At 40.6% G+C, this 72,089-nt stretch overlaps 1 protein-coding gene and 1 non-coding gene across 5 annotated transcripts; both read right to left on the minus strand.

Moving 5' to 3' along the window:
* Window positions 1-31,820: 31,820 nt before the first annotated feature.
* Window positions 31,821-39,309, minus strand: LOC137216329 (melanoma-associated antigen D4). Of its 4 annotated transcripts, none has more exons than XM_067722273.1 (13): window positions 39,152-39,309; window positions 37,980-38,220; window positions 36,904-37,734; window positions 36,313-36,519; window positions 36,144-36,207; window positions 35,836-35,915; window positions 35,354-35,445; window positions 34,634-34,713; window positions 34,507-34,549; window positions 34,028-34,090; window positions 32,923-33,037; window positions 32,221-32,651; window positions 31,821-32,029 (listed from the first exon to the last, which is right to left on the minus strand). In XM_067722273.1, exons 2-13 carry the CDS (start codon window positions 38,187-38,189, stop codon window positions 32,020-32,022), a joined length of 2,226 nt encoding a protein of 741 aa, XP_067578374.1. In that variant the 5' UTR covers window positions 38,190-38,220; window positions 39,152-39,309; the 3' UTR covers window positions 31,821-32,019. The 4 variants fall into 4 exon arrangements, with proteins under 4 accessions (XP_067578374.1, XP_067578373.1, XP_067578375.1 ...); XM_067722272.1 differs by having other exon boundaries at window positions 37,980-38,190; window positions 39,152-39,300; XM_067722274.1 differs by having other exon boundaries at window positions 32,209-32,651; window positions 37,980-38,190; window positions 39,152-39,300.
* On the minus strand, window positions 33,284-33,412 carry LOC137217695 (small nucleolar RNA SNORA11). The gene has a single exon (XR_010940197.1). It is a non-coding gene; the product is annotated as a small nucleolar RNA SNORA11 (small nucleolar RNA).
* Window positions 39,310-72,089: the final 32,780 nt, after the last annotated feature.

Here is a 72,089-nt window from a genome sequence, read left to right on the forward strand (position 1 = left end):
CATCTGGTCTAATGTGTCATTTAAGGCCTGTGTTTCATTATTGATTTTCTGTCTGGATGATCTGTCCATTGATGAAAGTGGGGTGTTAAAATCCCCCACTATTATTGTGTTACTAACAATTTCTCCCTTTATGGCTGTTAGTATTTGCCTTATATATTGAGGTGCTCCTATGTTGGGTGCATATATATTTACAATTGTTATATCTTCTTCTCTGATAGATCCCTTGATCATTATGTAGTGTCCTTCTTTGTCTCTTGTAACAGGCTTTATTTTAAAGTTTGTTTGACATGAATATGAGTCTTTCAGCTTTTGTATTCTTCAAGATTGTCTTTGTTCTTTGTCATTGTATTTCTAAGTCCATTTTAGAATCGTCTTACTGATTTCCACTAAAAAGACCCTGCTATAATTTTTATTGGAATTGTATAGAATTTGTAGAGAAAATTTGGGGAGTATTTACATCTTTACAATATTGATTCTTCCAATCCAGAAACATGACATTTATTTGGAAATTCTTAAATTTCTCTGAATAATACTTTGTGGTTTACTGTGGTTTACTTGTACATATTTCATTATACTAATTCCTTTGTATTTGGTCTTTTTAAATGCTATTGTATATGGTGTGGTTTCAATTTTTTCTGAAACATCTGTTGCTTGCTGAAATGATTGGTCTTTATATATTGACCCTGTATTCTTTGACTTTGTTAAACGCACATATTCTAAGAGTTTGTAGGTTCTTTTGAATTGTATATGCACATAATTATGCCATCTATTTTCTTGCTTTATTTCAGTAGGTAGGATTGCCAGTATATCGTTGAGCAAAAGTGGGGATAATGGCCATCCTTGTCCCACTCCTACCATTCCAGGTCTCAGGAAGAATACTTTCAGTAATTCACCATTAATTATGATTTTGCTGTAGATTTTTGGAGGTAGTCTTTATCAGAATAATTAATTTTCTTATATTCCTTAGTTCTAAAACAATTTTAAAAAATAAATCATGAATGGCTATTGGATTAGTCAAATTGTTTTTCTGTACTTATTGAGATTATCATACAATTTTTCTTTTTTTGTGAAAATAGGAATCACACTGATAGGTTTTCCAGTGTGATGTATTATCCTTTTTATATATTGCTGGATTCTATTTTCTAACATGTGTTTTTGCATCCATTTTTAGTGACATAGACTAATCTATAATTTTCCTTTCTTGTAATTTTCTCATAACTTATGCCTAGTTTGGGGAAAATTAATTTTGTAGAAGGTTTTTGAAGTTGATCATAAAAAAGAAGAATCTTCAGTTGAATTTGGCAATATGTAAAGGGAAGGTAACCTGGCAACATAACTTCTGGAAATTAATCTTAAGGAAAAATTCAGAGATTAATCAGAATTTTGTGTACAGCACATCCATTACAACCATAATAGGAATAATAAAATATTACATATTGTGTGTCCAAGATTTTTTTAATATCCTCATTCAACCAACCCTGGGTAAACTGACCATCTTTGGCAGCAGAAGAGGCAAGAAGAGCAGCAAGACAGCAGACTGCCATGAGGACTAACAACTTCCATCAAATTAAACATGCCACCAATGAGAGGAATTGTCCCCCTCTTCCAGGCTATGTCTTCTAAAAATAACAGAAGTATGCAATTTGGTCTTATAAAGACCCAGTTATTTTATCGTGATTCTGCTTAGTTATTTTACCTTGATCCATTCCAGTTTTATGTGAAATTTCTCCCTTCTTGCTCGGTTTCTACCTCTATCTTCAGCTCAGTTAAATTTTGTGGTCCTGGGACTTGGAAATAGTGGTAGTCTTTTCTTACTATCTCATCTGTATCTCCTTATATTTTAGTGACCAAGAATTTTTCCATCAAATACACCAATTTAGTCCTTTCAAAAATTTCTAACATAAAATGTTATTTTCAGGCATAGTTAAAAACATGTCTGTACATTTAAAAACTATCTATCCAATTATATCTCCTATACTTATTTAAACCCATAGGTTTTCCTGCTTATCACCAGGAGAGAATGTAAATGAACATCAGGAGGGTGTTGTTTAAGTGAATTATGGTACATTCATACTGCATTGTAACATTCAGGCATTAATAAATATATGGTTAAAATTTATTTAAAATATTCAAATATGTCCATGTACATGGGATATGAAGTTTACAAAAGTTTTTGTGGAATATTATTTCAATTTTATTTCAGAAAAATAAACATGAAGGCTTCTAGTCAGGAGTGGCTTGTGGCAGGCAGTCCTCAATTCACCTTTCCTGAACATTCCATTTAAATAAGTACCATAGGTGTGCCACTTCTGTTTAAGACATAGAATATCATGACAGACCATTGTGATAATTATACCAACTAAGACAAAAACTTGATAAGGTTAAAAAAACCCACAAAAGCTTTTCCACAATAAAGGAAACCATAAACACAATGAAAAGGCAACTCACAGAATGGGAGAAAATATTTGCAAATGATGAGACTGACAAGGGATTAGTCTTCAAAATTTACAAACAGCTCATGTGGCTGTTTGTAAATCATCAAAACAAACAACCCAATCAAAAAATGGGCAGAAGACCTAAACAGACATTTCTCCAAAGAAGACACACAGATGGCCATGAAGCACATGAAAAGATATTCAACATTGCTAATTATTAGAGAAATGCAAATCAAAACTACAATGAGATATCACCTCACACCTGTCAAAATGGCTATCTTCAAAAAATCCACAGACAACAAATGCTGGAGAGGGTGTGGAAAGAAAGGAACCCTCCTACACTGTTGGTGGGAATATAAATTGGTACAGCCACTATGGAGAACAGTATGGAGGTTCCTTACAAAACTAAACATAGAGCTACCATATGATCCTGCAATCACGCTCCTGGGCATATATCCACAGAAAATGATGGTCTGAAAGGATACATGCACTCCAATGTTCATTGCAGCACTGTTTATAATCGTCAAGACATGGAAGCAACAAAAATGTCTGTCGAAAGAGGAATGGATAAAGAAAATGTGGTACATATATACAATGGAATATTACTCAGCCTTTAAAAAGAATGAAATAATTCAATTTACAGCAACATGGATGACCCTAGAGATTGTCATACTGAGTGAAGTAAGTCAGACAGAGAAAGAGAAATATCATATGATATCAGAATCTAAAAAGAAATGATACAAATGAACTTATTTACAAAACAGAAACAGCCTCACAGACTTAGAGAATGAACTTATGGTTACCAGGGGGTAAGGGTGGGGGGAAGAGATAGGGAGTGTGGGATTGTCATGTACACACTGTTATATTTAAAATGGATAACCAACAAGGACCTACTGCATAACACAGGGAACTCTGCTCAATATTATGTAATAACCTAAATGGGAAAATAATTTGAAAAACAATAGATACATGTATATGTATAACTGAATCGCTTTGCTGTATGCCTGAAACTGTCACAATATTGTTAACCAACTATACTCCAATATAAAATAAAAAGTAAGTAAATAAGCAAATTGGAAAAAAGCACACATTTAAAAAGACACAAAAGAGCTGTATATGTAAAGAAGTTTAAAGAAACAAAATTTCATAGCAGGACATGTCTGATTGGTGAGCAGAGATCAATAGCCCCTAGAGTTATGTACTGAATCTGTGTGGACAAAGGATCAGAACAATAATAGGCAAAGGGCCTCTGCTGGAATAAGAAAAAACTGGTAGAACTTTTAAAAACACACAGGTGGTCTGACATTGGTATCTTCAGTAGGCCCAAACAATGGACAGTGTAAGGATGTATCTGAAGTTTGATATGGGTCAAGGATCAAATTTCCTTTCATATGGATATTCAACTGATGTAGCACCATCTGTTAAAAAGACTTACTGAGTACTTCTGGGCTTCTTTGAACTCAGAAATGCCAAGAGCTATAAGGAGCCTCATTCTTAGGTCCACTGAAAAAAATGCACAACATAAAAGTTGAGAATTATGTTTTATTCAGAAGACAAAACTGAATACTTAAGCCTAGGACACAGCATCTCAGATAACTCTGAGAGACTGCTCTGAAGAGGCAAGGACGTGAGGCAAGATATATAGGAGTTTTGCAACAAAGACCAGGTAGTTGGAACATCGAAAAATTACTATTAGTTAAAGAAAACCAGATATCTCAAGTGAAGGAATTTAGCACTTTTCTATGTATGGGAAGATGCAAGGGCCTGGCTCACTGAAAACATTCCTTTGAAAAGCACCTCAGATATCTGGGTCCAGTATCCTGTGCTTTCTCATCCTGAATCTTCTCAGGGTATATCATTGGGGTAGCTGCAGCAGTTGACTGATAGATGGTGGGCATCATGTTTCCATCCTGAGTTCCCTCAGGGCTCACCATCAGGGAGGCTGTAATGTGATGGCTTGATGGCTGCAACATCATTTTCATTCATACCTACTCATAAAACAAGAAGAGGTGGGAAAACTGCAAATTAATGATTTATTTTGGAACCTGTCAGAGAATTGAGGTCTCATGGAAAACTTCAAACACAAAATTTAGTGAAAGACAGTTGCTTGTAGGTAGAAAGAGGACCTGAACATTTGCTCATCTGGGACAGAAACTGCCTGAATGCCATGTAAGCTATTAAGAAGATTAAATTAGAAAATTTCAAGAAATTTCTAAAGGCTGAGAGTGGGCTACCAGGAGAGCATAAAGTCCCCAGAAGAGTTTCAAACCATCTCATGAGCTTTTCCTCCAGGAACCCCATTAGATGCCCACAATAAAAGATCTGGGAAGATCCTTAGAAAGATCACTCTTGGTACTTGCTGCGAGAGAGAAACAGTAGCCCCTGCCAAAATTCTAGCAGAAACATCTTCCCTATTTCCCCTATTAATTAAGTACTAAAGGCTTAATTAACCTACAAGGGAAAGGACATCAATGTTCTTTGAATGTCTTTGCAACTTTTCTGTAAATCTAAAATTTTTCGCCCTGAAGGATTATTTATATTTTAAAAAGGCTTTCCTTCAGAACAGTAAAAAGAGTAGTCCCTAACATCCAGAAGCTGGCCTGCCACTCACAGGTGGGCCATGTTATTCTACTGACAAACATAAGCATTTTCACAGAATACCAATCTCAGACAAGGTTACTCTGAGACCATGATACAGTGAGATGAAGCATGGTTGCTCCATAATTGTCTAAGTACATGCAAAAAAATGTCTCTGTGCCACACATAAAATACTGTACACTCACTCTCTTGGCCAAAATGAGTGACTGCTTTTTCTTTACCAATTAAAAATTTATCCTCCTTCTGGTCCCTTCTCCCTGTAGATAAACTGAATACCCAGCTTACCTACAAAATTGCCTGTGCCTTCTGAAGCATTCAAACTAGATTGAACCCTCCCCTCATTAGACCCTCCCCAAATCATTCAACCAAAGCTGAAATCCTTTGATAGGTTCTTTTAAATACCCTTTTACTGACACAACCCATGATTCTCCATTTTGTGTGTTCTCCCGTGTTGCAACTTGTTTAATAACAGATATGTTTCTGGAGGTTTTTGGCTGGAGGACATTGACACCTTAACCTACTGAATTTGCTTGATGCCTTGGATGAAGATCAGTTGACTGTGAATGTAGGTCTATTTCTGGAGTCCATTATTTTTCATTTACCTATTTGTCCACTCTTATGTCAATCTCTTTTAGTCTTGATTACTGTAACTTTATGGCAAGTCCTGAAGTAGGTTAATGTAACATATTTTTCAAGAATATTTTGCCTCTTCTAAATATTTTGTTTTTCTACATAATTTTTGAATCAATTTGTCAATTTCTTCAAAAAGTCTTCTTCAGTTTTGATGGGGATCAAAATGAATCTATAGGTCATTTGGGGGGAGAAATAACATAAAACTATTGATTTTTTTCAGTCTTTCTGCATTTATTTAGGTCTTTTAAATTTTCTCTTAGTGATATTTTGTAGTTTTAGGTGTTGTAATTTTGTACACTTTTACTAGATTTATTCTTAGATATTTGTAGTTATTTGATATTATTTTAAATGGCATTATTATTTATTTATTTATTTTTTGGTTATAATGTTTGTTTTGTTTTTTTTGGCCATGCCACATGGCTTGTGAGATCTCAGTTCCCTGCCAGGATTGAACCTGGGATACGGCAGAGAAAGAGCCAAATCCTAACCACTACACCACCAGGGAACTCCCTAGAATTTTTTCTATTGAGGTATAATTGATTTATAATTTATATTAGTTTCAGGTGTACAACATAGTGATTCAAAACTTATAGATTATACTTCATTTATAGTTATTATAAAATACTGGTTATATTTCCTGTTCTGTACAATATATCTTTGTAGCTTACTTATTTTATACATAGTAATGTGTGCCTCTTAATCCCCTACCCCTATCTTGCCTGTCCTCCTTCCCTCTCCCCACTGATAACCACTAGTTTGTACTCTATATCTATGAGTTTGCTTCTTTTATGTTATATTCACTAGTTTGTTGTATTTTTTAGATTCCAAATATAAGTGATATCATACAGTATTTGTCTTTCTCTGTCTGACTTACCTCACTAAGAATAATACCCTCCAAGTCCATCCATGTAGCTGCAAATGATTTTATTTCATTCTTTTTTTATGGCTGAGTAATATTACATTGTGTATGTGTGTATATGTATATATATATATATATATATATATACCACATCTTCATTCATCTGTTGATGGACACTTGGGTGCTTCCATATGTTGGCTAATGTAAATAATGCTGCTATGAATATTGAGGTGCATATATCTTTTATGATTAATATTTTCATTTTATTCATATATATACTCAGGAGTGGAATTACTAGATAATATGGTAGTTCTATTTTTAGTTTTCCAAGGAACTTCCATACCATTTTCCACAGTGGCTGCACCAATTTACATTCCCACCAACAGTGTACAAGTGTTCCCTTTTCTCCACATCCTTGAATGGTGTTATTTTTTAAATTGCATTTTTTGATCATTCATTATTAGTGTGTAGACACAGTGGATTTTTTAAAAATTGATTTTGTATCCTGAAACCATGTTAAACATGCTTGTTATTTTGAGCAATTTTTTGTAGATTGAATATGATTTTCTATGAACAAAATCATATATTCTGTAAATAATCACACTTTCATTTCTTCCTTGCCAATCTTTATGATTTTATTTCATTTTCTTGCCTTATTGCACCAATGAGGACCTCCAGTACAATATTAAATAATGGAGACGTTCCCAATCTTATGAACTAAAGAGTCTTTCACCAGTGAGTATAATGTTACACATGGGTATTTCTTTTTTTTTTCTTAAGAAGATATTGGGGGTAGGAGTTTATTAATTATTTATTTTTGCTGTGTTGGGTCTTCGTTTCTGTGCAAGGGCTATCTCTAGTGTGGCAAGCGGGGGCCAGTCTTCATCACGGTGCACGGGCCTCTCACTATCGCGGCCTCTCTTGTTGCGGAGCACAGGCTCCAGACGTGCAGGCTCAATAGTTGTGGCTCATGGGCCTAGTTGCTCTGTGGCATGTGGGATCCTCCCAGACCAGGGCTGGAACCTGTGTCCCCTGCATTAGCAGGCAGACTCTCAACCACTGCGCCACCAGGGAAGTCCCCATGGGTATTTCATTAATATCTTTGATCAGGTTGAGGACATTTCCTTCTCTTCCTAATTTGCTGAGAGTTTTTACCATGTATGTATATTAAATTATGTCAAAATCCTCTTCTTTATCTATTGAGAAGACCATATAATTTTTGACTTTATTCTGTTAATGACATACATTACATTACTTGATTTGTAAATTTTAAGCAACTTAACATTTTATCCAGTTGATATTGGCCTCATAGAAGGACTTGGGACATTTTCACTTCTAATCAATTTTCTGGAAGAATTTGTGTACAATTGGCATTATTTCCTTCTTAAGTGTTTAAGAGAATACGCTAGTGAAGCTGACTGGGATGGAGTTTGCTTTTTGGAGCGTTTTGATTATACATTCTCTATAGGAACATTTACATATTTTATTTTTCCCTGTGTCATTTTCATAAGTTTTATTTTTCAAGGAATTTTGCCCATTTCATCTACCATTCCAAATTGTTGTTATCCAGCTCTTATGGCATATTTTACTTTCTTTTAAATTACTCTATGCTCTATTGTTATTTTTATTTTTACATATCTCACAATTTTGAGTCTTTTTTTCCTTGATCTGTCTGGCTAGGGTTATATAGAATTTATTAATATTTTAAAGGATGACCTTTTGAATTTGTTAACTTTCTGAATTTTTTCTGTTGATGATTTCCACTGTTCCTTTTATCATTTCTTTCTTCTATTTACTTTGAGTTTAATTTTCTATTCTTTTTTTTCTAATTTCTTAAGGAAGAAGATCATTGATTTGAGATGTGCCCCATAAATTTGACTTCGATTCAGTTCAAAATATTTTATAAATTCCCGTGTAATTTTTTCCTAATCCATTGGTTATTTTGAAGTATGTTGTTTATTTCCAAATAGAGGTATGTCTTGTTATCTTATTATTATAGGTAGCTCACTTAATAATGTTTTGGCTGGATAATATACACTGAATAATATCAGTCCTCTGATAATTATTGAGATGTCTTGTGGCTCAGAAATCAGTCTATCTTGGTGGATAGTCCATATGCACTTACAAAGAATGTGTATTCTGAATTTGGTAGGTGTTAGGTTTCATGAATATCAGTTAGGTGAAATTGTTTTTTTGTTAGTGTTCAACTTAATAATATCTTTTGTGATTTTTTTTGTCCAGTTGGGTAAATTTCTGGCAGAAAGATGTTAAAAGTCCACAATTATGATTGTGGATTTGTCTAATTATTCCTTTATTATTGTCAGTAATTCCTTCATGTATTTTGAAGCTCTTTAATTAGCTGATTTCAAATTTGAATTATTATATATTTTATTTTATTTTTACTAAAGTATAGTGGCTTTACAATGTTGTGCTAGTTTCTGCTGTGCAGCAATGTGAATCAGTTATACATATACAGATATAAATTCTTTTTTAGATTCCCTTCCCATTTATGTCACCACAGAGCACTGAGTACAGTTCCCTGTGCCACACAGTAAGTTGTCCTTGGTTATCCATTTTATACAAGGTAGTGCATTATGTATTTTAGATGATCTAATATTGGGTTTCATTTTAAAAGATAAAAATACTCTTAAATTAGACAGTGTTGACAGTTGCACAATTCTGTGTACTTAATTTAAAAACCACTCCATTGTACACTGTAAAGGAAGAGTTATATGGTATTTGAATTATATCTTAACGAAGTTGAGTTTTAAAAATAAAAAAATCTAAAGGTACTTAGAGTGTTCATAGTATATTGCTAGATTTACATACGTCTATGCATGCCTATATATCAGTATAAAAGTACAGATATTCTTTAAATTATTTATAAAACAGATAAATATAAATGTTTGTAATAGGAAATGATATGGGAGATATAGCCCCCAATGCAACCTCTGCAATGCTACAAGCAAAAATATCAAAATTACGCTATTCTTCAGGCATGACTTTCATGTTTGGTTCTACTTCTCGGGCTCACCTAGTTCCTGCTTGCTTTCCAATCCTGGTTCTCCAGGTCTCAATGGACAACATGAGCAACCTGATATCCTTGAGTAAGATTTATTTTTGGTTAAGCGATCCTGAGCCTTGTTCTGTTGACCATAATCGCACACCCTGATTCACACAGAGATTGGCAGATGTAGATATTATTTATAGTCATAAAAGGAAAAGAAGCATTTTATTAGACTGCTTTATTGAGGTATGATTGACATACAAATAGCTGTACATATTCAATGTGTACAAATTGATTAAAAGACACTTCTAAGAGAGAAAATGCACAAAAGAAGGAAAAGAGAGCCCAAAGCCACAACCTAGAGCGTGGCAACCTGTAGACGAGCTTAGAGGAAGAGGAGCCCCCAAAACTGAGTCAAAGGAATAGGAGCCACACAGGAAGGAAGAAAACCAGGAGAGAGCGATTTCATGAAATCCAGAAGATTTCAAGGAAGAGGAAGTAGGCAGCAAGTTCAAAGACTAAGAAGTCAAACAGGGGCGGAGGAATGATGCTTTGATTTGACATCATGCTAGTTATTGGAGAACAAGAAAAAATCAGTTTAGAAGACAGAAGGGCATGCAAGACTTGTCAGAGGTGGAGGTGTGGAAGTGGAGACAACTTATCATGAAAGTTTTGCTGTGAAGGGCAGCAGATATATGGAACAATAGTTGGTAGGGAAGTGTCACCAAGGGAAGGTATTGTTTAAAATGGAGGACAGTGGAGCTTGATTGTATGCTGGTGGGAATAACCGCTAGAGCAGGAGAAGATGGAGATGCAAGAGAAACAGTGGTCATCTGCAGCGGTTAAATCTTTTAAAAGGTGAGGGTAAAGATTAGATCAACTGGAGACACTGACTTTGTTAAAATTATAACCCACGTGCCCCATGCTTCATACTCTTACTTACAGATGTGCTGATACTTACATCCCCATGCAAGGCCAAACTGAGAATGAGAGATTAGTGCACCAGCAATGGCCAGAGGATGAGGAAATGCGCTTTGAAGTCCAAGAGATCCAGATTGAGTTCTGAAGGTTAATCTAGACTGACAAATTTCAGTTTTGAGAAATGTATGGGTTAGGGATTATTGCGTGCCACTGATAGTTCTATTGGCATGTCTGTGAGTGTCTCTGTGTGTTTGCATATTCAGGGGAGGGTGAAAATTTGGGTAGATCCCACTGCTAAGAGAAGAAGAAATCCTTACAATGGAGGATATTAATGGAGGGGACTTTCTCCTTTTCAAGGGAGAGAAAAGGGCAGTCTTCAAGAAAAGCTAGGAACAGAGATCAACCCAGAATAGAATCTTCCCGGAAGGCCTTAACTTTTTTGGGGGCGGGGAGAGCAGGAGTTGGGTGATTTTCCCTGGACTTTAGGAACATTGATATTTAGCCATCATTTCCTAGTAGTTTTGTTCCCTATTATCATTCCCTCAGTTACCTTTCACCTGTTGTTAAAATGTGCTTCTCCCATACAGTCTAGAGTGGTGTTTGGGGCGATTTAAGGAGCAGGACATTCCAGGAAAACATTACCTTCCTTGCATTACTGTTCCTCTTTGGTCCTACTCCAAGGGACTCTCTTCCCAGACATCCAGGCAGAGACCAGCATCCAAGCAGATCTGGTATCCTCTGAAAGAGGTATGACACAGAGAAGCACCTGGCAAGTGGATACTGAGAGTGGATACGAGGCAAACCCCCTTTCCAAAAACAGATGGACATCTGAAAAAGACCCCGAGGTCAGGAGGATGGGCAAGCCTTTGGTTTCGGTTCAGTGCGGGTCATTCAGTTGGAGTGGAAATGAGATTCCTTAGACACTTTGGATTGAGGGGTTGCAGTACACAGGAAGTGGTGGGCAACTGGGACCCCGTAAATGATAGCAGGGCTGGACAAATGGACTTCTAGAGACATCCTACAACACTGAGAGAGAAGGGAGGGGTAGATGGGGACATACCCCCAGGTTTTGTGCTGCTGTTGCTCACAAACTGGTGCCCTGAGACATCTCACGTCCTGCCTGGGACCGTGGTTGTCCGGCCTCTGAAATGAGGAGAAAATGCAAAGGAGGTAATTGGTTATTTGGGATAAGGGGGTGGGAAAGAGGTGCTTGCTTAGTTCTGCTGCTTTCCAAATTCAGGAGGCTAGCAGAGACCTCTCTCCTCTGAGTCTCCCTAAGGCCCTGCTAAAACAGGTGTGGGGCAGGAAGTGGGAGCTCTATCAACTGGTCTCATGGTCTGGGTAGAGGTCTCCCAGAACAAAGAGGAGAGGAGGGAGTCATCTGTCCTGTGTGACTTCCCTACTGGGGATCATGGAAATTTTCTGGGAGCAGTACTTCTGAAACCTGGCTGTAACTGAGGTTCGTGCTAGAAAATTGGGGCTACTGGAAACCCACACAGTGAGACAGAGCCTACAAGGTGAGAACAGGGGAAGTGAGTTGGGTAGCCGGAGTCCTGGAATCCATGGGCATGTTTGGAGGTAACAAAAAATTGCTGGTAAGAAGGTGGCTAAAGGTCAAGGAAGCCTACGTCTCCTAACCATGTAAGTGCACTGTGGAGAGGTAGAAATTCTAGATTCATACTGGGCTGCTCTACAATTTCTATCCTCCTCCACCAGGCAGTGGGTGCAGGGCAACGTAGAATTAAATAGAATGTGATTTTTAAATCCCTAAATAGTAGCTTGTGTACCTCAGAGGAAGACAGAGCTCACACGTTTCTCTGCCTTTCTCTTTGTCTCATCCTTAGTCCCTAGACATGACAGGAAACAATACCTTGGTTACCATGGAAACTGAAGCTGAGTGATGCATTGGACTGTGGGCGGAAAGCAAAGGTGGTCTTGACACAAAGGCCCTTGGGAGAAGAGATTCGAGCAAATTCTTTCAATATGAGCAAAGCGCTCATATTGAAAGAATTCACAATTTCCACAGGCACGTTGATCCCTGCAATCATTATTACACAGAAAACACGAAGGTGCATGCATGCGCGCACGCACATGCACACGCACAATGAAAACAGACGTCATTCTCTGCATCATGCTGGCTGGCCCATAGGATTCTTGTGGGCGAAGCTGTGCTACGACCCCTTCAACAACATACGTCATCTCCCTCTCATCTCTCCTCTCCCGCCTCGCTCTGTCCTCCCTTCATTGTCGTTCAGTTTCTCCCCCCTCTGTCTTCCCGTATCCCTCGCCTCTTCTCTCCCTCCTTAGTTTTTCCTTCTGGTCCTCCACTCTGCCTCGCTCTTTGCCCTCCTTCCTTCCCTCTGTATTTTGTTCTTCCTCCCACCCCCTCGCCTGCCCCTAGTATGAAGTGACTAAGAATTCATTCACTCAATTATGATTGACCTAACATAGGCCATTTATTTTGAGCTTCCGGCTTCATCGGACAGTGCATCATAAAATTAATTGCAGACATTACCGTTCCATTGCAAATTATGATAAGTGATATGGAATTAAACAACAAGGAGCTATGAGTGTGAACAATAGGGGACCTAATTTCCGTGGTGGGTTCAGTGAAGGAAATGTCATCGGTATTTGGCATCCTGCCACCCAGCATTGTCTTATTGCCTCTTTAGGTAACTGCCTTCTCTTTCACGTGGGGGGCAACTACCTTCTTCCATCGTTTGCAGCATGATGGGACTCTCACATAAGGTGTCCAGCCCACTCTTGAAGGTGTAAACATGAAGTCCAACGGGATGCCCACTTCTTGGAATCTGACTAACAAACAGACCAAAACAGGGTAAGGAGCTGTTTCATCTTGTCAGTGCATCCTTCTTCCTGCTTCCAAGTTCCACAGCGGCACCTTTGTTTGTGTCCTTCATCCATTCTCTTGCTCATTCTTTCTTCTTCCGTCTCTTCCTCCTCCCTCTCACCTGGCTAGATCCTTTTTCTTAGAGACCTAACCCCACAAGGACAAAAAGGATGGGCGAGGAGACAAGAATAATTATAAAGTATTAGAAGGTGGAAAGCAGACAGATGAGTGCTATCTGACTTAGCTGATTTAAGAGCCGAGCAGTGAGGAAAGCCCCAAAGCAACAGTCTTTAACCTCCCTCACCAGACCTTCAAACTGTCTGCGAGATTGGCAACGGCAAGTACCCCTACAAGTTAGGGGTAGTAGTGGGGGTTGTAAATTGCACGATTGCTCTTAGGTATAGTTATGAAACATTTAGACACCCAGAGCCCCTCTCAACAACCTGTAGCCTGGACAAATTGCCTTCTCCAAACCCTAGGGAGTTTGAGGAGAGACTTACTCTCTGGAGGGAGTGAATCAGCAGACTTATGGACTTGGAACCTCGGGGTCAGGGGAAAGCAGGCATCCAAACCCAACATAGGGATTTAAGTGAAAAATGTACTGTACGTAAAAGTTCGATCCTCAGCCTCATGCCCAATTTGCTATACAAAGTGCCGGCATCTTGCCTTTTCCCATAGATGCAGGAGGTTCTTCCCTGGGTAATCAAACCATCCCAAGAGTAGAGATTTCATAATTATAGCAGGCAATGGTCCCCACATTTTCAATATTAGTTCAAAATATTTTCTAATTTCAATGATTTCTTCTCAGAGCCATGGGTTGTTTAGGAGGTATGTCTTCGTTTACAAACATATGGGGTATTTTCTAATGATCTTTGTTATCAGTTTATAGTTTTAATGGCATTTTATAGTTTATAGTGGTCAGAAAATATACAAATCACCGAAGAGTCTATTCTTTATGTATGGTCGTGGGAGTCTATTTATCTGAATAGTATTAACTTTTCAATGGAATACAACACAAAAATGGAATTGCACGAAACGTAAATGTTCTGCTCAGTAAATTTTTACATCACAAACGACTGAGTAACTGCAATCCAGGTCAAGAGATTCGGCGTTGCCGGCAACCCAAAAGCACCATCGTGCCTCTACTTGGTCACTACCATCTGCCACCTCAGCAAATCTAACCAGTATTTGACTTTTAGCACTATAATTTTACCTGTTTGTGAAACTTTTTACACATAATAAATACGTATCCTTCTAAAGAAACTTTTTATTGAAGAATAGTTGATTTATAATGTTGTGCTAGTTTCTGCTGTACAGCAAGCTGATTCAGATATATATATATATATATATATATTCTTTTTCATATTCTTTTCCATTGTGGTTTATTACAGGACATTGAATATAGTTCCCCTGTGCTATACATTAGGACCTTGTTTTCTATCTATTTTATATGTAGTAGTTTGTATCTGCTAATCCCAAACTCCTAATTTATCCCTCCTGCACCCCTAAACACGTATTCTTATAATCTAGCTTTCTTTTGGCGACATTATATTTTTATGTATTGCTGTTCATTTTTGTCGTAGTGTTAGCTGTAGTTTATTGATTTCCATCACTGAATAGTAATTAAATTTGTATGAACATACCACAACTTAGTTATACCTTCTATGTTTAATGGACATTTCAGTAGCTTTCCAGCCCTGCAGTATTAAAAATGTTACTGTGGTGAACACTCATACCCGTGTTCTCTGATTCCTTTAAGGCTGTACTTGCAGGATCACTTTTATTACTTTCTTCCCCTGTGGCAATGTCTGTGGTGATAATGGATAGCCTGGTCTTTTTCATGATCTCATAGGGGAAGTTTTCAACATTTCATCACTAAGTGAGGTGGATTTTGTAGGCTTTTAAAAGATATTCTGATTGGATTAAGACAGTTCCCTTTTATTCCCAGTTTGCTAGGAGGATTTTTTAAAATCATAAATGGATGTTATTTTTATATTGCATTTTAAATTATTTACCAGTTTATTGATACATAGTTGGCATATAACATTGTGTAGGCTTAAGGGATACAACGTGATGATTTCATACAGGTACGTGCTGTGAAATGATTACCACAATAAGGTTAGTTAACAGCTTCCTTTTATCACATAATTACAATGTGTGTGTGTGTGTGTGTGTGTGTGTGTGTGTGTGGTGTGTTTTGAACATTTAAGATTTACTCCCTTAGAACTTTTAAGTATGTGTTACAGTATTAAGTATAATCACAAGGCTGTGCATTAGACCCCCAGAACTTTTTCGTCTTTTAACTAGAAGTCTGTAGCCTTTGACAAACATCATCCATTTCCCCCACTCTCCCGCCTCTGGCAACCACCAATCTATTTTGTTTCTATGAGTTTGGCTTTTTTAGATTCCACATATACGTGAGAACACACAGTATTTGCCTTTCACTTTCTGACCTATATCTCTTCGCATACTGCCCTCAGGGCCCATTCATATTGTCAAAATGCCAAGATTTCATTCTTTTTTTTATGACTGAATAATATTCCGTTATATATATATCTTGCATTTTCTTTACACATTTACCTGCTGATGGATACTTAGGTTGTTTCCAAATCTTGGCTAATTTGCATAGTGCTGAAATGAACAGGAGAGTTCAGATATCTCTTCGAGATAGTGACTTCCTTTACTTAGGATGTATACTCAGAAGTGGGATTCTTGGATCTTATGGTAGTTTTACTTTTAATTTTTTGAGGAGCCTCCACATTGTTTTCCATGGTGGCTATACCAATTTTATTCCCACCAACAATGCACAAGGGTTCCCTTTTCTCCACATCCTTGGATGTTTATTTTTTGACAATCAAATTCACACAATACTTTTTCTGCATCTATAGGAAATATAATATTTTTTATCCTTAATATGTTAATTCTATGAAATACATTCATTTTTCAAGTGTTGAACCACTTCATTTCTAGAGTAGTCTTGACTTATTTGTGATATATTATCCTTTCAAAGCATATAACTGGATTGGTTTTGCCAGTGTTTCATTCACAATGTTTCCTTCTATGTTTATGTGAAATACTGGCCTGTATATTTCATGTCTTATAATGTTTAGGCCTCCTAGAACAAGCTGGGAAGTGAGTCCTGTTTTTTATACTTTCTGCCTTGTATGTAAGATTGCTGTTCTTTCTTCTTTCAAGTTTTGTAGAATTGATTGGTGGGGCCATCAGAATAGGAAAATCGTTTTTGCTGTTGTTTTCTTCAGATTCCATTCATTTAGTATTTATAGGACAATTTAGGTTTTTCGTTTGTTTTGGTGTCATTTTGTTGTGCTTCCTTGAAACTTGTACATTATATCTAACTCTTCACATTTCTTGCATAAAGTTGCTCATGATTTTGACTAATGATCTTTTGATATCTTTATTGTATCTATGGTCATGTCTCCTCATTCATTCCAGACATTGATTTTAAGATAACTTCTCTCTTTTTTTGTTCGAGCTTACATGAGCTGACTGTCAGTTGTGCTGTCTTTACCAAGAACCAACCTTGGCTATTTTATCTTTAACTGATTAATGCTCTTGTTCTTATTTCGTTTCTCCTGCTTTCGTTGTGTTGAATCTGCTGTTCTATCACCTTGTTGAGACAGACGCACATGTCATTGATTTTTTTGCCTTTCTTTTTTGGTAGTATACATATTGAAGCTGGATCCCCCAAATCTTCATTATTAGTTCAAAATGTTTTATAATTTCATTGATTTCTTCTTCGAGCTCTGGGTAATTTAGAAGGATATTAATTTTAAAACAGGGGGGATTTTCTAGTTATCGTTGTTTATTAACTTATAGCTTAATAGCATTTTGGTCAGGGAATATACTCCACTATTTCATTGTCTTGAAATTTTCTGAGACTTGCTTTATGGTCAACATGTGGTCTTTTTTGGTAAACATTGTTAGCACTTGAAAAGACTGTGTATCTTGCAGTTGTGGAGTTGAATGTTGAGCTGAATGTTGGTAGGAATGTATAAATATATATTGTCAAGTTTGTTCACTGTATTTTTCAAATCTCTCATGTCTTTGCAAATTTTTATGCGTGTGATGTATCGTTTATGGAGAGAAGTGTTTTGAAATCTCCCACTATGATTGTGGAGTAATGTATATGTCCTTGCAGCTGTGCCAAGGTTTACATCATATACTGAGATCACATTATTTGGTGCAAACAGACTCGTAAGTGTTTTATTTTCCTGGTGAATTTGAACCCTTTATGATTGTTAATGCTCATTATATTTACCTGTGGTAATGGTTTTTTGCCTCAGAGGCCAAAGTTTCTGATATAAAAAGAGGTACACCAGCTTGTTTTGATTAGTACTTTTCAGGTACATATTTTACCAACTTGTAATGTTAACTTTTCTGCATACTTATATTTGAAGCAACATATACCGTAAGCATATATTGCCTTCTTTTTCTTCTTCTGCCTCCTCCTTCTCCTCATCCTCCTCCTCCTCCTCCTTCAATCAGCTTGCTAATCTTTGTGTTGTTGTTGTTGTTTTTGATTGGAGTATTTACCTTTAATGTGATTATTGATATACTTAGCTTTATATCTACCACCTTACTATTTTCTATTATTCCTGTTTCTCTATGCTCATTTATCTCTTAGTTTTGCTGTCTTCTTTTTGATTAATTTAAATTTTTTTCTATTTCCCACCTCTATCACCTTGATAGTTATTCACTCTGTTACTATTCTTTTAGTGGTTATTTGGAGACTACAACTTGCATTCTTAACTTCTCAAAGTCTAAAATAAATTGGTCCCTTTATCTCATCGCAGAAAACGTAAGTACGTTAGAACACGTGGTCTATATTTACCCACTCCTTACTTTAATATTGTTGCTGTAATGAATTTTAATCCCTCATAGATATAAACACACAAACACAGACAGTTTTAACCTCAAGAGACGTTATTATTTTTAGTATCAGTTTATAAGGCCAATATCATTTAAATATATGCACATGTTTATCTTGTATGTCACTCTTCATTACTTCCATGTCTTTACGTTTGATCAGAGGTCATTGTTTCTGTTCTTAAAGAACACACTTAAGTACCTTCTTTAGTGTGGATGTGCTGGGGAAACCTTTTCCCTTTCTAACTTAAATTAATAGAGTTTATTTTTAGAGCAGATTTATGCTTATAGTAAATTAAAAAAAATAATATACATTCTTTATTAACTTTGATTGCAATGTAGTCCAAAGCTTTCAGTAACATCTCCCCTTTTCCCCACCATCAATAACATGCTCATTTTACACCTGTTCTGCCATATGCACTAAAAGTCTGGGACTCATGACTCAAGTCCATGCTTATAGTAAAATTGATCGGAAAGTACAGAGAGTTGCCACGTACTCCTTCTCCCCGCCACCTGCACCCTGCTCTCGGTTTCCCCTGTCATTTACATCTGGCGTTATTGTGGTCCATGAGTTACAATTGAAAATTATTAACTAAAGCCCATAGCTTGCATTCGGGTCAACTCTTACTCTTTGTGTTGTACTGTTGACAAACGTAAAATGACGTGTGTCCATCATTACTGCCACATACAAAATAGTCTCACTGTCCTAAAATTGCCTTTTTCTTCCACCTATTCCTCTTTCCTTCACTCCCCTGGAATCCTGGCGACCTTTGTACTGTCTCCATACTTTTGCCTTTTCCAGGATATTGTCCACTTGGAACTATAGAGAAGGTAGCCTTTTCAGATTGGCTTTTTTCATGTAGCAATGCGCTTTTTAGGTTCCTAAATGTCTCTTTGTGGCTTGATCGCTCATTTCTCTTTATTAGTGAATAGTATTGCATTCTATGGATGTACCACCGTTTACCCATTCACCTGTTGCCAGGCATCCTTTGTTTTTTCAGCTTTAGTAAGATAAAAATCGTATATATCTAGGAGGTACGGTGAGATGATTTGACATAAATATACATGGTGAAATGACTACCACAGTCACACTAATTAACATATCCATCCCTTCACATGGTTACCCTTTTCTCGTGGTGAGAACACTTGATATCTATTCTCTCAGCAAACTTCAATTATACAATTCATTATTATTAACTGTGATCACCATGCTGTATGATTGCTTCCAAGTTTTAGCAATTATGAACATTTGTGTGCAGGTTTTTGCATGGACAAAAGTTTTCAGCAAGTTTGTGTAAATCTCAGGGAGCATGATGGCTGGATCATATGGTAAGAATATGAAACAGTCACCCTCTTGGTTGTTTGAAAATATCTTTATTTCAGCTTCATCTTGAAGGATCTTTTTCCTGGTTATAGAGCTCTACATTGGCCGTTCTGTTCTTTCAGCACTTTGAATGTATCATTCTACATACTTCTGGCTTCCTTGACTATGTTCAAAGTCAATTGTCAGTCTCATCGCCCTCTTTTGAAGACCATGGCTTGATTTTCCCTGGTTGCTTTTGTGATGTTCTCCTTGTTCGCTTTTCAGCAGTTTGACTATACAAATTTAAGAGATGTTTACTTCAGAATTATCCTGCTTCGGCTCCTTAGTGTTTCTTGAGTCTCGAAGGGACATGTTATTTGTCAGTTTGGGAAGCACCATGGTCCCTATCTGTTCAACTGTGGCCTAGAAACTTTTCTCTCTGTCACGTCTTCATGGAACTCCAATTAAAATAGCAGGCCTATGTTAGCCTCTGCATCCACTATATCTCTTACTACCTATTCTGTATTTCCCATCCTTTTTTCTCTCTCTATTTTATCCTGTGTATTTTTACCTAGCACACTGATTCTCTCTCTACCATGTCTTACCTGTTGAGAATGTATCCGTTCATTTCTTGCTTTCAGATATTTTGCTTTTTATACGCTCCATTTATTTCTTGGCTTTGTTGAGACACAATTTACACTCAATAAACTATATTCATTTGAGTGTACACTTTGATGAGTTTTGACAAATTGGAACGTCTGTGTAACCACCACCAATATCAAGATAGAGAACATTTCCAGTGTCCCACAAAGTTCCCCATGTGCCTCTGCAGTCATTCTCCTCATCCCACTTCTAGCCCTGGGCCATCAACAACCTTCCTTGTCTCATTTTAGTTCTGACTTCTCAAGAATTGTGTATAAAATGAATCAGAAGGTATGCAGTATTCTGTTTCTGGTCTTCCACTTAATTCTTTTGATTTTCCTAGGCATTGTTTATGTTGGTGGTTTGTTCCTTTTGACCCTTTGTAGGAATATGCCACAGTTTGATAATCCAGTCACCAATTGATGGACATTTAGGATGTTTTCAGTTTGGAGACATTATGAATAAAGCTGCTACTAAGATCCATGTACAAGTTTGCTGTTGGCATGTGCTCTTATTTCTCTGGGTTCAATACCTAGGGTTGGAATGACTAGATTATGCGGTAGTCGTATGCGTACCTTGATAATAAGCTGCCAAACTTTTATGGAAGTACCTAATCTTTGTGCCCACACGTCTGAAATCTGTAGTGGCTCCACCTCACCAGCCCTTGCCATACTCAGCCATATGAATTGTATTCATTCTAGTAGTTGTGGTGTGCCATCTCATTTGGGTTTAAATTTTATTTCCCTGTTGACTAATGATTTTGAGCAACTTTATATGTGTTTACTTGCCTTTGATGTATCATATTTAGGGTAATGACTGTTCAAATATTTTGCCCATTTTAAAAACAAGTTATGGGTTCCCGTTATTGAGTTGTAAGAGATTTTTATATATTCAGATGTGCAAGTAAGTTCTGTATTACAAATGTGCTCTTTTCTTCTGTGACTGGATTTTATTTTCTTAACAGGATCTTCCAAGGAGCAAAATTTCTCATTTGCATTTAAAATTTTTTCTTTATAGTTTTCTGATTTTTTCTTTTACTGCTCATGCTTTTTGTGTTCTAAGAAGTCTTTGCCTAACTAACTAACATAGGTTTTTCATGAGCAAGTTTTATAATTTTCCCCTTTACATGTATGCATATTATCTATTTTGGCTTATATTTGTATGTCATTTGAAGTAATGTGAAAGTCACATTTTTCCATATGCATACTCAATGCTTCTTCAATATTTGTTGAAAGCGTATTTTGCCCCAATGGATTACATTAGCACCATTGTTGAAAAGCAATTGCCCTTATATGTGTACGTCTCTTTCTGGACTTTCTATTCATTTTCTATTTGTTTATACGTCTATCCTTTTTCTAGTACCACACTATCTTGATGACTGTACCTTTGTAGTAAGTTACAAAGTTAGGCAATGTGAGAATTCCAAATATGTGATTCTCTTTCTGTGTTGTTTGGGCTATTCTAATCCTTTGTATGTCAGTAGACGTTGTAGAAGTATCTTGTTGCTTTCTAGTCATTCGAAGTGCTGTGTATCAATAGATCAACCGTGGGACACTTTACTTCTTAACATATTTGAGCCTTAAAATCCAAACACACGGGGGCACATGGGGGGCTTCCCTGGTGGCGCAGTGGTTGAGAGTCCGCCTGCCGATGCAGGGGACACGGGTTCGTGCCCCGGTCCGGGAAGATCCCGCATGCCGCCGAGCGGCTCGGCTCGTGAGCCATGGCCGCTGAGCCTGCGCGTCCGGAGCCTGTGCTCCGCAACGGGAGAGGCCACAACAGTGAGAGTCCTGCGTACCGCAAAAAAAAAAAAAAATACAAACACATGATCCATCTCTCGTTTCATTTACTTGGTTGTGAATTTCTCTAGGCAATTCCTACTGTGTATCATTTTACAACTTCACTCACATTTTGTTAAATTCACCTGTAAGTCGTTCATGTTTTGCATGAATTATGAATGACATTTTTGTTTAAAATTCTAGTTGCTTGTTTTCACAATAGATAACTGTAACTGACCTTTGTTTACCAACCTCATATCCTGCAACCTTGCTTATCTCATCAGTAGTAGTTCTAGTAATTTTTTTAAAAGATACTTAAAGATTGTCCATATAGATGGTTTATTTCATCTATGAATAAAGCCAATTTTACTCCTTCCTTTCCACTTTGTATACTTTAAAATCTTGCCTTAATGCCCTAGTGAGGACTGCCAGTCCAGTGCTGATCAGGAGTGGTGAGAGATCTTAAGAGGAAAGCTTTCACCTTTTAACTGTGAAGTGTGTTTTAGGTGACCTTTATCAGGTTGAGGAGTCTCTCCTATTCCTGGTTTCCAGAGAACTTTTCATCTGAGTAGGTGTTACAGTCTGTTAAATGCTTTTTCCGAATTAGATTAGTATCCTCTTGCAGCTCTAACAAATTACCACATGCTTCAGTGGCTTAATACAACACAAGTTTGTTATCTTAGAGTTCTGGAGGGCAGAAATCTGAAATGGGTTTTACACGGCCAAAGTCAATGTGTCTACAGTGTTATGTTCCTCTGAGGCTACTAGGGAAGAATCTGTTCCTTGCCTTTCCTATGTTAGAGGCCACCTCTACTCCTTGGTTCCTGTCCCTTTCTCCATGTCCAAAGGCAGCAGCATAGCATCTTCCAACCTCTCTCTTCTCTGACCTCTGCTTCTGACATCACATGTCCTACTCTTCACTCTCGTTTTCCTGCCACCTCCTTATACATAAGGACCTTTGTGATTCCATTGGCCCACCCAGATCATCCAGGATAATCTCCACATCTCAAGATCCTCAACTTCATCACATCTGCAAAGTATTTTCTGCCAGGTAGGGTAACATACTCACAGGCTACAGAGATTAATACGTAGATACATTTGGGTGCCATTGTTCTGCCTAGGATGTGCATCATTTGAGGTGATGGTATGGCTCTCTTTTGTAGTCTATTAATATGATTAACTTCATGTATTGATTTCCAAATGTTCAAGAGAACTTATATCTTGAGAGTAACCCTATTTGGTCATAAAAATTTTCTTTTATGTATTGTTGCGTTCGATTTGCTAGCCTTTTGTTACCAATTTTTGTGTCTATGTTCTTGAGGGATATTGGTTTGCAGCTATATTTTCTTGCAATGTCTTGGTCTGGTTTTGGTATAAGGATAGTTTTGTATAAGGACAATAGCTTCAGAGAGTGAATTGGGAAGTACTCCTTCCTCTTTCTCTTTCTGGCAGAATTGTGCAAATTTGGTACTATTTCTTCCTGAAATATTCTGTAGAACACACCAGTGAGGCCAAAACTGTGCCTGCGGTTTCCTTTGTGGGAAGATTTTTAGCCAAAAATTCTATTTCTTTAAGAGATATAAGGCTACTCGAGTATTCTCTATTTTCTTGAGTGTGTTTTGATAGGCTGTGTCTTTCTACCAATTTGCTCATTTTTTCTATGTTGTCAATTTTTAAAATAAGGTTTTTCATATTATTCCCTTATTGTCGCTTTAGCATTTTTTGCACTCTAAAGTCATATCTCCTCTATTACTCCTGATACTGGCCACTTGTGTCTTAGCTATCAATACTTTTTTTCTTGATTAGTCTACACTGAGTTTATAAATTGTATAAATCTTTGGAGTGAACCAGCTATTGACTTCATTGTATTTTCTCTATTATTTCTTTGGTTTCCATTTCATTGATCTCTTTATTGTTTCCTTCTTTCTACTTCCTCTCGGTTTAATTTTTACTTCTTTTGGTAGCATCTTAGTTTTGTAGTTCATTGATGTTAGCCCTTTCTTCTTTCCGAATATAATCATGCAAAGTGAGAATTTCACTCTAAGCAATGCTTTAGCTTAATCACACAAAAGTTGATATGTTGTGTTTACATTTCCCTTTAGTTCAACGTACTTTCAAATTTCCCTAGTGCCTCTTCTTTGACCGTGTGTTATTGTGAAATCCTTGTTAAATTTCAAAGTTTGGGGATTCTCTAGAAATATTCTTGCTATGGATTTCTTGTTTTATTCCATTGGGCCCAGAGGACATTCTCTACATGACTTCAATCCTTCTTCATTGATGCAATATTGTTTTGTAACGCCAAGAGAGGCTCTTTCTTGCTGCATGTCCCATGTGCCTTTGAAGAGGATGTGTATTCCACTGCTATTGAGGGGAATGTACTATAATTAGGTCTAATTAGTTGATAGTGTTGTTAAAGTTCTCTTTATCATTATTGGCCTTCTGTCTATTTATTATACCAGAATCTCAGAAAAAATGTTTGAAATTTCCAACTATTAAATACATTTGTCCATCTATATCTCTTTTAAGTTCAGTCAGTTTTCCCTCTATGTAATTTATTTTATTTATTTATTTTTTTTTTGCGGTACACGGGGCTCTCACTGTTGTGGCCTCTCCCGTTGCGGAGCACAGGCTCCAGACCCGCAGGCTCAGCGGCCATGGCTCACGGGCCCAGCCACTCCGCGGCATGTGAGATCCTCCCGGACCGGGGCACGAACCCGTGTCCCCTGCATTGGCAGGCGGACTCTCAACCACTGCTCCACCAGGGAAGCCCCCTCTATGTAATTTAACCTTCAATTATCCAGTGCATTGAGAACTGTTGTGCTTTCCTGAGTAATTAGTCCATTTTTTTCATTATTAAATATGCTTGTTTATCACTGATCCTAAAATCCATCTTATCTGTTATTATACCTTCTCTTTTTTCTTACAATTCATCTTCACATGGCATATCTTTTTCATTGAACCTATCTCTGTCTCTATATTAGAGGGAGTTCCTATGTAACATCATACTATGGAATCCTACACCTATTCTATGTAGAAATCTCAGTGTTTTATTTGTAGGGTTTAGAATATTTACATTTAGTTTAAGTAGAAATAGTATTGGCTTTAAATCCACCATCTTATTTCAAGCAGATTTCTTTCTTTCCTTCTTTTCTTTTTTTCTTTCCTTTCTTTCTTTCTTTCTTTCTTTCTTTCTTTCTTTCTTTCTTTCTTTCTTTCTTTCTTTCTTTCCTTCTCTCTATCTATAGTTCTTTCTTCCTTCCTTCCTTCCTTCCATCTTCCTTTCCTTCCTCCCTTTCTTTCCTTAATTTCTTGATTTGCTTTTTCATTTTTTCTTTCACCCCATTCCCTTGCCATCTTATGTATTGCTGATGTAGTTTTCAGTATTCCATTTTAATCTACATATTTATTACTTATTCCTTTTGTTTTATATTTAAGTGGTTCCTGTAGAAGAGTATACTATACATATTTAAATTTATTTATTTATTTATTTAAACATCTTTATTGGAGTATAATTGCTTTACAATGGTGTGTTAGTTTCTGCTTTATAACAGAGTGAATCAGCTATACATATACACATATCCCCATATCTTCTCCTCCTTGCGACTCCCTCCCACCCTCCCTATCCCACCCCTCTAGGTGGTCACAAAGCACCGAGCTGATCTCCCTGTGCTATGCGGCTGCTTCCCACTAGCTATCTATTTTACATTTGGTAGTATATATAAGTCCATGCCACTCTCTCACTTCGGGCATTTCATCTTCAAAGAATAAGATTCCTTACACACATGTATGCCTTTATTTTTATAATCCCATTTATTTGCTTTTGTTTCCATACAGTTTATTTATACATATATTATATCCCCGATAATGCATTGTTATTTGTCTTGAAAACATTCAGTTAACTCTTAAAGAAAGGAATCTTCTAGAAACCCTTCCCCTCCCCCCCTCCACATATTTAACCATTTCTATAGGTATTTGTTCCTTTGTGTTGATCTGGGCATAAATTTGGCATGGTTTTCATTCATCCTAAAGAAATGCATTCAGTATTTTCTATTGTACAGGCCACTGGTGGACAATTCTAATACTTTTTGTTTGTTTGTTTGACTGAAAAAGGCTATTGCATCATTATTTATTTTATTTTATTTTTAAATTAATGTTCAGTGACATAGACTTCTTCTGGACATCCCCTTCTAGGAATTTCAACACTTACTTGTATAGCTTCTTGTAACCACCATCACAATCAGTATTCAGAACATTTCTGCAACCCCCAAGAAGTCCCCAGTGCTATCCATTTGTAGTCATGCTCTACCTCCATGCCTAACCACGGCACCACCAATTTGCTCTCAGTCACACTAGTTTTGTCTTTTCAAGACCATGCTACAAATGGAGCCATTTAAAAAGTAACCTGAGACTGGCTTCTATCACTAAGCATAATGTTACTGAGTTTCATCCACGTTGTTGACTGTATCAGTAGTTCGTTCCTTTCTACCACTGAATAGTATTCAATTGTATGGGAATAATGCACTTTGTTGAAGGACATTTGGGTTGTTGCATGGTTTTGTTGATTATGAACAGATCTGTTGTAATAAACGCTCGTGTACAGGTTTTTGTGTGAACTCACGTTTAACCTGCTCTAGGGGAAATACTTCAGGGGTGAAGTTGTTGGTCACGTGGCTAAGTGTAAGTTTAACTTCATGAGAAGCAGTAAAACTCTTTCCATAGTGGCTGTGCCACTCTGCATTCCCATCAGTAACCTGTGGTAAATCCAGTTGCTGCCCATCCTTAACATCCTTTGGTATTGTCAGGTGTTTTTTCCTTGGTTTGTTTCTTTGCTTGCTTCTTTCTTTCTTGTTTTGTTTTGGGTTTTGTTACGTTTTAGCATTTTTAAATAGGAAGACAGGTATTTCACCTTAGTTTTAATTTGCATTTGCCTGAGAGCTAGGGAAGTTGAACATCTGTTCATGTGCTCAGTTGCCACCTATATATTCTTTTTATTGAAGTTGCCTCTTCAGATATTTATTCCACTATTTTCTTTCCGTTGAGTTTTGACAGTTCTTTATATATCCTGGATACAAGACCTTTGTTGGATATGTAATTTTTAAATACATTCTCCCAGCCTGGGATTTGTTTTTTCAAACCCTTAACAATGCCTTTCACAGAGGAAAAGAGTTTTTGGGTGTCATACCTGAAACATCCTTGCCAAACTCCAGGTTGAAGATTTTGTGTTATTTCCTTCTAAAAGTTTTACAGTTTCATGTTCCTGGTTTATATCTAAGATTCATTTTTAGTGGGTTTTAGGATAAGGTGTGAGGTTCTTTTTCTTTTAGATGGACGTCCAGTTGCTCCCACACATATGCTGAAAAGCCAATCCTTTCTTCATTCAATTGCTTTTGCACCTTGGTCCAGAACGAATTGGCCATATTTTGTGAAACTAGTTCTGGAATCTTCCCTCCAATTTATTTAATTGTGTGTCTGTTGCTTCACCATCGTCACACTGACTTTTGTTTACTGTAGTTTTATAAGTTTTAAATGAGATAATGTGACTCCAATTTTATGCTTCTTGTCACAGTTGTCTTGGCTATTTTAGTTTCTTTTACTTTTTGTACAGGCTTTAGAATCAGCTTGTTTATACCTACAAAATGAAAACGTGCTGCTGGGATTTTTATTGGAATTGCATTAAACCTATAGATAAATTTAGGGGGAACTGACATCTTTACTACGGTCAATATTCCAATCCATGATCGTGGTATGTTCTTCCGTTTATTTAGGTCTTCTTTTATTTCTTTCCTCAGTGTTTTGCAGTTTACAGAATGCAAATACTATGTGTCATTTGTTAGATTCACAACTAAGAATCGCCCTCATTTGTGAGTGGTACGTGGTGTTCCTCTCTTAAGTTTCATTTCTCCCAACGCTGTTTTACTAGTATCTAGAAATATGATTGATTTTGTGCTGTAATCTTGTATCTCGCACTCTGGGTAAATTCACCTACCAGTTCTAGGAGATTTTGGTGTATTTGTGTGATTTCAACAGAGACAATCAGCTTGCGAATTGGAACAATTTTAATTTAGTCTACTGATTTGTGCCACAGCATGGATGAATTTCCAAAGCACTGAAGCAGAGGGAAAAAAAGGCAGACACAAAAGGTTACATATTGCATATTTATGTGTATAACAGGCTCTCGTAAACAGCATTCTAACCTGTAAGCAATATAGAGAGGAGATCAGTGGTTGCCTAAGGCTGGATGTGGATGGTAGGGATTCACTGGGATGGGGCACAAGGGAACTTTATTAGGTGATGGGAAATGTTCTCTTTCTTGACTGAGGTGGTGGTTACATGGATGGTAGCATTTGTCAAAGTCCATGGAACTGTACACTTAAATGGATACATTTTTGGTGGCCAGTGAAACCCCAGTACAACTGATAAAGAGAAACCTTGACTATTAGTTTCATTTGGAGGAGCTCAGTTTGCAAATGAGCGAACACCCAAAACGTGGACCTCTGATAAGGAAAATATTCAAGGCTTTAGCAGTCATTGCAGTGTTCTCCTTGTGGGCAGCAAGCAGGGGAGTCTCGCCAGCCTCTGCAGGCCTCCGAAACCCGCCCACACACAGAAGGACAAAGCATGCTTCTGACAAGTATGTGAAACTACAGCTGAGGTTGGACATCGGGAACGCCCTTCTGCATTGATTCTTGCCCTTGCCCTTGTCCCTCCTGCCTCCGAACCTTGTGCCTGGGGCCCTTCCCCCCACGCCCCCCCCCCCACCGTGTTGGGAAAGGAAGCAAGAGGAGGAGATTTGTGAGGGTGGCCTGATCCCAGGGCTCATCCTCTGTGTCCTGATTCTGGGTGCTGGGACCCCTCAGTGTCCTAGAGAGCTTCAGAGACAAGCTTAAAGATAATTTGTAGCTGCTGCCTTCCCGAAAGGCCCATGATTATCTGGCTTTCAGCTCTCTCAGATTCCTGGCTAAAAGCAGTGCGCTGCTCATAGTGAAGCTACATCTTCCCACGTCTTCCCTCCCTGCTTTCAGAAGGCTCACTTTCGCCTAGACCTGATCTCTGATGCCTCCTCTGTCCAGGCTGCCTGAAGTAGCCACATGCTCTAATCCCTCCTGTTTTCCGGAGGCCTCCTGCAAATGAAGACTTCTATGGACAGTGTAGGGGAGTTCATTTGCTTCACACCCTCATCATCAACTCTTAGTATCCAGTCTTCATAGTTTTCTTCTTTCATGTGGTCATTGGGTGTGTGCACCCCATTTCACTTCTTGAACTTTGTAACCCGTGGGTAGGTCACCCGTTTCAAAATATATTGCATGTATTTGCTGAACCCCATACTAGGGCAGCTGGCCTGGAAAGGGACTGTTGTGTCACCCTCAGGTGTGCGAGTCCATTTCTGATGAGGATGCTGAAGCGTTGGCCTCTCCAGGACACAGGAGTGAGGATGTGTCAGGAGGCTGGGTGGGCAGTGGCAGGCCTTAAAAGCCCACGATGAACCTCAGGGGCAGGGAGGCCGTGAAGGGTGGGGTGCTGGCTCAGTGAAGGGAGATGGGGAGCTGTATGGGTTGCCCGGGTGGTCAGGAGGGTGGGTGTCTGCAGAGAGGGGTGAGAGTTGGGGGTGTCACCCCACGACACTGTGAGTCCCTCGAAGGCAGTGGCAGCAGACTGCAGTGGGCAGAGCACACATTTGGCCTCAAAGCGTCCTGGGCTCGAGTCCCAGCACTGCCCCCTTCCTGGCTGTGGGACGTGGGGCAAGTGTCCTCCCTCTCCGAGCCTCAGTGTCCTCATCCATGGAATGGGCCTGATCATCACCTCCCATCAGGGCTGTCTGGTGAATGACGTCAAGGCCATACGAGTAGTGGCATGCAAATATTCAGAACGACTTTATACATAATCGTCAGTAACTGGAAACAAGTGAATCGGTGAGTGCTTGTCCATCAACAAGTGTCCCAGGAGTCAGAGGGCACAGGCCTGGGCTGGGGAGAAAGCTGCGGGAGCTGCCAAGGTGCACGCACACCTCAGCCACGGCCCTGGCGCATAGTAGGGCCTCAGAAAACAGTTGCTGAGACCTGTTGTGGGCCCTTGTGGTGGGGGAGTCCGTGGAAGGGCTGAGGTTGGGGCCGGGAGGGAGGCCTGCCTTGGTCTCATGTTTGCCCCGTGGGTGAGGAGGTCGGCCGCCTTCGACGTGACCATCCTCAGAGATTCAGGCCCCTTCCAGGTGCAGGTTTCTGGGGGACCCTGTGTCTTTCCGCGATCCCCAGTGCCCTCCTTCCTCCCTCCCCACCCTGCTCTCAGCACTGCTCCCTGCAGAATGTGGGGGAGCAGGGCCCAGGTGAAGACAACCATGGGGAAGGGGGTGGAAGGGGAGAGTGCTGCAAGCCTGGAGGCCTGGGGAGGTGGTACCTTCCCCAGCACCCTGTCTCTGAGGGCTGCTCTCTCCTCCTTTCTAGATGAGCTGCCTTATCTCAGGTGTCCTCTGAACACAGTGCTCCAGCTCATCCCTGTGGCTTGTGGCGAGTGCCCCACCCTTGTCCATGACAAGGCAGGTGCGTACTGCGTGCACAGCAGGGTCCTGGGAGGTCCCAGGGCAAGGGAACCAGAAACATTCCGGTGTCATTCATCATGCCAGGGCTGGGTTCCCAAATCCTGGGCCGTCGACCGGGAAACCTGCACCTGGAAGGGGCCTGAATCTCTGTCGGAATCACAGAGTGTCCACAAGGCCAGGCATCAAGCCCACAGCCAGGGAGGCAGAAATCAAAGCAGCAACAAATAAGGCAGAAACCCGCGTGAAGCCTGTCTTTAGGGGACGGGGGTCCATACAGAGCCTGCTTCCTGGGGGTGCGGCCCGGGCCGTCCCTCAGCAGGTCTGCACTAGGGGTGCAGTGCTCTGCTGCTGCTCTCTTGCGATCGTTAATACATTTTGAGCCAGGTGACCAGAGTTTCTGTCTTCCACTGGCTCTGGCAAATGATGTAGCTGGGTCTGGGTCAGGATCCGGGTCTGGCTGAGGGAGCGGGACCACTTCTTGGGGCAAAGAGGCAAGCGGTGGGTGGGGGGGGCTGGGCGGGCTGGGGTCCTTACACTACTCTCTCCTTCCTCTTAACCTGGAGCCTTGTCCTCCAAGCTGTGGACGTCACTGGGGGACCCAGAAAAGCCCGAGACGGCCCCTTCCTGCTACGGAGTCCTTCCCAGGGTTCCAAAGTGTCTCTGCCCTCACTGTCGTGCACCTGGGGAATGAAAGTTCTAGCCTCCGCCCCCGCAGGGATCACGCAGCCCTTGAAGACACAGAGACCTAGGCTGGCCTTGGCCTCGCCGGGAGAGCCCTGCTTCCATGGAGAAGAGCCCCGGAGCCTCCCAAAGGGCCTCGGGTCATGGTCACAGGCAATGGGCTGTCCAGGTCTGCCTACAGCTTTCTTTCACTGAATCGGCTCTTGTGGCAGTAATGGCTCCTCCTTCTACCTGCTGGAGGGGTGAGAGTGTCACTGTGAGGCCTACCTCATTGTCCTTAAGACTCGGTCTGAGGGAGGAGGTCCTGAAATGGTGTGGATGATGAGGGAAGGATTCCAGGACAGCGCCTCCAGAGATGGGGCGGAGGTGGGTCCTAGGGGATGTCTGTGGATCCCGTCCCTTGGTGGGAGGGACGGTGGCACCGGCTCACGGCCCTCCACCCCACCCCTTCTCCTGAGGATCCCCACTGGCATTTAACCGGGGCCACACAGTGTAAGAAATCATGAAACTGTATGGACCGGAGCCCCTGGAAACTCTTGGCCTCCACACTCAGCTGGCATCTCTGCGCCTCCCAGTGCCTGACCCAGCCACACCCGTCTGCCTTTTAGGGGGAGGCGGCCCCCGCCTGTCCCGGAGGGCCTGACCACCGGCCACTCAGAGCCACACCTGCCCAGGAAAAGGAGAAGACGTCCGACTGATTTTGCAACTTTAATGCAATACTGATACCCAAAACACGACAGCACGACAAAAAGCACACAGGAAAGCAGGAAGGGCAGAGAGCGCGTCATCTGGCATGCCATCTTCCATGGACGGGGAGTAGCTGCCTAGAGTGCTCTGTCGGGGGGCGGGGGGCAGAGGAGGCACTCTGGCTCGGCAGGGGGCTGCTGCAGCTCCTCAGCGCTGCCTGGAACCGGGAGACACAAAGGCCAGAACACAAGGGTCAATACAGGTGAACCGTCAGGGATAGGAAGAACAAACTGAGCGTCCCGTCAGGCTCTCTTCGTTCCCCCATGACACCCCAGGCCTTCCCCTGACTCCTCCCAGTCCCTCCACACCCCATCCTTCAGAGTCTCATCTAATGACCTCCAATCTTACTGAATCCAGGAGAAGAAGCTGGCACTGGTTCTGGCGGCGTTTCTGGTCCGGATGGTGGAGCTGGTGCTGGGGCCATCGAGCATGCTGGTGCTGGCCGCACCATTGGTGCCACTGCTGACGCCAGCCCTCCAGGTGCCTCTCCTGTTGGCACGGTTGCTATTCAGAATGTACTGATGGTATCTGGCCCAGAAGGCGAAGGGGATCCTGGACCAGGCGTCGCCAAAATCTCCATCCTCATCCCAGGTCAGGAGCTCGACCTGTATGTCGTCCCAGCTCCACCGTCCAATCAGAGCTTCCTCCCCGATGTTCATCTGGGCCCTCATCTGGGCCCTGGCATGTTCCTCAGCCATATCCACATCCATCGTCTTGAAAGCATCATCCACAGCCTCCAAGAAATGAGCCCTCCATTCCCGGGGGTCTCGGTTCTGATACTGCGGTGGAAGAACAGCAGCCGTCGGAACAGCTACCTCACCTCGCTCAGCACCTGCTTCCTGCCATACGCCCTCCTGAGCGCTTTGCAAAATCATGATAGAAACCCGCACGACTGGAATCGGGCTCCCATTATTCTGTGCCAGACCTGGGATTTCGCCCCACCCACTCACTACGTCTGTGAACTTGTGTCAGTGACTTAGGAACCTTTCTGGGCCTCAGCGAACCAACGAGGTATGGGAAACTCCAGCCAGAACAGAGGCTCTGCCTTACCTGGGCGATGAATCTCAGCACCCTCATCTTGCTGGTCTCGTGGCGGGCGCGCAGGCCCCAGAGGAACTCATACTCGGGGGGGCTGCTATTGGGGATCTTCTTGTATTCCAGGTACCTGCGTGAGAGAGGAAAATAAACTTCTGCTTCCAGCCAGGCAGACCTGTTGCTGCACCAGTGGCTCCCAGGTGGCCCCTTCCCAGCCCCGAGGCTGCAGCTTGGCTGCCGCAGGAGGCCTGCCCTGGCCCCGCAGCCCTTGCCTCGCTCCCACGCTCACTCCCAGGGGTTTCTGCCTCCAAAACTGAGGTGCTCACACCCTTAGGCCACTGGTCCTGCCCAGCAGCCACGTGGAGGTGCAGGGGGCACGTGTAGGGTATTTGTTCATAGGAAGGCCACGAGTTTTGTGCCCCTTGTCACAATAACCCAGGTTCCTGTTGGGTGTGTTGTAAACAGAGGAGCCATTTCTTCAGGCCCCCTGCTCTGAGCACACCCCACCATGGGGCTCGTCCGTGGCCTGGCTGAACCCTGGGACAGTCCACCCTAGAAAATGACTGTACAGGAAGAAACAGTCAACCAAGAGCAGTGGACTCCATGCATACTCTCGACCATCTGTGTGTGTGTGTGTGTGTGTGTGTGTGTGTGTGGTGCAGGGGGCGGGGGTGGGGGTGGTGAACATGCATACGGGCCTGTGTGAGGGCACACAAGATCTCCAAGCACCGAGGATGGGGTGGGCCTGGGCTAGAAGGTCAGCGGGGCTGGACTCCAGGCCCAAATGGGCCTTATCCCAGCCGGAGCCATGTCAGGCTTCCACTCTCTGAGCCCCAGGCTCCTGAGATGTAAAGCCGGGGACACTGCCTAGAGGGCAGGTGCTGAACGAGATGGGGGCTGTACCACCCCACCTGGTGCTCGCAGTCAGCATGTGCTCCCTTTCCCCAAGCCTCCCTGGAATTGCCCTCCCCCCAACACTCACATTCCCCCCCACCCCACACTCACACCAGACACCCATCCCTCTGGTGTTAAGACATGGGCTGGGGAATGGCTTCCTCAGCCAGAGCAGCACACGAGGAAGGCCTGAGTGGGAGGCAAAGTGAACTCAGTCGATACTCACTTCTGCTTCACAAAGTCCTCTGTAATGAGTTTCCTCAGATCGCCCAGGAATGGGTGCCTCACCCTGAGTGCAAGGAAAGGAATGCATGACTAGAGACAGTGGCAGTGCCCGGGGTGGGCGGGAGCACTCCCAGCAGGACTGAGAGCTTCCCAGCCTGTGGGGTGTCCCCATGGATGCCTGGGCCGGCAGCAGAGGCCAGACGGCCACTTGTCAGCGACGCCCCAGGGAGGGGTTTGACGGAGCCCCCAGGTCCGATGGTTTCTCTTAGTTCTCATCTGGGAACAGAGAAGGCACACGGAGCAGAGGGGGTGCTCAGTGCTCAGGACCGTTTCCCCACGCACCCTGGTGGGACCCTTTGCGCTCTACCTAGTCCAGGACGCCACGCCCCGCAGAGACCACTAGGCCACTGCAATCCCGGGGCCTCTTGTGCCCAAGGACAGACACACTGAGGAGTGGGAGCCGAGAGACCCCAATCATACCCGGGGCGCAGTCCCATCTTGCGTAGTGCCTCCCAGAGGACAGCTGCGAGGGGAGATGAGGTACAAGAGTTTAGCACACGGAGGTGAGACGGCGGGCAACCCCCCAGCTGCAGGTCCAGCCACTCACCCTCGCTGGCACGGTTGCCGTTCATGAAGATGACGCCCAGAATCACCAAGAGGAGACTCAGTCTGGGAGTGTCCTTGGTCCTGAAGGTGTAGAAAGAGGGATCCTGTCCAGCAGCCATTTTCCCGGGGGGACCACAGCCGGCTCACTCAACTAGCCTCTCCCAGATTGCTGGGCTACAGGGCAGCTCCTCCTACTCTGTATGGCTTGCGCTACCTGGTCCAGACAATTCATTCCTCGGCCTGAGACTGAGTCCCTTCATCCATCAAATGGGGATGCTAACACCTCCTCCCAGGGCTCTGCCGAGGATGGGGTTAGGCAGGGAGCAAACGGTTGGCAACCCTGTGTCCAGAGGCACATCCAGACCTTCCCTGCCCTTTGCGCATTGCGTCGGGAGCACAACTCCACTGGAGAGCACCCCCACACCCCCGTCCCCCTCCCGAGGCCCACTCTGCCAAGCCCTGGCCAGGACCTTAGCAGGGAGAGGCAACCAAGGAGCTTGCTTTCCTAGGAAGATGGAGGTGGGGAAGGGTGGGCAGGGGCGAAACCCGGAGAGCAGCAAATCCTCGGCCCAGGCTACTGCCCCTGCCAGCCCTTAACTGCTCAGCACCGCTAACTCTGGGTGGGAGCCGTGCTAGGCCCCCCAACCCCACTTTCCCGTTTCTCTGAGAGGAGCGGGGAGGCACCACCAAGGAAGGCCACCACCCTCCTGTGCTCTCTCACTTTCCCAGGAGGCGGGCTGACGAATCCCGTGTGCAGACAAGAATGTAGAGGTGTTCTTCCTTGTCGATTTCCTTCAGGTGGATCCCAAACTTCTACATGGGGGAGAAAACAGAATGTGAGATCAAACATCCATGTTGGGTGTCCTGCAGGCAGTCACTCAATTCCCCGTTAGAGCTTTTCCTTGGCGGGGAGCCCCAAGCCCTGGGGGAGGAGGAAGAAGAGAGGCCGCAGAGGAAGTACCCTGTGGGAGCACTGACACTGGCTGAGACAATGGGATCCACCTCAGGAGACCACAGACACTCAGAGAGCACGAAGGGCAAGAAGGAGGGAAGGAGGCAGGCAGAGGAAGCTCCCAGGTGGAGAGGCCAGGGAGGGCTTCCTTCCAGAGCACATAGTCCTGCCCTTGGGCCTCGAGGGGATGCAGGGGGCAAGGGTTCCCTGCGGCCCCTGCTCCACAGAGCTGCCCCCGGCCCCGCACCCACCTTTTCCAGAGTGTACGTTGCTCGTTCAATGATCTCAGGGAAATGTTCATCGTATTCTCGGATGACATCCTTCAGCATGTCTGCAGGAGGGGAGGGGTGGGCAAAGCACCGAGGCTGAGCAGGGGCCACAGAGCTGCAGCTTTTCTGTCAGCCCTGCTGAAGGGAGCACACTCAGGACCCCACACCGTGCAAATGGAGCCATCAGCCAGGCCTGATGTGTGTGTGTGGGCATCTGATGGGAGGCCCACAGGGCAGGGTTGTGGGAGGGGGGAAGGGCAGAGCTCAGGGAGGGGACACAGGTTGCCCACCTGAGCGCTTGATGGGGATCTTCTTGTAGTCTTTAATCATCAGATATTTCACCAACTTATTTGCCTGGAGAAGGAGGGAGCACACGGGTAGACCAAGGCGTGGGCGACCTCAAAGAACAGGCCCGCAAGGGAGGAGAGGAGCGAGATGGGGGAAGGGCAGGCTTCTTACCCTCTCTTGCAGAAGGGTCACATTGCGGGGTGGCAAGCACAGTACGTGCCTTGAGGGTACCTGGGACCTCAGGGCCATGGGGGGCCGAGGGGCCATCTGAGGCCGCACAGTTGTCAGTGGGGGCTGCGATGCCCTCCAGGTCGGTGGGACCGCAGGAGGCTCTCTCTCCTCCTCGCTGCTCTCATATTCGTCATCCAGGTGCTTGGACTGTACCATTAGACAGAGGAGAGACTCAGGGCTACCAGGCTACCCGTGCAAAAGCACCTGGCACACATCTTAACCAGAGCAGGTACTTGGAGATAAGGGTAGTAGGAACAGCGGATGACACGTGCCGAGTGCTTACTAAGTGCCAGGCACTGAGCCAACCGCTTCTCCCTCCAGGCCTGAGGGTAGGGACTACGTGGAGTAAAAACATGCTAGTTAACCTGTCTTGGAGAAACATGCACAAGCTGAGAGAAGAGGGGAGGGAAGGAGAGGGAAGGAGAGGGGAGGGGAAGGGAGGGGATGCGGGGAGGGAGAGGAGGAGGCAGAGAGGAGAGGGCCCAGAAAGCAGGGGAGCAAGGGGGGTTGGAGACAGCAGGGAGGTCTCACCTTCTTTGTCCTCTTGCCTCCCATCCTGGCCCAGGGCTCCGCACTCTGCTGAGAGGTGGCAGCTGCACCCTCAGGCTCAGGGATGCTCGTGGCCATCTTGGCCTTGGCAGCAGCTGCTGCCACAACGTTCTGAGGCTCCACCCACCGAGTCTTGGCGAGAGCCTTCCCAGACTTGGTCGTCTTTGGCCGGGTGGCTGCCCCCTCCCCGGCAGAGGCTGCCTGGGGCCCCCCGGAGGCAGCACTGGGGCCCTCTGTGGCAGCCTCTTGGGCCGGGGCAGGTCTCTTGGGGCGTGGGAAGGCCATGCCACTGACACCTGCCGGCTGGGTGAAATCAAAGACATCGTTCTGACCCAGGAAGGCTGTTTTGGGCCGGGTGGCATCCATCTCACTGGCACGTGGGGCCTGGGAGAAAGCACAGGCCGTACTAGGGCCCTCGGCAGCAGCCTCCTGGGCCCGGGAGGATGTCTGGGGCTGCGTGGACCTTGCTGGAGCCCCGGGGGTGGCCATCTCGCTCTTGACTAGCATCTGGGAGCTGTGCGGAGAAGCAAGGCTTGTCTCAAGGGTGGCTGCCTGAGCCTCGGCAGCGGATGTCATGGGCTGGGTATCGCCTCCTGAGCCCTGGTCTGTGGCCACTGAGTGGTTAGCGACCACCTGATGGTAGGTGGCACGGGCAGCAGCAGCAGCGGCCCGAGCAGCTTGGTTAGAGGAGGCGGCCCGGGCTACGTTGGCAGCACGGGCAGCCGGCTCGTTGGCAAGTGTTTCTGGATCCATCCGAAATGCCTCCAGCAGAGTCCTGGCCAGCATAGGGTTTTCAAGTTCCCAGGGCTCATTCTGCAAGACCAGGGAGGGGAGGGCAAGGCAGACAGCTGTACACACTCGCCCTGTGCTGGCCAGCCCCCGACCAGCCCCCAGACCCTCCCAAATCCCCCTTCTCCCAGCAGGAGAGGGAAGGTTTGGTGAAGCTGGGCAGTCCTTCCCCATTCAACTCCAGCCTTCACCCACCCCCTCCTCCCATCCTCCCTGACGTCGCAGGAGGGAAGGCCCAGGGCTAGCAGGTGGCCGACAAGGGGCCTCACCGCTAAGATGCGAAAGCCTGGACCCAAGCTCCCAAAGGCTCTGAGGATACGGATGTCAAAGCTGGTGAGGGCTCCGTAGCCTCCAAAAGCACCAAATTCTTCATAGTCGTTGCCTTCAACCATGTCTTCCTCCCCGACTTCATCACTACCCTCGTCCATGTCTTCAACGTTGTACCCTTCAGATTCTTTGTGGTAGCTTCCCTCAGCCATGCTGGGGGTCCCAAGGAGAAGAGAGCTCAGCCTGAGAGGGACGGGGAGGCCTCTTCAGGGGGAGGGGGGCAGGACCCAGCAGGAGGCCGGATCTCTCAGGAAGTGGGGAGCTGCAATCATCAGGTTACCAGGCAGTATAAGGTCGGGGTGGGTGGGGGAGTGAAGGCTGCTGGGGTAGATTCCCTCAGAGACAGAGCCCTAAGAGAAGGATAGAGGAGGTCGGAGGAGTCCCTACACTGAAAGGGGAGTTTAGGACAGGCAGGCTCCCCGGCCCAGCGGCCGGATTTGAACAAGGGGTGCACTGGCGGGCCTGGGTCCAAAGAGTCCCATAGGAGATGCGTTGAGAGAGGGAGAAATAAAGCGCCTGAATTTAATGCCTGGAGCAGGGGGCCAGGACGGTGGGGAGGAGAATGACATGAGAGGGCTGAGACAAACGGGGACCGCTGGAAGCTCTGGGAAAATGAATCCCAGGGACCCTCTAAGTGCCGGTGGGGGGATTCAGCTGATTCAGGTCTAGGTTGGGCTCATACAGGAGCGCTCAAGGTGTATGGGGTGGGGGTCTTCGGGCTAGGTGAGGCTCGAACTGGAGCGCTGGAGGTCTCAGAGGCCAGGACTGCAACTCCAGGAAGGGGGCAAAACGTTCAGTTCCACTGGATTGATCTCAGAGTGTTTGGGGTGGAGGTGGGGCCTCCGCTCTAAGGAAGCTCAGCACGGAGCACACGGGTCTGTTAAAGGGGTTCGGATGGTGGGCTCCGGTGTAAGTAGGGCTCGGATCGGGGAGCCTGCGTCTGATGGCGGTGGAGGGGGGAGGCTCCTATCTAGACCGCGGGTCTAAGGGGGTTCAGGTTCTGCGTGCTTGGGCTTTGTTCAGATCCGGGGGCGGGGGATTGGGGATGGGGAGGGCACAGCGTACCCTCGTTCCACTCGCTCTCTCCCGGTCCTGTCTGGGGCTGGATCCTTACCTTCCCTGGGGCTCCAATGGCGTCCGTCCTCAGCACCAGGAACCCCGCAGCCGCGCCCTCGCCTACTGCTGCCAGCACAGCAGCTCCGACCACCCCGCCCCTTCTCTCCGCGCAACGCCCCCCCTCCCCGCCGCGCGGCTGGGCAGCCTGCGCATGCGCGGACCCCTCCAGCCGGCCCGCTTTCCCAACAAAAGCCTTTCCCACCAGGTCCCCTGTGCGCATGCGATTCCGCCAGTGGGTGGGCGGGGTAGGGGGGCGTTTTCTCCTTCCCGCCAGATTCCCCTCACCGTTCCCCACCTCCGCCTCCGCGCCCCCGACCGCAGGCGCGGGCACTCACACCCTGTACTGCGGTTCCAACCCATCCATCATATACCCTCAGTCCCCCCACTTTTGCACAATGCTTCTCAGCCCTGCCCTCCCCCTTGCCTCTAAGCTCCTCCAGTGTGGTCTGGAATACACTGAGCCCTGCTTCCCCAGCGTGACCCCTAGGTCACCAATACAGAGGTCTCTAGCCCAGTCTGCAACTGCAACAAGAAAAATGGAAATGGCGAGAGGACACCCGTTCCCTTTGCGTTCCCCTCCACTATCCACCTCTAGGGCCCCCAGACACACTGGGAACATCTGCTTCCCCAGCCACTCTTCATGCAGCTTGTGTGTCACAGCCTGAGCTGTGCTGGGCATTATCTTCCTCTCACAGCAGCCCTGGGAGGTGGATGTCAGCATCCCCATTTTACAGATCAGGAAGCTGAGGCACAGACGGACACATCGCACAACCTAGACAAGGCCACAGAGCCAGCAGGTTGAAAATGCAGAATTTGGGCCGGGGTCTCGCTGACTCCAAAAATCCATGTTCCACTGGCACTGGCCCCGGGGACTGAGGCACCCTCCCTTCTTCAGTTTGAGCAGCAGATCCACCCCACCTCTCCTGCCCTGTCAACATCTGTCCCAACAAGCCAGGTTTCTGTTCTCTGAGACCTAAGCTCACGCTCTGCATTCCAGGGGGAACAGGTAGGAGCCCCAGGCCCACCCCTTGCCTGCTCTATGTGGGTCCATCCAGCTGTGAGAATTGCTCCTTGGGGTCCACTCCCTGCTCCGACTGTCAGGCCTCTTCGCTGTGAGTGGCACAAACACGCTGCCTGAGGCCATCCTGGTGCCCACTGGAGCGGCCAGGACAATCAGGCACTTGTGTGTCTGAGCCATGGCAAGCCCTGATTCAGAGTAAATGTTTCGCCTGGTTCCTTCCATGGCTGGGGCCTGGGGCAGCTGTGATCTTGTGGATAGAAGCTGGGCTGGACTTCCGAATTCCAGGGACGGAGTGTTGGACCAGTCTGTCGCTAGCTGTGTGAAAGCCCGCTTGGGTCACTGGACATCTCTGAGCCCGGTTTCTCAATATGCAAAATGTGAAGCAAAAGGAGAACTTACTGGGGTCCTACCTAAGGACACACATGCTGCTGCGCTTCCAGAATGACTGGAGAAAATGCTATGTTCCCACCTCAAATTGCACTTCTATTTTTTTTTACAAAAAAACATAGTGGACTTTTATATTCGTTTTTATATCAGCCTCTCGAGGCTGTCCACCCCTGTGTCTGAATGGAAGCTATTGCTAGGACCAGAGCTTTTACTCTCCAGTGACCAACATCAATTCTGCCTGTCTGGATGGCTTTCCTCAGCTGTTGCATAGCAACCTTCCCTGTCAGCTGCTTGTGTCTCTCAGCCCTTCCTGTGCAACACGTTTCTGTGGGACGTGACCAGACTTTAGAAGCGAAAGCCTTGACAAACCGCTATATGCTAATAGAAAATGCTATGTTCCCATCTCATTTTGAAACTGTGCTTTTTTTACAAAATCCATAGTGGACTTTTATATTCGCTTTATTTTATTTTTTATTCTTATTTTTTCTTTTTCTTTATTGAGATATAATTGACATATAACATTATATTAGTTTCGGGTGTACAACATCATGATTCATTATTTGTATATACTGTGAAATGATCACCACAATAAGTCCAGTTAACATCCATCATCACACATAGTTACAATTTTTTATGATGAGAACTTCTATTGTATTCATTTTTATACCAGCCCCTCTATATGCTAGATGCTTTATAACTATATATGCTAAAATGCTTACAACTCCTAAATCTACAACCCCAGTTCGAACTTCAGCTTTGAGATCCAAATCCATATATTCATTCGTCTACTTGACATCTCCACTTGGATGTTTCAAGGGCTCCTCACAGTGAGTCTGTCTCACTGTGGTATTGCTATATCCACCACTCCCACACACTCACGTCCCCCATCTCTCTTGTTTTTAAAACTCCCATCTTCACAATCTCAGTAAATGGCACCACGATCCACACAACTACTCACTCCAGAAAATGGAAGTCAGCTACCACCACTGCCCTTTTCTCATACACTGCACCCAGATGGGAAACCTCTGCAGCTCTCCAGGGCTACCTCAGTGTGCAGCTCTCTCCCCTCCATTACCCCCAGAATATTCTAGTCACACTGGCCTCTTGGAATTCTCAGCTCTGTCTCCTTCACTTATTCACCTCTGTTTGTGTTCAATCTCCCTGTGCCGCAGCCTGTAAACTCTATCCAGGCAAGAAGTTGGGGGGAATTGGGCATCACCTGGGATCACCTTTTTAATTTCCCTTATCTTGGGGATCAATGTCCTGCGTGGCTCGTGGAGCCACGACGTAAAGCTTTGTAACTTTTTTGGTTTATAGATATTTTGGTGGCAGAGCACATCGGATTCTTGTTAATTCATCGTGGCTGCAAGTATAAGTATCCATCCTGTTTTTTAATTTTTTTTTTAGTGACTCTTATGCTTTAATATGTATCCAAGTTGCTATGCACAGTTAATGCATGGTGTGCATTCATGATATTTTTCCAATCTGCTTCCCCAGGGTTTTACTTCTATTCCTAAACAAGTATAAAACCAGAAAATATAGAATCATTAAGAGGACCAATGATAAGAATTAGAGGACACTTCTCATAAGGAACAGTGCAAGTCAGAAGGAAGTGGCATACCATTTTTAAAATAGTGAAACAATAATTGTCCAATCAGAATTGTATACTCAATAAATATCTTTTTAAAAATGAAGTTGAAATAAAAGGTTTTCATGCATACTGAAGCTGAAAAAATTAATCATCAGTAGATTTACCCTACAAGAAATGTTACAGGATGTCCTTCAGGCACAAGAAAAATGACTGTAAATGGAAATATGGTCTACGTAAATGAGTCAACAATAATGGAAATGGTAGATATGAAAGTAGATATAAACTATTAATTTTCACATTTAAGAATATTTTATTATTAATGATGTAAAGCAAAAATTCATAATGCATTGTGGAGTTATAACTTATGTGGAATTAGCTTCTTGGAAAATAATAGCACAAGGATGGGGGAATATAAGTGTATGTAAGATTCTAAATCTACATGTGAAGTGGTACAATATTACTTGAAGGTACATTGTGATACGTTAAAGAAGCATGAACTATAAACACTAACGTATGTATCCAAAGAATTATGACTAGTAAGCCTATATGGGAGATAAATGGAATCATGAAATGCTCATTTAACTTAAGATGTTTTAAAAGAGAAAAAATAAAACAACAGATGAGAAAATAGAAAAAAATTAACATGACAGCTTTAAATCCAACCATATCAGTAATCATATTAAATACTATTTGTCTAAAATTGGACTCCTTTCTCTTTTAAATAGAGTTTATTTTTTAGTGTAGCTTTAGGCTCATAGCAAAATTGAGCAGAAATTACAGAGCCATCCCATATACCTCCTGCCCCCACAGAGACAGAGCCTCCCCCACTGTCAACATCCTGCACCAGAGAGGTGTGTTTCTTACAATCAATGAACCTACATTGCCATATCATTATCACCCAAAGTGTATAGTTTACATTAGGACTCATTTTTGCTGTTGTACATTCCATGGGTTTGGACAACATGTAGCCACCACTACAGTATCATACAGAATAATTTCATTGCCTCCCAAATCCTCTGTGCTCCACATAACTAACTGCTCCTAACTGCTCTCCTAACTGCTAGCAACCACTGATTTTTTAACTGTCCCTATAGGTTTGCCTTTTCCAGAATGTCATATAGTTGCAATCATACAATATATACACTTTTCAGATTGGTCTCTTTCACTGGGTAATATGCACTTAAGGTTCTTGAATGTCTTTTCAGGGCTTGATAGTTCATTTCTTTTTAGTGATGAGTAATATTCCATTATCTGGATGTGTCACAGTTTGTTCATCCATTCACCTACTGAAGTACATCTTGGTTTCTTCCGAAGTTACAGCATTGTGAATAAAAGTGCTATAAACGTGTATGCAGGTTTTTCTGTGGACATAAACTTTCAGCTCATTTGGGTAAATACCAAGGAGCACAATTGCTGGACTACATGGTCAGAATAGGTTTAATTTTATAAGAAACTGTCAAACTGTCTTCCAATGTGGTTGTATAATTTTGAATTCCCACCAGATATGAAGGAGAGTTCCTGTTGATACACATCTTTGCAGGCATTTGGTATTGCCAGTGTTCTGGATTTTGGCCATTCTAATAGGAGTGTAGTGGTATCTCAGTTTTTAAATTTGCATTTCCCTAATAACATACGATGGGGGGCATGACAAATTGGATTTTAAAAAGATCCTGCTATATGCAGTGTACATGAATCCCATTGTACCTATAGGTTAAAAATAAAAGTACGGGAAAAGATATATCATGCTACTAATAATCCAAACAAGGCTGTAATGTATATATTAATATCAGATAAAGCAGATTTCAGAATAAAATATATTGTCAGGGATAAAGAGGATCATTTATAAGAGGATTGTTTATATTTATGATTGCCTATGGAGGCCAATTCATCAAGAGGGCATAAAAATTCTAAATGTTGGGCTTCCCTGGTGGCGCAGTGGTTGAGAGTCTGCCTGCCGGTGCAGGGGACGCGGGCTCGTGCCCCGGTCTGGGAGGATCCCGCATGCCGTGGAGTGGCTGGGCCCGTGAGCCATGGCCGCTGAGCCTGCACGTCCGGAGCCTGTGCTCCGCGGCGGGAGAGGCCACAGCGGTGAGAGGCCCGCGTACCGCAAAAAAAAAATTCTTAATGTTTATACACCTAAAAATGGAATTTAGAAATATATGAAAGAAAGGAAAATCCACAATTAGGGTCAGAGATTTGTCTTTTCTCTCCACAGTTGAACAAGTTGACTAAAAACATCAGTAAGTGTATAGAATGCTTGAAAATGCTATCACTCAAATTAATCTAATTAACATTAAAAAAATTTTATTGAGGTGTAATTGATTTAGAGTGTTGTGTTAGTTTCAAGTGTACAGCAAAGTGAATCTGTTATACAAATAAATATATCCACTCTTTTTAAGATTCTTTTCCCATATAGACTATTACAGAGTATTGAATACAGTTCCCTGTGCTATACAGTGGGTCCTGATTAGTTATCTATTTTATATATAGTAGTGTGTGTGTGTCAATCCCAATCTTCCAATTTATCCCTCCCTTCCTTACTCCCTGGTAACCGTAAGTTTATTTTTATATTTGTAACTCTATTTTGGTTTTGTAGATAAGTTCATTTGTAGACTTTTTTTTCAGATTCCATATATAAGCAATATCATATATTTGTCTTTCTGTGTCTGACTTACTTCACTCAGTATGGCAATCTCTAGGTCCATCCATGTTGCTGCAAATGGCATTATTTCATTCTTTTTTATGGCTGAGTAATATTCCATTGTATATATGTACCACATCTTCTTTATCTATTCCTCTGTTGATGGACATTTAGGTTGCTTCCATGTCCTGGCTATTGTGAATAATGTTGCAATGAACACTGGGGGGCATGTATCTTTGTGAATTATGGCTTTCTCTGGGTATATGCCTAGGAGTGGGATTGCTGGATCATATGGTAGCTCTATTTTCAGTTTTTAAAGGAACCTCCATACTGTTCTCCATTTTAAGGGCACTATCCCTAACAAAAAAAAGAACACACATTGTTTTCATATGTACATGAAAATTTACCATGATAGACAATATTCTGGGCCATAAATACATCTTACCAATGAAAGAATTAACATCACCTAAAGGATTTTCCTGAAGGACAATGAAATTAAATTAGATATAAATAACAGGAATGTATCTGTAAAATTCCCAAAATATTTGCAAACGATATAACATACTCTTCAATAACATATCGGTGAAAGAAATAAAAAAAGAAATTTAGAAATTAATTTGAACTGAATGAAAAGTGAAGTACAACTTATCAAAATTTGTAGGATGCACCTAAAGCAGTCCTTAGAAACCAATTTATAGCACAAAATGCCTATATTTAAAAATCAGAATTAAATCAATCATTTAAATTTCAATATTTAGAAAAAAGAATGCAGATACAATTAAAACCAAAATAGCAGAAGAATGGAAATAAGGGGAAGTGTAGCAGTCACTGAGGTAGACAACAAAAAAAAGAAATAGGGCTTCCGTGGTGGTGCAGTGGTTGAGAGTCCGCCTGCTGATGCAGGGGACGTGGGTTCGTGCCCCGGTCTGGGAAGATCCCACATGCCACGGAGCAGCTAGGCCCGTGAGCCATGACCGCTGGGCCTGTGCATCCAGAGCCTGTGCTCCACAACGGGAGAGGCCACAACAGTGAGAGGCCCGCGTACCACAAAACAAAAAAAGAAAGAAAGAAATAGAGGAAATTAAAGAGATCAAATCTGATCTTTAAGAATATCAGTACAAGTGATAAGCCTCTATCCAGAATAATTAGGGAAATAAAAGAAATAAAACATGAATTACCAATATCAAGAATGATAAAATTAGTGTTAATTATATCACTAATATTAAAAATTTATGTCAATATTCAATAACTTTATTCTAATCAATGGAAATTTATACAACAGAAATAATCAAGAAAATGAAATTTTAAATACCATTTCCAATAGCAAAAATACCACTTACAAGAGCATAAAAAGAAGAATTATATAAGGGTAGATGTGACTAAAGCTGAGCAACACTTTACTTGAAAATATTAAGACATTACTGAGAACAATTAAAGAAGACCTAAATAAATCGAATATATAATTCTAAATTCATATGGAAATACAAAAGAATCCAAATAGCCAAACAATTTTAAGAAAGAAGAACAAAACTGGAGGTAACACAATCTCTGATTTCAAACTACACTACAAAGCTACATTCATCAAAACAGTATGGTACTGGCACAAAAGCAGACACATAGATAAATGGAAGAGAATAGAGAGCCTAGAAATAAAGCCACAGTTATATGGGCAATTAATCTATGACAAAGGAGGCAAGAATATACAACAGAGAAAAGGCAGTCTCTTTGATAAATGGTGTTGGGAAAACTGGACATCTACATGCAGAAGTATCAGACTGGTTAATTTTCTCACACCATATACAAAAATAAACTCCAAATGGATTAAAGACTTAAATATAAGACCTGAAACCATAAAACTTCTAGAAGAAAACATAGACAGTACGGTCTTTAACATCACTCTTAGTAATATTTTTCTGGATATGTCGCCTCAGGCAAGGGAAACAAACATAAAAATAAACAAATGGGACCACAAGAAGCTAAAAACGTTTTGCAAAGTGAAGGAAACTAGCAACAAAACTAAAAGGCAGCCTGCTCAATGGGAAGAGATATTTGGAAGCAATATATTGGATAAGGGGTTAATATTCAAAATATTTAAAGGACTCATACAACTCAACACCAAAAAGCAAAAAACCCGATTAAAAAATAGGCAGAGGACCTGAATAGACATTTTTCCAAAGAAGACATACAGATGACCAACAAACATGAAAATATGCTCAATATCACTAATCATCAGGGAAATGCAAATGAAAACCATGATGATATATCACCTCACACCTGTCAGAATAGCTATCATCAAAAGACAACAAATAACAAGTGTTGGCAAGGATGTGGAGAAAATAAAGGGCCCCCTGTGGACTTTGGTGGGAATGTAAATTGGTGCAGCCAATGCAGTAGGAAGTTTCCTCAAAAAATTAAAAATAAAAGTACCATACAATCCAGTAATTCTACTTCTGGGTATTTTTCCAAAGAAAACAGAAACACTAATTTGAAAAGATATATGCATCCCTATGTTCATTGCAGCATTATTTACAATAGTGAAAATATGGAAACAACCTAAGTGCTCATCAATAGATAAGTGGTTAAAGTAGATGTGGTATATATACAGTGGAATATTCAGCCATTAAAACGAATGAAATCTTGCCATTTGCAACAACATGGATGGACCTAGAGGGTGTTACACTAAGTGAACAATCTCAGACAGAGAAAGACAAATACTGTATGATATCATTTATATGTGGAATCTAAAAAGCAAAACAAATGAACAAACAAAACTAAAGAAAAATAGAGCCATAGATACAGAGGACAAACAGGTAGTTGTCAGAGGGGAGGAGGTTTGGAGGAAAAGAGAAGTAACTGAGGGAGATTAAGAGATACAAGCTTTCAGTTACAAAGTAAATGAGTCACAGGGATGAAATGTACAGTGTGGGGAATATAGTCAATAATTACGTAATAGCTTTGTATGGTGACAGATGATAACTAGACTTATTGTGGTGATCATTTTGAAGTATATAGAAATATACAATCACTATTTTGTGTACCAGGAACTAATATGATGTTGTAGGTCAATGATACTTCAAAAAGAAACAAAACAAAAAACATCATGGAAAAAGATCGGATTTGTGGGTACCACAGGCAGAGTGTGGGGAGAGGGGGAATTGGATGAAGGCAATCAAAAGGTACAAACTTCCAGTAACAAGATAAACAAGTACTAGTGATGTAATATACAATGTGATAAATATAATTAAAACTGCTGTACGTTATATATGAAAGTTATGGGAGTAAATCCTCAGAGTTATCATCACAAGGATATTTCTTTTCTATTTCTTTACTTTTGTATCTATATGAGATAATGGATGTTCACTAAACTTACTGTTGTAATCATTTCATGATATATCTATGTCAAATTATTATACTGTATACCTTAAACTTGTACAGTGCTGTATGTCAATAAATATCTGAAAAAAAGGAAGAAAAAAGAAAAAGGATACTTAGAAAAAAAACTAGAATACCTTGTCTCCATGAGAGGCATAGAGAGGGAGTGGAAAATGGGAATGAAAAGGATTGAAAACATAACTGACAAGTGAGGGGCCTGGCCTGAAAGAATGATGACAATAGTGATATGAGCTGGAATAAGATTTTCACAACCGTCTGACCCTAAAGTATTCCCACCCTTCTTTGCTTGAACTAGTCTGACCTTCTCTTAGGCCCTGTGGGAGCCATACATACCACTTACTGCCTTAGAGACTTTATAGTGCTGCTCCTGGGAACCCTGAAGTGATAACCCTTTGTGTTCTCCTGTTCATCTGTCTACCTCATGCTTATTTCTGAGGTCTCAGCTTAAAGATCACTCCTTCCTGAGGGCCTTTCCTGGCCACAAACCACTTCATCCTCAATTTAAATTACTTATCCTCTTCTCCTTTCTCTTAGCACCTTGAAAACTTCCCCCATAGCACTTATCAGTATTTGTCATAACTAATGTATTTGTATATATTTGTTAGAGGGATCCTTTTGAAACACCTGCCACCCCATTCCAGTGCAAGCCCCATGGTGAAAGTTTCCATTGTCTGTTTTGTTCTCCACTGTATATCCTGAGGGTCTAGTCCAGTGCCTGTTCCCTTATAGACTCTCAAGTACATTTGTGGGAGGAATAAATGAACAGAGGAATTAATGAATTAAAAAACAGAATGGAAAGGATGGAAGAATCGGTAGAGGGATCGGTGGATGAATGTATATATCCATGGTCTTCCCACCGATGTGGCTCCACGTGGGCCCAGCAATGGGAAAACAGACAGGGATATGCTAGGGAGAGCCAGGGGGTGGAAGATACACAGGCACAGAACGGGGGATAAAGGATGGAAGGAGAAGGGGAGACTGAGCAGAAAAACCAGTCGGAAGACTGTAAAGACATAGGAAAGAGGGAGACAGAGGTAGAAGCAAAGAGAGAGGGAGGATGCAGGCGAGCTGAGGGAGAGGTGGAGGAGAGAGACAGCAAGTGGGACTGCAAGGTGACAAGCAGAAAGCCAGGGACAGGCAGAAAGTAAAGGAGCATCTCTCCCCAGCAACACACTTTACTGGGTGGTGATCAAAATAATGAATTCCAGACATCCCTCCTTTTCTTTCTAGCACCACCAGCTTTTAACATTGGCCACGAAAAATTAGAGCCATTTGTAAAAATTCAAGGCAACAAAGGTCTGACTCCACTCATTGCTTCTGGTGAAAGCCTAGTAGCTGAGGTTTTACCAGTGATAAGGCTACAGGGAAAAGGACAGGGACAAGTAGACACTCCTCATTCTGAAGCAAGCTCCATTCAGGTGGCTGTGTGGGAAGCACATCCAGGGAAGGTAATAGACTGATGTATGCGTTGGTTTTGTAGAAAGGAAAAAGGAAATAAGTCTTTTGTCTACATACCATGGAAAATTCTCCATCGTGAGGCACTGGAAATAAATTGAATCCTCTCAGGGGCAAAACAAGCATTCCAGGTAGGAGTTGCCCTGCTGCTGGTATTGGGCATTTATTATATCAAACCTCTAAGATGAAGTAGAGAATTTAACATCACAAAGCATGAAAAGGTTGTAACCATGATCACTTGACCCAAGGACATTCTTCCATGTGGTGTTAGACTAATGAGACTCAGTGGAAACAAACAGCCATATTTTGACATTTAAATGTCAATATTTCCCAAGCTCTACATTTTATTGTAGTTCACCATGGGCCTGAATTGTTTCCTGAAGCTGATGGAGGGTTACAGGCAACATCTTGAGGACTTGCATGGACTTAAATGGAGAAGGGCTAACCACACTGATTCCTCTGTGACATACCGATCTTAGTTCTACCATAAGATCTTCCCTCCCCTTCCCTGAGATAATGACTAAAAGTTTACAATGAGCCCAGTTTGGACACTTTTGTGTAATGGTGTATGCAGCATGGGTATGGCCTCTCAATGGGATATTTAGGGAAGACAGAGAGAAGCAAGCAGGAGAGAGCTTATGGGAGTGCAACATCAGTTTCCCAATGGTTAATAGCAGCCCTAGGACAGTTAACACAGGCCTAACCAAGAGGCTGATCAAGCAGCACACATGTGAGGCTTATTCAGAGTGGTTATCAAGGAAAAGTTATTAGTGGATAAATGCTTTTCATCCTCAGATCTTCTTTTATTTGGGGAAGGGGATGAGGAGTATGGCTATTGGCTAGGTATAATAAGAATTGTACAAAGTATTAGCAATATACAATTTAATGATAGCTGGACGGCATGTCTCAAAAGGGAAATAGGGATATGTGTTGTCTAGTTGTAGACAATTGTAAAAGGTGAGGTACATAAAATAAATTGTGTGCGAAGTAAGTGGATGATTATTTCAAATGTGGCATATGGCTGGAAGTAGCCAATTCTATCTGAGAAATATCAGAAACCCGTCAGTTGGCCATGAAATGTTTTTACAATTTGGGCCGTCTAAAAGTCAAGGCCAAAGTGCTGAGAGATAACATGAGGTCTGAACAAGGACAACGTGTTACAGTGGGACCAGTTTAAGAATGAGAACACTGCCTTCATGGTACCTGACATTGGTGCATGAGCCCCTGATGGAAAGCAGGTGTGGGGGAACCACTGGAATTCAGGAGGCTTTAACCTATCAACAGACATTTACCTTATCATTCCATGAGTTGTGTCCACCACCATGTCTGCAAACACCAAGTGCTGGCCTCTGGCTGAGAGCATGGCAACACCTGAGGGCATGTCTATTTGAATGGGTACCTGTGACATTTAATTGTGGGTTATGACATTTGGGTCAATGTGTTCACCATCTGCAGTAGAGCGAGAGACGTGAAGGTGTGGAGTTACTGGTGAGAATCTGACAGTACGGGGCCAGTATTTGTTCAGCGATACAACAATGCCCTCCTCCTACCCAACACAGCCGCTCTGCCCTCTCCCAGGGCTTTCTCTAAAGGAGACAGACACATAGGAGTCTGGAATATCCTTCACTGGGCCAGTTCTCAGAGTCCCTCAGTGAAGCGCCCTCTTGTGGAGTTGGGGTGAAGCACAGGCTTGGGCTCAAGAATGAAGCAGGATCTCCTAGACTCTAACTCTACCTCTTACCACCAGCTGATCCCTAATGTGCAAGGATGACAGAGCCCCAAATCTCCAGTGAGAAGAAAGGAGGAGAGAGTGATGTGGCAGCTCCCAGCCTTCATGGGTAGGTAGGCAGTGGCTCAGCTTACGTACCTCTTAGTATTGTAAGAAAGAGAGGGCATGGACATGTCCTCCACGCATAGGTGTCCAGTCCCAGTGCACACTGGTACTGCTCACAGTGCTCCGGAATCTGGCCCATCACATCAGTCTTCCCTCTAAGGGAAGAGTAAGGAAAGGGATTGGGAGAAGAGGCTTTCTCTGGGGTGGGAAGTGGAAAGAGAAGCCTGGCCCCCACCTCCAGTGACCTAGAACCATGGATAGAAACTGCTTGGATCATAGAAAAAGTAGGTCATGTGTAAAAATTGATCTTGCTGTTAAAATCTCAAATGCACCTATTCTAGAAACTGTTGAAGTATGGGCCTCTTGAGAAAAACAAATGTGAATTCACAAAAGCGAATTTTCATTAGAAAATAAGGGAAAAATAAATTCTAGCATATAATCTCTGATGATTTAAAAACTTTTATCATGGTGTTGTAAGTTACTCGATTTGGTTGATAACATACAGCTATATTTACAAAAGGTAACGGGGAGAGGTTTATGTGAATTAAAAAAACAAAGGATGGCCATTTCATAGATTTACTGTAACATTTTGATTGTTAAAAAAGTCAAGGACAAGGAAATATGAAGGCAGATACAATAAATTATATCAAATTGCAACATTCAGAATTAGCTAGTTCTAACACTTATTCAAAATCATTACATATAAACATCTTTCTTTTCACTTATGAAACATATTATTTATTGATAGGTTATAAGGTGGATAGCCAGAACGGGATCTAACCTACGGAAATGATTTTACAATGATGATCTTATACCATACATGCTCTTCAAATAAAAAAGTATTAGATTTCATTTTATTAGACTATGATAAGATAAAGGAAAGGAAGCAAGAAAGAGGTGAATCTTTAGTTAATGATTTCTTTAACTGAAGAGATGTTAGTTCCTAGAAGATTCCTCCCAGATTAAGAAAAAATAATTCTGGAAACTGTTTATATGTGGATCCACTGACAAAAACAAGTGTAAATTCACAAAATGAATTATCATTATAAAAGAAAAAATAACAAAATCTAGCATATAAATGCTGAGGATTTTGCAGCTTTTAATCATGGTGTAAATCAATCACATGGTTTGGTTGACAACATATAGCTACATTTACAAAATATGAGGGTGAGGTATATATAAATTAAAAAATATAGGAGTGTAACTTCATAATTTTGTTATAATATGCTGATTGTTAGAAAGTTGACCACTGAGAAAACATAAATGCAAAACAATATATTATGACAAATTTCAATATCCACATTTATGTAGTTCTAATGCTGGATCAAAATCACTTCAAGCATCTTATTATTCATCTATGAAATAAAAGGGTAGGACAGCAGGTGGAAAGCAATAAAGAGACATAACTTGAAAGAAAGGAATATCGCAACAATTAGCTTATACCATACAATGCTATTCAAAATAAAAATAGATTTAGTTTTATCAAGTATGCAAAAATAAGTGGAAAGGTGACAAGAAAGAGATGAGTCTTGGTTAAGGATGTCTTTAGCTGATGGGATAAATATTCCTAGAAGATTCCTCCAAAGTTAAGAAAATAGATTCTCAGTAACATTTTAGATTTGGGGCCTTTTTTATTTTCATGGCTCATTTAAATTTTTGTAGGCTCAGGAGAATCCCTGTCTTGGAAGATGAAATATGAGGATGATAGTTCCCTTGCACTTCCTGACCCAATCTCCCCCATCTCCCAGTTTTTTTCAAATACACTTATTTATTAAAGTATAACTTCACATACAAAAATTATACAAATTATAATTGTACTGCTCCATGAAATTCCACAAAGTAAACACACCACACCTATGTAATCCACATTCAGTTTGAAATGTAGAACATCACATAGTTCCCGACAAGGCCTTCTTGTGCCCCTTCCCAGATACCCCCACCCCTCCTCACCAAAGTAACCACAATCCTCGCCTCCAGCAGCACGATCTAGTTTTGTCTGATTTTAAATTTATGTTAATGGAATCATATAGTATTAAGTTTTTTGTGTTTTTTTCTTTGTAGCTTTTTTTCACTCAACATCATTTTCCTGTGTTTTATCCATGCTCTTTGGGTCTGGTAGTTATTCAACCATTTAATTGTATTCTATATCAATGTGCATAATTTATTCATTAATTTTACTTGTTATGGATATTTGGGTAGTTTTAAAATCTGGGATATTACATATTTTGTTATATCAAATATTGTACATATTTTAGTGATAATGATACTTACCTATGTGAATTTGTGTAAGAATTTACCTGGGAGATGAACTGCTAGGTCATAGGACATTGCCTACACTCAGCTTTATTAAATACTAATAAAGAAATTTCCAAAATGGTCATACAATTAAAAAATTAAGTGTGGTGTAATGTATACAACATAAAAGTTGCCATTTTAACCATTCATAAGTGCAGAGTTCAGTGGCATAAAATGCATTCACAATGTTGTGTAACCATCATCACTATCTATACCAAAAGTCGTCATCTTTCCCAACATAAACTCTGTACCTATTAAAAATTAAGTCCCCATTTCTTCCTTCCATTAGCCCCAAGTAACCTCTATTCTACTTATTGCCTGTATGAATTTTCCTGTTCTACTTAAGTCATATAAGTGAAATATATTATACAATGTAAATACAATATTTGCCCTTCTGTATCTGGCTTATTTCTGTTAGAAAAATGCTTTCAAGGTCCATGTTGTAGCATATATCAAAATTTCATTCCCCTTTATGCCTGAACAATACTTCATTGTATGTATATACATTTTGTTTACCCAGTCATCTGTTGATGGACACATGGTTGTTTACACCTTTTGGCTATTGTGAATAATGCTGCTATGAACATGGGCATACAAATTTGTGTTTGAGCTCCTGCTTTCAATTTTTCTGAATATATACTGAGGAATGGAATTGCTGGATCCTACGGTAGTTCTACATTTTACTTTTTGAGGAGCTGCCTGCACCTCAGCCATGAAAAACTGTGATCAGCGATCAGAACAGAGAACCCTGATACTTAGAGAAAAAGGTCCTTATTGCCCACCCTGGCTCCAGCAAGCCACACCAGCTGCCTGCTTGTATTTTCTTCTAAAAGTTTTATTGGTTTACATTTCTTATTTAAATCTGAAATACATTTCAAATAGATTATTTCACATTTTGTGAAGGTGGGGGAATATTCTTTTTTCCTCCATAGAAATATACCATTGAAGTCGAACAAGTTACTGAAAAGTCTATCTTTTCCCCACTGCCCTGAAATGGCATTTACATCATCAGTGACCATATGTGTGTATGCATGTTTCTGGACTCTATTCCATTGGTCTGTTCATCTTTGTACCAGTACCAGTGTCTTAATTATAACTTTCTATTAACTCTTCTTATAGTTAGAGTCTTTTAGCTATAGTTTTCTTCTTCAAGATTACCTTGTTTCTTTCTTTCCATTTACATTTCCATATGCATTTTAGAATGAACTCGTCATTTTTCAAAAACCTGCTCCATTTAAAATTGTTTATTACACTGTCTCTATGGAGCAATTTGGGGAGTATTTTTTTTTAGTTTTTAAGTAAGTTGGGGAGTATTTACATCTTACATTATTGAGACTTCCAATCCTGGAGCATGGCATTTATTTAGATTTCCTTTAATTTCTTTAAATAGTGTTTTGTGTCTTGCATTTCTTTAATTAGATTGATTCCTAGGTATTTTATTATTTATGTTAGTAAATGGCATCACCTATACTATTTAATTTCCTTTTGTTTGTTCATTTCTGTTTATAGAAATATAATTAATTATTATGTGTTGACCTTGCACCATTGTTAAATTCACTCATTAATTCTAATAGTTTGTAAATTCTTTTGGGTTTTCCATGTGCTTAGTAACACCATGTGTGAATAGTAGCATTTTTATTCTATCCTTTCCAATCCAATTTCTTTTGGATAATTCACCACCATTGATGTTTGCTACATGTTTTATAAAGGTAGTATTTATCAGATTAAGGACTTTTTTTCTATTCACTAATTTTCTAAAAAAATTTTTTAAATAATTAATTTTGTCAAATTATTTTTTCTGTATCCATTGAGATTTTCATATGACTTTGCTCCCTTTTATTAATGTGAGGAAGTACACTGATAGATTTTCCAGTATTAAAGCACCCTTTCCTTGTTCAATCATGCCTTAATCATCATGAACTACCCTTCATATATACTCTTGGATTCTATTTGTTGATATTTTGTAATTTTCCTTTCCCACAGACTGGACTGTCTGTGTCCAGTCTTGGGTCAAGATTTTGCTAGAGAGTTAAAATAGTTGGAAATTGTACTTTTTCTATCCCTGGAAGAATTTATTTAAAATTAGTGACATTTCTCTAAGTGTTCAGGAAAATTCATTGGTTAAGCTATCTAAGCCTGAAATTTTCTTTGTGGGGAGGTGTTTAATAACATACACTTTAAAAAATAACTTTAAGATCAGTCATATTTTCTATTTATTCTGTCAGATTTGGTAAACTGTTTTTCTCAAGGAATTTTTCATTTTATGTAAACCCTCAAATTTATTATGGACAATTTTATACCAATTACCTTTTTAATATCTATAATGTCTTTGAATGTTGTCAACTTATTCATTGTTGATATTGTTAATTTATGCTTTCTCTATTTTTCTTGATCAGTCTTGCTATTGGTTTATCAGTTGTATTAAACTTTGCAAATAATGTTTAGATTTATTTTCTCTATTCTATGTTTTTCTGTTTTATTTCCTTCTATTTATTATTTTTAGTCTGTTAAAGTTTAATGTAATTACACATATATTTTTGTTTAAATCTCTCATCTTACTATTTGTTTCTGTGTCTCCAACATATTCTGTGTTATTTTTTCATTTTGTTTTTGTCATCTTTTTGATTAATCAAGTATGTATCATCAGTTTATGTTTCCCTTTTAGTACCTTGTTAGATATATAACTCTTTTTCTTTTACTGACTATTCTCAAGGTTACACCATGAATTTTGCTTATTAGAGTCTAATTTTTATGGGTACTTTTACTACTTCCCAGAAAAGTACAAGGATATTAGAACACTTTAATTTGCCTCAGATCCCTCATCTTTCGTGTTATTTTAAACATGTATTTTAATTTTACATGCATTTTAAGGCCCACAGGACAATGTTACTATTTTCCATAACAAATATTAATTTACAACAATTCATATATTTTACCCTTTAATTTCCATTTATTCTTTTTTGTATCTCTATGCTTCCATTTGTCAACATTTCATTCTGCCTGAAAGATACCCATTCTGCCCCATTCTCTCTCTCTCTCTGACTCAAATTTGATATATTTTATTCTCCATTTTTCATATATCTTACATTGACTTCTTTGTCTTCAATCCTTTTTGCTCTATATTTTTAATTCTGGATATTTTTATCTGATATAATTTCCAGTTCATTATTCTTCTCTTCTTGTCTTATGTGGTGCTAAACCAATCTATTGTGTTTTTAATTTATTTGATTTCCATTTCTAAAATTTCCATTGTATTATTCTTTTTTTTTTAAAGAAGATATTGGGGGTAGGAGTTTATTAATTAATTTATTTATTTTTGCTGTGTTGGGTCTTCATTTCTGTGTGAGGGCTTTCTCTAGTTGTGGCAAGTGGGGGCCACTCTTCATCGTGGTGCGCGGACCTCTCACTATTGTGTCCTCTCTTGTTGCAGAGCACAGGCTCCAGACACGCAGGCTCAGTAGTTGTTGCTCACGGGCCTAGTTGCTCTGCGGCATGTGGGATCCTCCCAGACCAGGGCACGAACCCGTGTCCCCTGCATTAGCAGGCAGATTCTCAATCGCTGCGCCACCAGGGAAGCCCCATTGTATTATTCTTGTATATTTCAGTTATCTGGAGAAATTCTCCTTCTTGTCATCCATTGTTTTAAATTCTAAAATCTGGATCATTTATGGGCCTGTTCCTCTTCTTTATTTTTCTTTACTTTTGTAAACTGTAGTCCCATTTATTTTGTTCTATCTTGTTCAAGCCTGCTAATTTTAAAAAATTGTCTACTATATTTTGTGTATAGAACATGTGGAGACCATTTAAGGTTTTGGCCTCCAGAAAGCAATTACTTTTGCTCTCTGACATAAAATTATAATAGGAGAAGTTCATCTTAAAAAAATTTTATTGGAATATAGTTGATGTACAATGTTGTGTTACTTTCTGCTGTACAGCAAAATGAATCAGTTATACCTATACATATACCCACTCTTTTTAAGATTCTTTTCCCATATAGGCCATTAAAGTTTTTGAGGATTTAATTAACTATTACACAGAAGTGGCTTAGAACAGTGCCTGGCATGTAATAAGCACTCAATGTGTGTAGCTATCAATCTTTCAAATTTGTTACTTTTTATGGCTGAGTAATATTCCATTTTATATGTATGCCACATCATCTTTATCCATTCATCTGTTGATGGACACTTAGGTTGCTTCCATGTCCTGGCTACTGTAAATAGTGCTTCAATGAACATTGTGGAACATGACTCTTTTTGAATTATGGTTTTCTCAGGGAATATGCCCAGTAGTGGGATTGCTGGGTCATATGGTAGTTCTGTTTTTACTGTTTTTTTTTAACTTTTTCTAAGGAACTTCCATACTGTTCTGCATAGTGGCTGTATCAATTTACATTTGGTAGTATATATCTACTACCAACAGCGCAAGAGGGTTCCCTTTTCTCCATACCCTCTCCAGCTTTTATTATTTATAGATTTTTTGATGATGGCCATTCTGACTGGTGTGAGGTGATAACCTCATTGTGTTTTTGATTTGCATTTCTCTAATGATTAGTGATGTTGAGCATTCTTTCATGTGTTTATTGGCAATCTGTATATCTTCTTTGGAGAAATGTCTATTTAGGTCTTCTGCCCATTTTTGGATTGGGTTGTTTGTTTTTTTGATATTGAGCTGCATGAGCTGTGTGTAAATTTTGGAGATTAATCCTTTGTCAGTGGCTTCATTTGCAAATATTTTCTCCCATTCTGAGGGTTATCTTTTCGTCTTGCTTATGGTTTCCTTTGCTGTGCAAAAACTTTTAAGTTTCATTAGGTCCCATTTGTTTATTTTTATTTCCATTTCTCTAGGAGGTGGGTCAAAAAAGATCTTGCTCTGATTTATGTCATAGAGTGTTCTATGTTTTCCTCTAGGAGTTTTATAGTATCTGGCCTTACACGTCAGTCTTTAACCCATTTTAAGTTTATTTTTGTGTATGGTGTTTGGAAGTCTTCTAATTTCATTCTTTTCCATGTAGCTGTCCAGTTTTTCCAGCACCACCTATTGAAGAGACTGTTTTTTCTCCATTGTATATTCTTGCTTCCTTTGTCAAAGATAAGGTGACCATATGTGCTTGGGTTTATCTCTGGGCTTTCTATCCTGTTCCACTGATTTATATTTGTTTTTGTGCCAGTACCATACTGTCTTTATTAGCTTTGTAGTATTGTGTGAAGTCAGGGAGCCTGATTCCTCCAGCTCCGTTTTTCTTTCTCAAGACTGCTTTGGCTATTTGCCATCTTTTGTGTTTTCATACAAATTTTGAAATTTTTTGTTCTAGTTCTGTGAAAAATGTTATTGGTAATTTGATAAGGATTGCATTGAATGTGTAGATTGCCTTGGGTAGTGTAGTCATTTTGACAATATTGATTCTTCCAATCCACGAACACAGTGTATCTTTCCATCAGTTTTTATCATTTTTGATTTCTTTCATCAGTGTCTTATAAGGGACTGGTGCCTGTCTTCTGGTTGTTGGGGCTGGATCTTGTCCTTCTGTTGGGCAGGGCTACATCCGGTGGTGTGTTTTGGGGTGTCTGTGAACTTAGTACGATTTTAGGCAGCCTGTCTGCTAATGGGCAGGGTTGTGTTCCTGTCTTGCTAGTTGTTTGGCATGGGGCATCCAGCACTGGAGCTTGCTGGCCATTGGGTGGAGCTGGGTCTTAGTGTTGAGACAGAGATCTCTGAGAGAGTTCTCACCGAATAATCTTACATGGGGCTGGGAGGTCTCTGGTGGTCCAATGTCCTGGACTCAGCTTTACCACCTTGGACACTCAGGCCTGACACCCAGCCAGAGCACCAAGACCTTGCCAGCTGCACTGCATGAAAGAAAAGGAAGAAAAAACAAAACAAAACAAGATAACCACAACAACAACAAAACGAACAGACAGAACCCCAAACAAATGGTAAAAGCAAAACTAAACAGATAAAGTCACACAAAGAAACATACACAGACACACTTACAAAAAGAGAAAAAGAAAGAAAAAAAATGGTAGAGGGCAACCAAACAAATAAACAAACCCACAAATGAAAACAAACACTAAGAACTAAACTAAGATAAACATAAAACCAAGAACAAATCAAACACAGAAAGCAAACCCCATGTCTATGTTTGCCCCCAAAGTCCACCGGTCCAATTTGGGAACACTTGTTGTCTATTCAGGTATTTCACAGATGCAGTTTCCCAAGCCGGTTGTGGGGATTTAATCCACTCCTCCTGAAGCTGCACAGAGAGATTTCCCTTTCTTTTCTTTGTTCACACATTTCCTGGGGTTCAGCTTTGGTTTTCCCCCTGCCTCTGCATGTAGGCTGGCCTCAGGTGTCCGTTCCCCACCCAGACAGGAGGGGGTTAAAGCAGTGGCTAATTAGGGCTCTCTTGCTCACTCAGGCTGGGAAGAGGGACGGGTACAGTAGTCATAATTGGGATGCGGGGAGTGCCAGCAGTGGCAGAGACCAGCGTGTAGTTGCAAGAGCCTGAGGCACACTGTGAGTTCTCCCAGGGAAGTTGGCCCTGGATCATGGGATCCTCGCAATGGTGTGCTGCACAGGCTCCCAGGAGGGTGTGGATAGTGATCTGTGTTTGCACACAGGACTCTTGGTGGCAGCAGCGGCAGTGATAGCAGTCTGTACCTGCTTCTGGGGTCCTAGCTGATAGCCACAGCTCATGGCCATCTCTGGAGCTCGCTTAGGTGGTGCCCTGCCATCTGTGGGCACATGGAGCAGGAAGCCCCTCTCCTTGCACATCCAGAAACAATGGTCTCTTGCCTCTCTGGAAGTTCCAGACTTTTTCCCAGACTCCCTCCCAGTTAGCTGTGGCACACTAGCCCCCTTCAGGCTGTGTTCACGTAGCCAACCCCAGTCCTCTCCCTTGGATATGATCTTCAAAGCCCAAGCCTCAGCTTCCAGCCCCTGCCCACCCCAGTTGGTGAGCAGACAAGCCTCTCGGGCTGGTGAGTGCTGGTTGGCACCAATCCTCTGTGCGGGAATCTCTCCACTTCTCCCTCTGCACCCCTGTTGCTGCGCTCTCCTCCATGGCTCTGAAACTTCCCCCTACCACCCCCATCTCCGCCAGTGAAGGGGCTTCCTAGTGTTTGGAAACGTTTCCTCCTTCACAGCTCCCTCCCAGATGTGCAGGACCCATCCCTATTCCTTTGTCTCCTTACTTTTTTCTTTTGCTCTATTCAGATACATGGGGATTTTCTTGAGTTTTGGAAGTCTGAGGTCTTCTGCCAGCAGTTGTTCCACGTATAGATGTATTTTTGATGTATTTGTGGAGAGGAAGGTAATCTCCACACCTTACTCCTCTGTCATCCTGGAGGTCCTCCTAGATTTACTCTTAACAATTTTCATATATAACATAGAGCAGTGTTAATTATATTAATCATGTTGTATGTTACAACTCTAGTATTTATCTTATAACTGGAAGTTTGTACCTTTTTTCTACTTTCATCACTTTACAAAGATATTGCATTATTATTTAGTATATTCTCCACACTATACAACAGTTCATCACCATAACTGATTCATTTTGTAACTGAAAGTTTGTACCTCTTCATTTCCCTCACTTATTTCATTCATTCTCCTCTTCCCTCTGGCAACCACCTTTATTTCTCTGTATCTATGACTCTGTTTCTGTTTTATTACGTTTGTTCATTTGTTTTGATTTTTAGATTCCTCATATAAGTGAAATCATATGGTATTTGTCTTTTTCTGTATGGCTTTTTTCACTTAGCAAAATACCCTCTAGGTCTCTCCATATTGTCACAAATGGCAAGATTTCATTCTTTTGGTTTCTTCCATATCTTGGAATTGTGAATAACACTGCAATGTATATAAAGGTGCATATATCTTTTTGAACTAGTGTTTTTGTTTTCTTTGGGAAAATACCCAGAAGAGGAAATTGCTGAATACTATGATCATTTTATTTTTTTGAGGAACTTACATACTGTTTTCCATAATGGCTTCATCAATATATATTCCAACCAACAGTGTATGAAGATTCCCTTTTCTCCACATTTTTGCCAGCACTTGTTATTTGTTGTCTATTCAATAATAGACTTTCTGACTGGTGTGGAGTGATATCTCATTGTAGTTTTGATTTGTTTTTCCCTGATGATTAGAGATGTTGAGCATCTTTTCATACGTCTGTTAGCCATCTGTATGTCTTCTTTGGAAAAATGTCTATTTAGGTCCTCTACCCATTTTTCAACTGGGCTGTTTGGGGTTTTTTGTTGTTGAGTTATATGAGTCTTTTGTATATTTTGGATATTAACCCTTTATTGGATATATTGTTTGCAAATATCTTCCCCCATCCAGTAGGAAAGTTTTTATTTTGTTAATATTTCCTTCTCTGTGCAAAATCTTTTTAGTTTGTTGTAGCACCACTTGTTTATTTTTGCTTTTGTTTCCCTTAACTGAGGAGACATATCCAAAAAAATATTAAGACCAATATCAAAGAGTATACTGCTTATGTTTTCTTCTAGGAGTTTTATGGTTTCACGTTTTACATTTAAGTCTTTAATCTATTTTGAGTTTTTATTTTTCTATATAGTGTGAGGAAGTATTCCTGTTTGATTCTTATGCATGCAGCTGCCCAGTTTTCCCTACACCATTTATTGAAGGGGCAGTCTTTTCCCCATTGGATATCCTTGCCTCTTTTGTCATAGATTAATTGCCCATGTAAGTGTGGATTTATTTCTGGGCTCTCTATTCTGTTCCATTAATGTATGTGTCTATTTCTATGTCAGTATCATACTCTTTCGATTATTGTATCTTTGTAGTATAGTTTAAAATTGGCAAGAGTGATAACTCCAATTTTGTTCTTTCTCAAGATTATTTTGGCTCTTTGTGGTATTTTGTGCTTCCAAACAAATTTTAGAATTATTTATTCTAGTTTTGTGACAACAGCCATTGGTATTTTTGATAGAGATTGCATTGAATCTGTAGATTTCCTAGGTAGTATGGTCATTTTAGCAATATTAACTCTTCCAACCCATGAGCACACTGTATCTTTCCATTTGTTTGTATCAACTTCAATTTTTTTCATCAGTGTCTTATAGTTTTCTGAGTAGAGGTGTTTTACCTCCTTGGTTATATTTATTCCTAGGTATTTTATTCTTTTTCATGCAATTGTTAATGGGATTTTTTTTTAATTTCTTTTTCTGGTAGTTTGTCGTTAGTGTATAGAAATGCAACAGATTTTGTATATTAATTTAGTATCCTGCAACTTTACTGAATTAATTTATTAGTTCTCACAGGTTTTTTTGGCATCTTTAGAATTTTCTACGTATAATATCATGCCTTCTACAAACAGTGACAGTTTTACTTCTTTCTTTCCAATTTGGATTCTTTTTTTCTTTTTCTTGTCTGATTGTTGTGGCTAGGACTTCCAGTACTATGTTGAATAAAAGTGGCTAGTGTGGGCATCTTTGTCTTGTTTCTCATATTAAGGGAAATGCTTTCAGCTTTTTGCATTTGAGTATGATGTTGGCTGTGGGTTTGTCATATGTGGCCTTTATTATGTTGAGGTATGTTTCCTCTATGCCCACTTTCTGGAGAGTTTTTATCATAAATGGATTTTTTTTGTTTTTAATGTTTATTTATTTATTTATTTATTTTTCTTATTAGTCATCCATTTTATACACATCACTGCATACATGTCAATCCCAACCTCCCAATTCATCACACCCCCACCCCCACCCCATACCACTTTCCCCCCTTGGTGTCCATACGTTTGTTCTCTACTTCTTTGTCTCGATTTCTGCTCTGCAAACCGGTTCATCTATACCATTTTCTAGGTTCCACATATATGCATTAATATACGATATTTGTTTTTCTCTTTCTGACTTATTTCATTCTGTATGACAGTGTCTAGATCCATCCACGTCTGTACAAATTAACCAATTTTGTTCCTTTTTATGGCTGAGTAATATTCCATTGTATATATGTACCACATCTTCTTTATCCATTCGTCTGTCAATGGGCATTTAGGTTGCTTCCATGATCTGGCTATTGTAAATAGTGCTGCAATTAACATTGGGGTGCATGTGTCTTTTTGAATTCTGGTGTTTCCTGGGTATATGTTCAGTAGTGGGATTTCTGGGTCATATGGTAATTCTATTTTTAGTTTTTTAAGGAACCTCCATACTGTTCTCCATAGTGGCTGTATCAATTTACATTCCCACCAACAGTGCAAGAGGGTTCCCTTTTCTCCACACCCTCTCCAGCATTTGTTGTTTATAGATTTTCTGATGATGCTCATTCTAACTGGTGTAAGGTGATACCTCATTGTAGTTTTGATTTGCATTTCTCTAATAATTAGTGATGTTGAGCAGCTTTTCATGTGCTTCTTGGCCATCTGTATGTCTTCTTTGGAGAAATGTCTATTAAATCGGTGTTGAATTTTGTCAAAAGTTTTTCTGCATCTATTGAGATGATCATCTGATTTTTATTCTTCAATTTGTTAATGTGGTATATCACATTGACTGATTTGCAGATATTGAACTATTTTTGCATTGTGGGGATAAATCCCACTTGATCATGGTGTATGTTCTTTTAAATGTAATGTTGAATTCAGTTTGCTGATTTTTTTGAGGCTTTTGCATGCTCAAAATATTCATCACTGTTATTGAGTTTTTAGTTTTACATCAGTGATGGAGCATCTTCAACCTATTTCTACTTTTGGCCTCTTTCAAATGGAGCCTTATATTTGTGCTGGAAGCTGGAGGTCTCAGATTAGGACCAGCACAGTTAGGTTCTGGGTTGCTGGGAGAGGAGTGGTTGACATGGTGAAGTAGGAAGCCTTAAGCTCACCTCCTCCCATGGACACACCAAAAGTACAACTATTTACAGATGAGAACCTGAAGACTAGCAGAAAAGATTTTTCAAAATTATAGACACACAAAAGGAACCATAATGAAATGGATAGGAGTAGTGGAGACACAGTAAGGAAAGACCACACTCCCAGGTAAGCGACCCACACACAGGAGGATTATCAGAATTGCAGAGGTTGTCCCCAAGGAATAAAGGGTCTGAGTCTTACATCATGTTCCACAGTCTGGGCATCCTGCACCAGGAAGATGAGCCCCCAGAAATTCTGGCATTGAAGGCCATTGGGGTTTGCATATGGGAGACGTGGGGGGCCATAAGAAACAGATATTCCACTCCAAAGGACACATGCAAAACCTCACATGTTCTGAGACCCAGTGCAGAGGCAGTAGCTTGAAAGGAGTCTGGGTCAGACACACTTGCTGTTCTTGGAGAAGCCTCCCAGAAAGGCAGTAAGCTGATGGGATTCCCCCTAGGGACATAGACACTGGCAGCAACCATCTTGAGGAGCTTGTCTACCACAAAGACTCTGGGGCTGGAAAGTGTCATTTTGGAGTCCCTTCTCTAGACTGTTATTGCCTGGACCTAGCTGGGCCCACTAGCTGGTCAGCACCAATCCCAGGATCCCTGAGTTGAGCAACCAGTCCCTTGGGGACCCAACCATGCCCATCAGTGGACCAGCATCAGCTCCAGGCTCCCCAGCAAGCTGCCCTGGGACCTTGCACCAGACACTACTGGGCTGGAGACAACCCCAGGACTTTTAAGGCCCAGCTCCACCCAGTAATGGGCTAGAACCAGCTCCGGGACCCTCCCCCCTAGGATGTGCAACCAGGCACTCTGAGACACAGCCCCACCCACCAGCAGGCCAAAACCAACCCCAGGACGTTCAAAGCCAGGCCCCACCCACTAAGGGGCTAGCACCAGCCCCAGGACACCCTGAGATGCACAATTGGCTGCCCCAGGACTTGACTCCACCCTCAAGCAGTCTGGCACAAGCTTCAGGACCCCCCAGTTCCCTCCATCAGCCACAGAAAGACCTAGCCTTCCCTACCAGCAACTGGCAGCCTCCTCACTAGACAAAGCCTGGCAGCCAACCAGGTTGGGGACCAGCCTTACGTACCAGTATGCCCACAGTTGTTGACTTTGTTCCAACAGAAAGGCCCTCTTCAGCCCACATAGAGGCTAGATCAAATAGCTTTGCTGACCAGAGGGGAGTATACTGCTGTGCCCCATAGTACATCTCTTATATAAAGCCACTTCTCCAAGATCAGTAAACACAACAACCTACCTAATACATAAAAATAAACACAGAGAATTAGGCAAAATGAGGTGAAAAAGGAATATATTCTAAGTGAAGGGACAAAATAAAAAACCAGAAGATGAACTAAGCAAAGTGAAGATAAGCAATCTACCCAATAAAGATTTCAAGGTAATGATCAGAAGGATGCTCAAAAACTCAGGAGAAGAATGGATGATCACAGTGAAAAGTTAGAAGTTTCTAACCAAGAGTTAGAAAATATAAAGAAGGAAAAAACAGAGATGAAGAATGCAATAAGTGAAATAAAAAATACACTAGAAGGAATCAAAATTAGATTAATTGATACAGAGAAAAGATCAGCAAACTGGAAGACATAGTAGTGGAAATCACTAAAGCTTAATAGAAAAAAGAATTTAAAAAATGAGGACAGTTTAAGAGAGCTCTGAGACATCAAGTAAAGTGACATTTACATTATATGGGTCCCAGAAGGAGAAGAGAGAGAAAAGGGCAGACAACTTATTTGAAGATATAATAGCTGAAAACTTTCTTAGCCTGGAAACAGACATCTAGGTCCAGGAAACACAGAGATTCCCAAATAAAATCAACCAAAAGAAGTCCACGCCAAGACATATTGTAATTAAATGGCAAAAATTAAAGATAAAGAGAGAATATTAAAAGCAGCAAGGGAAAAATCAACTAGTTATGTACAAGGAAACTCCCATAAGGCCATCAGTTGACTTTTCAGTGAAATTTTACAGGCCTGAAGGCAGTGGCATGATATATTTGAAGTGATGAAAGAAAAAACCTACAACCAAGTATATCCAGCAAGCCTATCATTTAGATTTGAAGGAGTTATCAAGAGTTTTACAGTCAAGTGAAAGCTAAAAGTGTGCAGCACCATGAAACTGGCTTTACAAAAATGTTAAAGGGACTTATCTAAGGGGAAAAAAAGAGACAACAGCTAGAAATATGAAAATTACAAAAGGAAAAATCTCATTGGTAAAAAATATACAGGAAGGTTAGTAGATCAACCTTGCATAAAGTTAGTAGGAAGGTTAAAAGAAAAAATATTAAAATGGTTTACATCCACAATAAGTAGTTATGGGTTACACAAAGAAAAGATGTAAACTATCATGTCAAAAACAGTAAATGTGAGAGAAGGGGAGTAAAAATGCAGAGTTGTTTGAATGCATTCACCCTTCAGAGATCATCAACTAAATCAAACATATGAGTATATATACTATGTAGATATACATGATATATATGTGTGTATATATATATATAAAACTATATATATATATATTACTATATATAAACCTCATGGTAACCACAAACCAAAAATATATAACAGATACACACATAAAATGAGAAAGGAGGTCTTCCCTGGTGGCGCAGTGGTTGAGAGTCCGCCTGCTGATGCAGGGGACACGGGTTCGTGCCCCGGTCTGGGAGGATCCCACATGCCGTGGAGTGGCTGGGCCTGTGAGCCATGGCCACTGAGCCTGCGCGTCCGGAGCCTGTGCTCCGCAACGGGAGAGGCCACAACAGTGAAAGTCCCACGTACCACAAAAAAAAAAAAAAAAGAGAAAGGAATCCAAACATAGCATTAAAAGTAATCATCAATCACAAGGGAAGTGAGCAAAAGAAGTAGAAAGGAACAAAAAAGAACTACAAAAACAACCAGAAAGCAATTAACAAAATTACAATAAATATGTACCTATAAATAATTACTTTAAATGTTAATGGAGTAAATGCTCCAGTCAAAAGACTTTAAAACAAAGACAGTAAAAAGGGACAAAGAAGGATATTACCTAATGATAAAGGGATCAATCCAACAAATAATATATAACAATTGTAAATTGTTATATAATAACAATTACATAGGAGGACCTAAAAACATAAAGCCAATATTAACAGACATAAAGGAAAAAATCAATAGTAACACAATAATATTAAGGGATTTTTAACACCCCACTTACATCAATACACAAATCATCCAGACAGAAAATCGACAAGGAAACACTGGCCTTAAAGGACATGTTAAGCCAGATGGACTTAATGTATATTTAAATAGAATATTCCATTCAAAAGCAGAAGAATACACATTTTTTTTCAAGTGCAAATGGAACATTCTCCAGGATAGATCACATGCTGGCCACAAATCTCAGTAAATTTAAGAAGATTGAAATCATATCAAGTGCCTTTTCTGACCACAATGTTGTGAGACTAGAAATCAACAGTAAGAAAAAACTGCAAAAAACACATATGATGGAGCCTAAAAATTATACTGTTAAACAACGAATGGGTTACTGAAGACATTAAGGAGGAAATTTAAAAATACCTTGAGACAAATGAAAACAGAAACTCAATGATCCAAAATCTGTGGGACACAGCAGAAACAGTTCTAAAATGGATGTCTATAGGAAAGCCTACCTTAGAAAACAACACCCCATAGCACAGGGAGATCAGCTCGGTGCTTTGTGACCACCTAGAGGGGTGGGATAGGAAGGGTAAGAGGGAGATGCAAGAGGGAGGAGATATGGGGATATATGTATATGTGTAGCTGATTCACTTTGTTATAAAGCAGAAACTAACACACTATTGTAAAGCAATTATACTCCTATAAAGATGTTTAAAAAAAGAAAGAAAACAAGAAAAATCTCAAATAAGCAACTAACTTTACACCTAAAGAAACTAGAAGAAGAAGAACACTTTTTATGCCAGACAACCTAGAAGAAACTGATAAATCCCTAGAAATGTACAATCTCCCAAGACTGAATCAGGAAGAAATATGAAATATGAACTAATTACTAGTAATGAAATTGAACAAGGAATAAAGAAAAATAACTCCCAAGAACAAAAGTCCAGGACCAGATGGCTTCACAGATGAATCCTACTAAACATTTAAAGAAGAATTAACATGTATACTTCTCAACCTGCTCCAAAAATTTGAAGAGGAAGGAATGTTTCCAAGTCCATTCTACAAGGCCAGTATCACCCTGATACCAAAACCAGAAAAAGCCACCACAACAAAAGAAAATTACAGGCTAAGAACTTCATTTTTTGTGCAATTGTATTTTTTGTGCAAATAGTATTTTTCATTCCAAATTTGGATTTCCCCTCTGGTGTATAGGAATATAATTGAATTTTTTATATTGACTGTATACTCTCTGTTCTTGCTAAATTAACTAGTAATTTCTAGATGCTTTTTTTAAATGGTTTTTGGATTTTCTACATAGACAATCATATCATCAGCAAATAAAATTACATTTACATATTTCTATCCAATTGTATGTCTTTTTATTTCTTTTTCTTTCCTTATTAAATAGCTTGGAGTTCCTGTATGATGTTGACTACAAGTACTGTGAGAGACTTGCCTTGCTCCTGATCTTGGGATCTCTTGTCATTATCTTTATTGTCTGTCAATATTATCATTTAGTCTTTTATCATTAAGTATAACACTAGCTGTAAATTTTTCATAATTACCTCCTCTATTATTTTAAGGAAGTTCCCTTTTAAACCAGTTTTCTGAGAGTTTTTATAATGAATGAATTCAGAATTTTGACAAATAATTTTTCTCCATCTATTGAGATGATTATAATTTTTCTTAGTCTGTTAATACAGTGAATTACATTTTAAAATTTTCAAATGTTAAATTAGCTTTGCATGCTTGAGTAGAACCTACTTCGTTATGTTATCTTTCTTTTTAACCTTGCTGAATTTGGGTTTTTAATATCTTGTGTCTATGTTCATGAGAAATATTTTGTCTATGTTCATGAGAAATATTTTTCAGCAGGGATCTTTTCTTGTAATGTTTTTGTGTGATTTTGGCATTGCACTGATGCTGGCCTCATGAAATAAGGTAGGGAATGTTTTCTCTTATTTTTATTTTTGGAATGTTTTATAGAATTGCTAATATTATTTCCTTAAATGTTTGATATAATTTTCTGGTGAAATGGTAACTGGAGTTCTATTTATGGAAGATTTTAAATTACAAATTCAATTTCTTCAATACATGTAGGAAAACTCAGGTATCTATTGATATTTCTTGTTGAATTAATTTTGTTAGCTTGTACCTTTGGAGGAAATTATCTATTTCACTTTATGCTGTCAGATGTATGGGCATAGAGTTGTTTGTAGTGCCCCATTATTAGTATTTTAATGTCTGTAGAATCATTAAAGTTGTTTTCTTTTTCATTCTTGAAATTGGTAATTTGAGTCTTCTCTCTTTTATCTTAGTTATCTGGCTAAAGTTCTATTAATATTGTTGACACTTTAACCAACGAGCTTTTGTTTCACTGATTTTTCTGCACTGATTTCTATTCAATTTCATTGCTTTCATTTTTTTAAACAACTTTATTTAATATATAATACACATAGCAAAAATCCAATCATTTAAAGAATGCAATTAATGTTTTTTAGTATATTCACAGTGTGGTACACCATCACCACAATATTCTTTTTTTTAGTGCATATTCTTTCCTTTTTTGAAGCATGGGAATGAGAAATAAGAATTCTCAAGCCTAACAATGGTTACATAATATACTTAAATATGCCTTAAGAAAAGTTCATTGCATTAATGTTTCTCGTTTGCATTAAAGATTGCAGTGTAAATTCAACAAAGATTTAAATGTTTTTGCCCCCAGAGTTCCATAACTCTTACAGATATAGTGTATACAAAAGGTAAAAAGTAAAAACATTCAATTAAAAAAATTCAAAAGCATCTCACAAATGAGTTCATAATATAACTGCTACTTCAGCTCATATAAAGCAGGACAAAAACGTGTTAAACTAGGTACAAGTAAACAAAAAAAAGAACCAGGATTTTAAACATGAAGATGATATTTGATAAAGCTAAATCAAATGAATTAACAACACATTTCTGTATATATTTATGTAATTTAAAATATTTTCAATAAATACACAGTGTAAAAGAAATTGAATATCTACCAAATTGTGGTTATTATATAAAATCCAAGCAAAAGAGATACAGTTACTACAATGAGCCTCTAAGCAGGTGAAGTATAAATCAGAGAACAGGACAAGTAATCAATGTTTTAGGGTCTGCCAAACCTGCAGACATCATTCCCTCTTACCCTTGATGTTAATATTGTATCTATCATTATTTTATTTAATTTTAATTGTATGTATATATTTTTTAATTCCACTGATGAAATTCTCAGGACACTGCAAATTATTAGGTTTTCCTTAATCCATTTATTTTCACCAAAGAGTGTAAAGAGAAAAATCACTAAGCAAAATAACGTTAAGCAGGAAATTATTTATTTCTTTATAGTGATCACATGAAGCCTTTTATTCTTTTTCCAAGAAAGGGCTCAGTGAAATTGGCCTACCTACAGTGAGTACAATAGTGACAATGTGTTGATCCCAAGTTTTCTATGAGAAAGAAAATAACTGCATGGAAGTTTTAGAGGTTTAAAGCCATATTTGGTAATTTTCTCTAAGATCCTCCATACAACTAATCAGATATATGGATATATGTTTATGTATAGTTGGTTCACTTTGTTATACAGCAGAAACTAAAACACCATTGTAAAGAAATTATACTCCAATAAAGAGGTTAAAAAAAAAGTTGATGGTGCTTTACATAAAAAGAATTGAGAGTAACAATTGCACAATGAAATAAATATTTCTGGTGTTTTTTCTAAATTCCTGTACTTTTTTTTAACATCTTTATTGGAGTATAATTACTTTACAATGGTGTGTTAGTTTCTGCATTATAAAAAAGTGAATCAGTTATACATATGTCCCCATATCTCTTCCCTCTTAATTCTCCCTCCCTCCCACCCTACTTATCCCACCCCTCTAGGCGGGCAAAAATCACTGAGCTGATCTCCCAGTGCTATGCGGCTACTTCCCACTAGCTACCTATTTTACATTTGGTAATGTATATATGTCAATGCCACTCTCTCACTTTGTCACAGCTTACCATTTCCCCTCCCCATATCCTCAAGTCCATTCTCTAGTAACTCTGTGTCTTTATTCCCGTCTTGCCCCTAGATAATCTATGACCTTTTTAAAAAAATTTTTAGATTCCATATAAATGTGTTAGCATATGGTATTTGTTTTTCTCTTTCTGACATACTTCACTCTGTATGAGAGTCTCTAGGTCCATCTACCTCACTACAAATAACTCAATTTCTTTCCTTTTTAAGGATGAGTAATATTCCATTGTATATATGCTCA

This window comes from Pseudorca crassidens, chromosome X (genome assembly GCF_039906515.1).
Source record: "Pseudorca crassidens isolate mPseCra1 chromosome X, mPseCra1.hap1, whole genome shotgun sequence".
In the NCBI taxonomy this organism is placed as follows: Eukaryota; Metazoa; Chordata; class Mammalia; order Artiodactyla; family Delphinidae; genus Pseudorca; species Pseudorca crassidens.

What these genes read in the sequence shown, in the direction of transcription:
- LOC137216329 (XM_067722273.1), bottom strand. Translation starts at nt 38,189, where the DNA reads ATGGCTGAGGGAAGCTACCACAAAGAATCTGAAGGGTACAACGTTGAA. An exon ending in CAACGTACACTCTGGAAAAG is followed by an intron (nt 35,446 to 35,835) that starts GTGGGTGCGGGG and finishes TCCCCCATGTAG; the next exon opens with AAGTTTGGGATCCACCTGAA. An exon ending in CGGCAACCGTGCCAGCGAGG is followed by an intron (nt 34,550 to 34,633) that starts GTGAGTGGCTGG and finishes CTCCCCTCGCAG; the next exon opens with CTGTCCTCTGGGAGGCACTA.